Here is a 52,003-nt window from a genome sequence, read left to right as displayed (position 1 = left end):
ATAGTGTTTCATGAGAATATCCTTTCAATCAACACAACAACATTATCATCATCCTAGACAATTCATACATAGTAATGTGTAAGGGTAAAAGGGAGAATCATCTTTCAACAATACCACAGTTTACGCAATAGTCATAGGATCTTCACTTTCTAAGTGAATCATAAGTTCATATACAACTTTCATCAACATGTACAGACCTTCATAATTTACCCTTCAAGGGTCATGAATCATGTCTCACAATCACACCTAGAAATACTACATTAGGCATGGATAAAACAAGATTCAATAACTACAATACCATAGACACAATTCATAGTATTCATTTTGCATCAATATACCCATCACAATTCATGAAATTGGGGTCATGAGGAAATTCATGGGTTCATGGGGGACTTTATTATAAAATCACCATAAAACAACAATTCCATCATATGTAAGACAATTAACTCATTGAAATCGTTTTTAGGAAGAACCCATGACATAGATTAAAAACCCTAGATTTTGAAGAATCTAGTAATTTGAAATAAAGAGTTTTAGGGGTTCATGGAAGAAAGCTTTCCATGAATCAAGACCCCCATACCTTGATTGTAGATTTCCTCACGAATTGGAGTTGAGAAGGTGAGTTCTTGAGCCCTAATCTTCAAGTTCTTGCTCTTCTTCAATGGATGATTTCTAGTGAGAGAAATATTGTGAGGGAGAGGATTTTGGGAATTATTTGGGTGTTGTGAATTAATAACTAAAATTGGGTGAATTTGACTTAAAAACAACGTATATAGTACCCCTAAAAATACCCAAAGCAACCTCACTTTGATAGGACTTAAAAGGAAATGACTTGACTAACCCTCATTTAAGTGGCCACGTCACGGACCACGAGCCACCTTCACGAGCCGTAGTGTGGACCACGACCCGTGGTCCTGCCCGTGAAGGTGAGGCAGTGGCTAAGGTTTTGGTGCTCGAGGCTCCCTCGCCCAAGGCATCTTCACGGTCCCCTTCACGAGTCGTGGTGATGACTACGAGCCGTGGTCACACTCGTGAAGGGTGAGGCAGTAGCTAGGCTACTTTATGCCCCAAGCCACCATGCCTAAGTTATCTTCACGAAGGGCTCCACAAGTCGTGGTCAAGACCATGAGTCGTGGTCTCTTCCGTGAAGTTAAGGCAGTGGAGAAGATTTTTGGAGGCTCCTCTCCTTTGGCCAAGGCAACTCCACGAGGCCTCCCACGAGCCGTGGTGATGGCCGTGGAAGCTAAGGCAGTGTTCTCAAGTTTGGGGCAGCCTTGGCCTTTGGCCTTGACTTGCTCCTTTTGCTTGGCACTTGCCCCTTAGGCCTTTACTCTTAAAACTCTCATACTTGACGTTCATCCTCACGTTTAGGCTCTAGTTTACCCTATCATTTTCTGGAGTGTTACAGTTACTAGCTGGCTAAAACTGACCAAAACTATGTAGTTTAGGAGTTAAACGACGTAGTTTAGGGGTCCAACGCATAGGGAAAAGACCAAACGATCCCTGACTTACAAGCTGTCGGGGCCAACTGACGGTCCGTCGACGGACCCACGGTTCGTCTTGTCAATCGTCGACTGGCTTCAGAGACTGTAAGTCTGGGGTCTCGATCCACGGACCAGGACCACGGCCCGTGGTCTGACCTACGATCCATGGGTCCGGCCGTTGGTCGACCCTTGGACAATTTTTTAGGCTTTTCTGGAAATGAGTTACAGGTGGTGAACCAACCACCAGGAAGGACCATGGGTCACCCTACGGTCCATGGGTGGTGCCTGTCGGTGGCACCTGTAACTTCTGAAAATCTGCATTTTGATAGTTCTAGCATACAGGGTGTTACAACCATCTCATGGAACCTCATATGTTCTTCCGAATAAGCTTGAAAACTTAACTCGACTTTTAGAAAGATAACCTAACCTTGAAGATGTTCATAACAAGTTTAAGGTGATTTACTTGGTTCCTATACTTGGTTCTTAGATAATTTATAAAAGAAGTATTTCAAAAATCAAGTGTTCTAATAGTTTAAACATTTAAGTTATATTTGAGAGTGTTGAAAATAGTGAGTTACTTTAAAGATTTTTCATAATAAACTTCAGTGGGGAAAGAGGGCTGGTTAAAAATAATAAGGGTCTCCCATAATATTTTTAACACACACCATCGAAGGAAGAATAAGAATTCATACATGTGGACTTATAATCAACGAAACCAATAAAATGACATGTAGATGTCGAATACCCTATGTATCCGAACAAGTGGAATATCAAAATACTAGAATTATGTAAATAATTCAGCTGAGATCCCAAAGTCTTTCATAGAAGGTCTTTCTAGCAAGAGAATAGCAAAATATCACATTTGGCATTTTAGGAATTTCCCAGGAGTCGTGCTAAAATGAGGGACGGAGCTTAGCCTTAACATACCTTTCCAATGAACGCTCGAATACCCGCATTTCTTCACGAAAGTTTTTCCTTACGTCCTAAGCTTCGCAAACACTATATATACACAACGTGTACACACCTATAAACAATTCATAATTGAGCTTAAATCGGCAGATTTTCCATATGGCCCCAACTTGACGAAACGTCCGTAGAACTTCGTAAACACAATCATAAAAGAGTTCTGGTATGATTACCTTAGAAAACCAAGTGTAAACCTTGAAGAAACAACAATAACTACCAATTTATATCTTCAAAAACTAGCACCAAACGCAACTAATAGAAGGGGAAAATGATTGCCAAGATAACATTTGTAGGCATGGGGGCAACCTTTAATGGTAGAAATAGCTAAAAACTAACCTTCATCATGCAATAACTTCATTAGAACCTTCACTCCAGCTTTCTTTTTTGGTTAGGAAGTGAAAAGAAATGTTTTATGGGTTAAAACGTCGAGTAACCCAACATACCATATATTTTATCCGACCCGGTTCGCAATCCGGATTCTGCATATATATTTATATATATATATATATATATATACTGATTTAGTATCAGTTAAGCGCAAAATTATTAGCCTTAAGGATACCAATACAATATATGATACTGATTTACTATCAGTTAAACGAAAATCAGTATTAATGAATGGGGATATTGAATGTATTTTTTTTTTTGAAAGAATGGGTATTTCTTGAATTATGTTGGATTAGGATATGAACATGTAATTATTTTGAGTTTTATAGTGCATTGATATAGTTTTTTCTAAAATATAAGTCACCCAAAAAAACATACATTGAGGATGCAAAATGCAAATTAATCTAAATAAGCACTAAAAGTCCAAATTTATTAATTTATTTATTGTGATTTGATGAATAGCAATCAAAAGGTGAGGGCGGGAGAGAAGAAAGAGAGATTGGCATCGAAAAAATGGCAGGAAAGGAGGAAGAGAGAGTCCAAATTCGGGATTCTCTTAAAGCTCAGAGTTGATTCAATAATTATCCAAAATGGAAAGAAAAGGTAAAAATTTAGTTGTACAAATTTTTTCTCATTGATGAATTAAATGTTTGATTAAAGTGGAGTTTGTAGCTCAGAGAAAATTGTTACACAAGAGTCAGAGAAGATCAAAGCCGCCTTCTTTGGAAATTAAGGTTCGCCAACAACCAACCACATAAGGTGATTTCTCTTTCATATTATTATAACTACTATTAGGTCCTAAGGATAGTATGACATGATATAATTTCATTATACAGCGCTTGTGTATTGTCTCGAAAAACCTTTTGTACAATCTCTTTGGATCTATGCATATTTAGCAACTAAAATTAAAAATAGGATACAATAAAAGCAATAGATCCTTATTGGTGATAGATATCAACTAGTTAAGATGAAGGCTTATTCATGATACTTTTTGGTTTCCCACCCGGTGTCCAGAGCCCACATTGGAGCTTCGACTAAATTCGGATCGCGCTTTGCAGGGCCTATTCGGAGGTGGAGCTCCCAACATGATTTTCTCCATACCCAGGGCTCGAACTCGAGACCTCTGATTAAGGGTGAAACACTCCCACTAATGCAGCACAACCCATGTTGATGCTTATTCATGATACTATGCATATAGTAGGGCCCAATGTTACCACTTACCAGGAGTAATTTAAGTTTACTTTAGAGATTTGTATCTCACTTGGAAATGTAGAGAACCTCTAATGTTAGGAAATCTAAAAGTAAAGAATATTTTATTCTAATTTTTTTTAAAGAATATTGGAATGAGACGATTCCAGATAGAGTGAAATAAATAGTCAGGATTCATATGCTAAACCACTTAGCTTGAGATTGAGAAAAAGATGGCTTTTCCCGGATGAAAAAAAATTGGATTTATGTAACAGGAGAAAGATTTCCCATTCCTTAGTCGGAAAGATATGTGGCCATGAAAGAGGGATTAAGTGGAACAAAATTGACTGGGTGGTAGAGTCGTGGGGAATAGCTGTTGTTGTATAGCGCTTGCATATGTGTACCTATGGAATATCTCATGCAACTGCTCAACATTCTTTTTGTTATATCATCCCTCTTTTGCCCCTATGCTATTTGCTAGCTCCTATCTTCTTGATCAAGGCCTCTTGTAAAGTATTTACTATTTACTATCAAACAATTGAGTGAAGAGGAGAAAGACCCAGCTAAGTGGAATGTGATGGCTGATCCATGTGTAACAAAATATGTTTTGTTTCAATAAACTTTGCGTACAAAGTGGTTATATTGGTTTGACCCGTTGAATGGCCACAGATATGAAAACTGTTGCAACCTTGTTGTTAATGTTTGTCCCTACGTTGTTGTCTTGGAAAAATAATTGGAACAACACTTGAGTTTGTTGTATGTCACTCAACAACAAATAATTTGTGAGTTCTCTCGAGGTGATTTTCCTTCGTACTGATATAGGCTTGGAGGACAACTATCTTTGAGGGTACTTTTGTCTATCATACTATATGTCTAGTTTGTGTAAGCTCATTGTGGTAAACTGAAAGCTTTCTCTTCTCTAGTATGTCTCTTGGTGTCTAGGGGTATCAGAATACCTTAGCTGAGACATATATTTTTTCAGTGACATGACTCTTCACGAGTTCATTGCATCTGAAATTTATTTTATCCCTACAATTTCTACTCCTTTTTATGTATATCCAATGGAACCCTATGACTGGACTCCTATTTGTCACATGTTTGTCATTATTAATCAGTTTTTCCCTTAAAAATAAAAGTTCCCTTTGAAAATCTGTACTCTTTCAAAAGTTTGGTGTGTTGTCGGTTCTGAATGTGGTAATCAGTTTGCCTCCCAAGTCCCAACTTATCCCACTTTGTGTCTCCAATAAAAGGTAAATAGTTTGTTCCTTGAACTTATATTAGACTATGTTGTCGCAGGATCTCGTCAAGTCATCTCTCGAGGACATAGTTTCTGATGAAATATAGAAATTGAAGCACTCATATCAGAGTGAGACTTTTGATAATTCTAAATTCTCCCTCGCACTGGATGATGCTATATGGCAATATGATGGCCTTCATGAAGCTTATCAAGGTGATTGTGAGGAAATGCTGCTCGAAATGCAGAGGATTTTCTATGAAGATCTCAGGATGGAAGAAACAAAAGGTGAACGTCTTTTCCATATCATCTGGAATTTGGTGCTCCACCTTGTTGATGGATTTTAGAGACCGTAGTTTTCTAAATAGACATAGCCTACTGTATATGAACTCAGGAAAAAAGAATTCTTTATTGAGGAGCTCAAAGACACTCATTTGTCCAAAGTTAGAAGGTGACAGAAAGTCTTGAATGATAATTTGCCAAATAGAACTAGTTATTCCTTTTTTGGTTTATCTTTTCTCGTGAAGGAGGAGGGGGGTTATTTTAGGAATTACATTTCAATTAACCTTCCTTCTGAGTTAAATTGTTATGGCTTCTCGCAGAGCAAGTTTCAAATGAAACTTGGGAGGATGAAGAAGATGAGTATTTGGCTCGTGCAGTATATAAGCACATGAACCTCAATGAGAAGGTATGTGGTCCACAATAAAAGCCAAAAGAAAAAAGCAACCTTTTAAATTATCAGTTCAGATTAGTCAAAAAGTTAACGATGTGCATCTTTGATGTTAATTTTTTTGTTAGAAAACCCTTTTAAGTCCCTATTTCACTAAGCAAGGAGTTGAAATTCTTTTCTTGTTTGTTTCATGAGAATGCGAGTCATAACATGGCATTGGTAGTCTAAATTTTCTATCAAATTCTAATTTGACTCTTTTTATACCACTGTATACTTCCCAAAAAAAATAAAAATTCAATGACATTATATCTAATGTGATCCTACCTCGATAACAGAATGTTTGGTCGTATAATGACACTAGAGTAAATGAGATGGCTAATTGATTATGTTGTAGTGAATATATTAGGCAGGATTAGTTGGAAGATGGCTAATGGAAGGAAAGTTGGTACTGTTTCATGTGTTTACATTTGTACGTGAATCCTTTGTTGATGATACATATTCACTGATTCATTCAAGTTTTGTCTTTTGGCGTTGTTATATGTTTCAGTTGCACATTCATACATTCAATACAAATTCACACGGTCTGTCAGTTGATAATAGGTGATTTTTTTTGAATATCTTGATGTTTTCAATAGGCTGGCAAGGAGGTTTGGTGTCCCATCTGCAAGCAAGGAGAGTTGAAAGAGGACTGTCATCATATCTATTGCTCTCCTTGTGGACTCAGGCTCAACAGAGATGATGAGGTTAGTGTTTTTGAATTCCCATGTCTTGCATATTTTTCAGAGTTTCTAAACTTTTTTGTTATTTTTCTAGTGAGTAGAGACTTTTTTGAAGGTTTTTAATTTAACACCACCTGCTGCCTGATTTGAGTAAATTACACGCCTTTGTATTTTTTACTTTCTTAGGTTTGAGTTGAAAAATATTTTCCCACCACACAGCCTTGCATTTTTTTGTTTGTAATCTATTATTGTGAAGTGTTGTATGACATTTTGGATATTGGTGCAGCATTGAGAACTAGTAAGATAACATTTGAGTTTTATGCGTGTATTTGTCTGCACTCTGCATTACTGGTTTAGTTGGTAATCTCTGGAACATATTATAAATATGATTAACAGAGTCGATTTTTCCAGGTCAATCTAGAGGTGTTACGAAATAGGTTGGATGAAGCTCATTCAGACCATCTTGATCAAGGATGTAGGTTAAAATCGAAATTCTGCGTTGAAACTAGATTTGATCTGGCTGCTCTGTACATAACTTGTCAGGGGTGCAACATGTTTGAGCTTGTAATGTAGCCATTTTGGTGTGCTTCCTTTGATTGTAATGGTTTTATAGTTTCATGTGGATACGCGAGTTGTTATAGGTGATATGTTTGCTGAAGTTGATCAACCAAGTGGTGGCAAACACTATTTATCTTGGTTTTGTGGTTAATCCAACTGATTTTATACAATCACTTTGCATGCCTATGTTGCTCTTCTCTTATCACGGTAGTTCCATTTTCTAAACTCTAGCAAATAAAGGAACAATCTATTCTAGGCACTTATTAACCTGACGAATAACTATGATTTTCTTCTTCAGCCTTCATTATATGCTATTCAACTGCTTTTCCTTCACGCCACAATCAAGCAAGGTTTTGATGAAATTTAAACTCAAGTTTAAGGGAAATTGCAACCACTAAACTTCGAGGTGGATTCTGCCAGACTATTATATTTCATTCATTCTCCATTCCGTCTACTCCGGGAACCCAACCTTGGAACTCACTTGCTACTTTTGTTTATCAAATGCAAATATATGTATATATACAGTGACATCTCTCTATAAGGTCACTTGTTATAATGATGTGATTTTTCACTTCTCTATAATAATATTCTACCTTTATGACATTCATTATAATTGTATGACTCAAATATTTTGCAAGAAATATATTGTAACCCTCTATTATTTTGTTAAAATGGTTGACAAATACATTCCCTTTTATTGAAAGTTTAGACAAAAATTTTTATCAATTCAAACAATAGGTCACTAAGAGATTATAATTTATAAAATAGCCTACAATTATAAAATCCTTACACCAACCTTGATATATTTACATTTTAAATTAATTTTAAATGTTTATAAACCAACCAAGTGCACTAAATCTCCCACCATGCACAGGATCTTGGGAAGAGCCCAACCACTAGGGCCTGTTGTAGGCAATCTTACTTTGTATATAGATCCCTATTATTTCAATTCTTTGTGGTATCATACAATTAATCATCAATTTATTTTTAATGTGTCGAGTCTCTTCCTTTTAATTAAAAAATAAGTGTTAGTCTCTTCAATTTTTAATTCGTGAAATATGAAAATCAGTTGAGATTTTAAATTAAAAAAGTATTTTGTTTGCATTTATAACATAAAGTAGCAAGAAATAATTTTGTATATTTTTGTTGATAAAATATGAGATCTAAATGTCAAATGTCACTAAAGATATATAACATCTCAATATAGCAATTAGAAGCCATGAAATCTTGAGACAAAACACTTCCACTATAGAAAGGTTTGATTGCATATACAAAAGACAATATATGAAGAACTTGGAAACAAAACATACAAGCTTTGATTTGAGCATCATATTTTAGCACCCGCAAAAATACTATCTTTACAACACTGGATCTTATAAAATCTATAAATCAAGTGATATCTTTTTTCCTCACGTAAAACAAATTTTTCACATAAATGAAAGGAAATTACATAGGATTTTACATCTTGTAGGATACTCTGCTTTTACAATGCCTCCTTCCATGTTGGATATGGCTAACAACACTGACATCTCTTCCAGCACAAATAACTGCAGCATAACAGGAAAGGAACCAAAAACGAATATCGAAGACAAATGATCACATGCAGAGGGTGACCAAATGCACTATAGAAGCACAACGTGAATGGAAATAATACTACTCTACACCAACACGTTACTCACAAGCCACAAGTCTCTGGCATTGACATAAATTTACAAAACACAGTGAAAATTCACTTCATCATCACTGATAGATTTCTATGACCATCTATAGAAATCAATCAAACGCCTCGTGCTGGGGAATGCAAGATATCAGAGGCATAGCAAAGGCGAGCTTGCTTTAGGAAAATTTACCCACCTCTGAAAAACCCAAAAGGGAGCTAAAATTCAGTCTCTAGAAGAGTTCCTCAGAATTGAATTTGTTCCACGCTTCCTGAAAAATATATAACTTGAGAATGAGCTAAAGAGAATTTTGCAGTCAGAAATAACATAGGCAGAAAAAAGATATTATAATGATAATTTTTGCAAAGGTAAAGACAACTCAAGATATGCAATTCAGGTAAGAGGATGCACAAACCCTGGCCACTTAAAAATCAACAGATTGGAGAAAGAAGTGAGTAGTCAAAACATATGGATAGTTACAACCCCTCAAAATATGTACTCTCAATAGGTTCACCCAGCCTACACCGACAATAGAACAATAGACTCCTCATTCCTTAGAAAGGAGTAGCTCTCTACCCTCTGCTTAACAATAATGTTAATCATGACAGTTGCTGGGAACCTAATACATGTCTTATCCAAGGAAAACACAAAAGAGAACAATTTATGACAGATTTAAAATGCATTGATCACAGTTCAGTACCTTAAGTAGGTCAAAAACCTTCTCGGCAATATATTTTTGTTGAAGGTTGGCACCTTTCTGCTGCACCTTATCAGGATGAATACAAAGGGTTGCTTTTCTATATACTTTTTTGACAGAGGCACCCACAATCAAATCGGTCAAGGACACAGGCTGCCAGCCACATTCAGGCCAAAGCACCTAATGAAAAATAAAATAAGAGAAATTCACATCATAAGGAAAAATAAAAGTTGAAGTGACTTTGAGCAACATTACATTATTATTAGGAAGAGCAGAAAGTTCAGATATTTGAGGAAGTATAAGATAGTCAGCAAGTAGATCATAACCGTATCAAAACTAGATCAAAAAAATTATGATTTCCATGAGATTTGAAATTGTAGTCTCTTTTGCTTGTGAATTTCCATTTTAGAAAGTAGAAGATCCATTTTCCTTTTTTACCCATGGTGTTTAAAGTGGGAGGACAAAGGGTACACCTATCTCCAAGAAAACATAGGAAGACTATGATTAGCAACCAAACAGAAAATAGACACAGTGAGCTGTTTGTGAGTTTTAACTTTGGCTCCTAGAATTTCTCTTTTAGAAGAAACACCAGTATTCCTTCAGGTGGCAGAGGGTTTATTGGGAAGGGATTATTCTGAATAGAATATTCACAAATTATGTTTGGAAAACGAACGCACATATTGCAAAGTCGATAGAAGTGCACGCAGATTTCCCTCTTTTCCAGCAGCCCATCGCTTGATCTCAAAATCTAATGTTTCGGAAATTCTCTGCAACAATTAGTAAACCAATAAGATTAAGGAATAAACAGAAAAAGTCAAAGAAGCAAAGGATGATGATACAAATATAACTTAAAAAGGACAGAAGAAAAAGCAAGCTCATCTATCTATAGCAACGCGAGTTCAACCATGAAACCAGCAAAACTTGGCTCATGTCTGTTCACTAAAAATGTCACATGTTCAAAGGCAAGGAATCACAGAGCAATATAAGTTTCCTCGCACTAAATATTGTTGTACCCAATATATAAGTATGGCTACTTAGGTTTCGCATACTAACACAATCAATCAACTACAATTCACTCCAAATTAGTTGAGTTAGCTATATGAATTATTTGTGTTGATTCTTGCTCTATTTGTCTTTTTCATCCCAAGCTAAAAATATTATAAGGCAATACATGAGTGTGCTTCATGCAGCAACAAAATTCTCCAGATAGTCAATTGCGGATTATAATGCCTGCATTACTAGGATTTTCAGCAATTGGTTCAACATTTGGTTATGAATAGTAGCTTAGCTGTTTAGTCACCTTACATGTACATATTATTCTATAGAGGCTTTGAAGCTGGTGTCTTACACATGACATTAGCAAGGTAAACTACTTTGATTCTCAACTCGCACGAAAACAGAACAAGAAAAGGAAATAGACCCATCAAAAAGCAAAAAAGATGTGTAACCCTAGAACAAGTTCTCAGGAATTCTCTAAAACTAAAAATCACCCCGTATCTCAGACTTATCTTTACACGAATGTCCAGTCTTTAACCAGAGGAAAAGGACTCTTAACAGACACCATACTCCTATTGTAACCATAGAAACTATCCAAATGTTGGTATCACCTACACAAATTATTTGCTTCCATTACATCTGTTCTTAGCTAGTCTTCATTGGTTAGAGAGATAACAAGTCTATATAAACAACTACTCACCATGTGATTTTAGGTGTACCTCATCATCATATTTATCTTTCCATATTCAATCATTATATTGTCACATTGAACATGACAAATCATTTCTTGCGAACTTCTTTCTTTTATCCTGTGTGCTACCTGCACCATCTATCAAATGCTGTTTTAATCTTGTCCAATGTTATATCCATATAGACGTTTGATTTCCACTACATTCATTTTGTGGACAGTGTTGTTAAAGGCTCGTTTAAACCCTCAAAGCTTAGTTTGCTTCGCTTGAGCGGTTTGGTATATGTCAAGGTGCTAAGGCATGTTCACCTTTATCAGTTTATTGATGGGTTCTGTCTTTAAGGGAACTATACAACATATATATAGCTTAATTATAGTGTTTCGCTTATTTTGTAGTAATAGTTTGATATCTAAAAATGCTCTCAGGCACTAATCCCTAGATTTTAACTTAAAGGTCCTGCTGACCTTTAGGAAACCCTTTTCCGGTGGACTTAATCTGACGGAATTCCTCCTTCACTCCCTCCTCCTTTCTTTCCCAGCTCTTTTTCCTCTACCTTTCTTCCATGGACAACAGGATTTATTTTAGATTAGGGGGGAAATCATATGATTTGACAGAAACCAGATCATCTTCAGATATTTGGTACGAATGGGTGGAGAGTGCAAAGCCTTTTTTGAGAAGAATGAAGATCAGTAAGGGCACGCTAATGTGGCTTTGTAACAGATTTAAGGAAGCCTCGGTCATTAAAGGGAAGTCTTTTAAGACTTGGAAATGCAAAGATATTTCTATCAGCATTTATTGCAGCTTGAAGTTCAATAAATTTGGTAGGTTTATCTCTGTTATTTCAGTTAATGGCAATGATAGGTCTGTCATTATTCTACCAGAAAACTCCTTTAATGAGGGGTGGGGAGAGTTGGCTCTAAAGATACAAAATTTTATTTCTCAAAAATCCAGTCTACAAAAGTCGAACGCAGAGAAAGGTGGTCTCAGTTCATTGGGACTCAGGGGAGAGGATAGCTACAAAGAAATATTACAGAAAAAGAAATGGTGCAATGGAGACCAAAGCCAGACATCAACGTCATCTTCCGGAAGCGATAGGGGTCCTCTGAGTAAAAGTCTGGTTGGCAGATTTCCCGACTGTGGCGAAATACCCACCAGAGCAGAAGTTAGAAACTGGGCTCAACAAACCTGGAGGGGTATTCACAATCTACAGATCTATGATATGAATGGAACCCATTTTATTTTCGAGTTTCAGTCAAGACGAGATGCAGAGCACATTCTTCTGGGTGACTGGAGAAGGAGAAATCACCCTCTGCTCTTAGAATGGTGGAAGCCAACAGCCGGAGCCTTCCATGCTGATACCATCTTTGATTGGTTTTGGGTCCGGATTCTGGGACTCCCCCTACAGCTGTGGAACGATAAGGTGATGAAGCAAATCGGAGACCTTTGTGGTGGGTGGCTTGAGACAGAGGAAGAAACGCAATTGAAGAACCATCTGAGATGGGCCCGACTTCGAGTTATGGGGCCAAGAGAGAAAATCCCTTCCAGCATTGAGATCAGCGATGGCGACCTTATTTTTACTCTTCCCGTCTGGATTGAAGCTCCGGTGAGATACAGGAAGAAGGAAGAAGATGGGCTCAGGGATCGAGAAGTCAATAAGATGAAAGAAAAAGGGAAAGCTATTGCAAGCCCTAGTCTGTACCAGATTGAGACAGAAGAGAGATTTAGGGACAGAATTTCAAATTTTTACCCAGGGGATATAGAGAAGACAACTGTTCCTAGTACTTCATTGCTCAGAAGTCACATGGATACTGCAAGGCACGTGGTTTCATATGAGGAGGTGGACCCAGGAGATGCTGAGAGTTTAAAGGGTTTTTGGGTTTGTGGGAAATGTTTTGGGCCTCCTTAAGGTCCAAGCTTCTAAAAGCCCAAAGTGTGACTTCATTAAAGGAATAAGCCCAGACCCCCTTCTTATATCTTCTCAAGAAGACCAGATCTTCGTTCTGACTTCTCCAAACTCATATACAGAAACAGAGCTGGAGAATATGATGAGAATGGACTCAAATTTGCCAACAGCGAGAAAAAACGGCGGCAAAGAATTGATAAATTCTGACTTTCAACACACTGAAGTAAGAGATGAAGTCAGCTCAAATTCTTCTAAGAAGAAGGATTATGGTTCGAATAAAAAGGATGAAGGTGATCAGGGGGAGAAGTCCAAGGGACACATGATAATTTTTGAAGAGCCGATGCCATTACAGATGGAAGAACCTCTCTTAGAAAAGGAGATTGAAGATAGAGCCACTATATGGGTGTAGTCTAACGTTCTTGAATTCAGCAGGAGGTTTGAAGCAGCTTTCGAGGGATGTGATAAAATAGCCTTTGAATTACTCATGAAGATAGACCAAAAGAGAGGCTACTTGGATAAAAAAGAAGAGGCTACCAAGAAGGAATACAACCAGAATAGCGTCCCAAAGGAGCTAAGAAACTTAGAATTTCATATGAACTTTAAAGACGGGGAACCTAGAGGTAGAGGGAGAACAACACCTCTTAGACTCAAATGAAGATAAACATTATTTCTTGGAATGTAAGGTGGCTGAATGGGGGGAGCAAAAGGAGTCTCATTAGGAGTTTAACTAAACAGTGGGGAGCTGACGTCTATGTCTTTGTAGAGACAAAGTTGAGGGGAGTTGACAATGCTTTATTCAAAGAGGTGTGGGCAAATAGGTGGATGGGTGAGTTCCACTTAGATGCAGTGGGTAGAAGTGGAGGGATTGTAGTAATGTGGGACAAAAGGTATTGGAAGGGGGAGCTAATAGGGACTGCTGGTCAGATGCTTACATGTAAACCAGAAGGCATAGTACAAAATCTCACTTGGTTTTTAAGTGCAGTTTATGCTGACTGCAACCCAATAATAAGCAAGGAACTGTGGAGGGAGCTGACAACAATTAGAAACTCCTTCGAAGGACCATGGGTGGTGTGTGGTGATTTCAATGTTACAAGATATCCAAACGAAAGAACTGGCAGCCATTATCTGTCTCGAGAAATGACAGAGTTCACTGACTGGATCAATGAGATGGAGTTATTTGACCCTCCTTTATTTGGAGGATCTTATACTTGGAGAAGGGGTGAGAACCACACAACAGCCTCCAGAATTGACAGATTCCTCTACTCTAATCATTGGGAAGAATTGTTCCCACAAATTAGACAAAGTGTGCTCCCGAGAGTAGGCTCTGATCATAGTCCAATAGCTCTAAACTGTGGAAAGCTAAATCTCAAGAAGACTTATTTTAAGTTTGAGCAATGGTGGATGAGGGTGGAAGGGTTCAGAAAAAAAGTAAAAGAATGGTGGGCATCCTTCACTGTAAATGGAACAGCCTCTTTTAGGTTGGCAACAAAACTAAAGCTACTCAAAGGGAGATTGAAGGAATGGGAGCTGGAGAATAGAGGCAACTGGAAACATAGAAAGGAGGATGTGCTGAACCAGATTGCTAGTCTTGAAACTATCCAGGAGCAGAGAACACTCAATGTGGAGGAGAGTCTACAACAAAGCTAAAGTTATTCAATGAGTTTGCAGAAATTTCCAAGAATGAGGAAATAGCGTGGAGACAAAGGTCCAGGGTACAATGGCTCAAGCAAGGGGATAAAAATACCAAATAGTTTCAGAAAATGGCTACATCACACAGAAGATTCAATACAATCGAGAAGTTAGAAGTGGAAGGTGTGATTATTTCCGAACCAGAGGTGATCAAGAATGAAGTTGTAAGCATTTACCAGAAACTCTACAAGGAATCAGAACAATGGAGGCCACATTTTTAATCTCCAAGGGAGTGAAAGCATCAGTGTGGAGGAAAAAGAGTGGCTACAAAGACAATTTGAGGAAGATGAAGTCCTTGAGACACTCAAGTTATGTTCCAGTGACAAGGCACCAGGCCCGGATGGTTTCCCGATGAGTTTTTATCAAAGCTTCTGGGAAATGCTTAAGGAAGACATACTGAGCACCTTGAGGCAATTTCATGATCACCAAGTGTTTGAGAAGAGCCTAAATGCAACCTATGTGGCATTGATCCCCAAGAAGGTGGGAGCTGTGGAACTGAGAGATTTCATACCTATAAGCTTGATAGGTGGAATATACAAGATCATTGCCAAGATACTAGCAGAAAGGTTAAAGAAAGTGATCAGTAAGCTTGTGAATAAACACCAGATGGCCTTCATAAAAGGTAGGCAGATCATTGATGCAGCACTTATAGCAAGTGAGTGTGTGGACACCAGAGTCAAAGGAGATGATCCAGGAATTATGTGCAAGCTGGAAATACAGAAGGCTTATGATCATGTCAATTGGGGCTTCCTAATCATGATTCTAAAACAAATGGGTTTTGGGGATAAATGGTTGAAGTGGATCGATTATTACATAAAAACTGTTAAGTTCGCCATTTTAGTGAATGGAGAACCTGTTGGTTTTTTCCCATCAGAAAGGGGTCTAAGGCAGGGAGACCCACTCTCTCCTTTCCTTTTCATCCTAGCCATGGAGGGCTATAATAGTATGATGAGAGTAGCTACCCAAAACAATTGGTTAAAAGGCTTCAAGATCCGCAACTCTTCAGGAAGGGAAATGCAGATTTGTCATCTGCATAATGCAGATGACACCATTATTTTCTGTGAAGCCAAGGCTGAACAGGTTGCCTTTATAAGAATGACTTTGGTGGTTTTGAAGCAGTCTCGGGTTTATCAGTAAATTGGAGGAAAAGCAACATCTTTCCAATTAAAGAAGTCCCTCAACTTCAGAGCCTAGCAAGGATATTGGGGTGTAAAGTAGAACATCTTCCCACTACTTACTTGGGCATGCCATTGGGACACAATCATAAGGAGCTAGAAATTTGGGACGGCATAATTGAAAAGACAGAGAAGAAATTGGCCAATTGGAAAGCTCAGTATATCTCTTTGGGAGGGAGAGTCACTTTAATAAACTCTGTGTTGGACTCTCTTCCAACTTATGTTATGTCTTTATTCCCTATGCCTGCCAAAGTGGAAGAAAGACTTGACAAACTGAGAAGAGATTTCTTGTGGAAAGGGAATAAAGAAGGGAAGGGTTTGCATTTAGTCAAATGGCAGACTGCACAGTTACATAAACAATCTGGTGGACTTGGAATCAGAAACTTGGGGTTGCAGAATAGATGTCTCTTGTCAAAATGGCTATGGAGGTTCAACACTGAGGAAGAAGCACTGTGGAGGGAGGTGATAGTCAACAAGTACGGGTTGAATGGGAATTGGGTCTCCAACTCTGTGAATAGCACTTACGGGTCAGCTTGGAGAACAATAAGAAATTTGTGGCCTGATCTAAGTAGAAACATAGTCTACAAGGTGGGAAATGGGACGAAAATCCTATTCTGGAAAGAGAATTGGATTGGAAATGAGGCACTGATGGGCTTATTTCCTAACCTATTTTCCTTGTGTACCAATTCGGAAGAAACAGTGGTTGAGGTATGGTCTATTCATGGATGGAATATTGTGTTTAGAAGGCATTTAAATGACTGGGAGATTGGGAGAGTGGCTGAGCTATTACATGTTCTCAATGGTTTTAATGGGTTATCAACAGAAAAAGATTCTATCATATGGAAACACTCTAGAGATGGAAGCCTTTCTGTTAACAAGCTATATATTAAGGAGGTGAATGAGTATCCAGGTGGTAAACTTGGCCCTTGGAAGCAGATTTGGAGGAACAAGGTGCCAACCAAGGTAAAGTGTTTCTCCTGGTTGGTTGCCAGAAGAGCATGCTCCACTCATGAGAAATTGAAAAGGAGGGGTTTCTATATTGCTTCTTGGTGCTCTCTCTGTAATGAGACTGAGGAAACCAACAACCATTTGTTCCTCCATTGCAAAGTGACAACACAATTGTGGAACCTTTTTTTGGGACTAACACATACAGAATGGATTATGCCTGAGCATACAGCAGATCTACTTAGTTGTTGGATCAGCAGAGGGGGGAGAAAATCTAAGAAAAAGTGGTGGAGTATAATACCATCATGCATTTGGTGGTGTATTTGGAAAGAAAGAAATAGCAGATGCTATGATAACAAAGCTAATTCAATAGAGAAAGTCAAATGGAACTGCTTGACTACTTTTTATTTTGGTGTAAAGAGGAAGGGATAGAAGAAGCTGCACAAATTTTGGATTTTATAGGCACTTTGTAATCTATTAGCCTTTTTTGTTTTTTCTCTTGTTGGAAACCAATTTTTGGAGGTCTCCAGCATATCCTTAATGCTGATGAATACAACATTATCTTTATCAAAAAAAAAATTATAGTGTTTCTATCCTCGTCGAAACAATTATTATTTGTGTTTACAATTACATTTTCTTGCATTACATTTCTATTTTCATTTTTTCTTTATTGCGATTTTTTCCTCTCAAGTCCATGCTTCAATTTGGCTTTGCGCTTAAAGCTCAAACAAGCTTTGGCCTTTCTTCGCACTCTACAACTTTGACTACTATGTTTGTGGGTATGTTGAGCATTAAAGGCCCAATGTTTTTTTTTTTTGATAACCGAGAAATCACAACTTGATAATTGTAGCAAGAATATGAAGATGTATGATTGAGATCTCATTAAAAGGAAATGAGCTGTTAGACGTAGTAACCAATCGAGCTGTTTTACAACTAGAAATTAATGAAGGATATACTTGGTAAATATGTATTTCTGGTAGGAATACTTGTATTTGAAAAAACAACTTTTTGCTTCTACTTTTTTCAAGAAACAAGATTTTTTAGCTTCTTCCCAACCATAGAGAAACTGTTTTTGCTTCTACTTAAAAGCAGTTTTACTTATTGGTCGAACACCTCAAATTTCCAAAAAAAGAGTTTTTGGCCTCCAAATCACTTGGCCAAAAATGCTCTATGTCACGATGTAGTCAGGCTCGCTTGAGAAGTGTTTAAACCTTGAAATTAGGTGCAAGATATACTAACCGCTTTGCCTCACTTTGGCAGCATTTGAGTTGGACCAGATCTAGAACTGTTCTCAACAGTTTGTGTAGCCATAAATCCTATTGTATTCATTGAGATTTGTTGACTTTGTATACCATTCCATTGTAAATATACGATCATATCATAGATCCATTGGGGTCTTGAAATTATATAAATATGATAAGAATGTAGGCACCAAAGGCAGTAAGGCCCTTGCCTCATTGTTCATTGGCTCTATCCTGAAGAGAGCAGCACTAAACAATAAATTTTTCATCTAGTGATAACTTCTTCAATTACATTATTCATATAATTGATGTTTCAGCTTTTAGCAATTATTCTCCAACTACACATATTTTATTTGTGCCTTTCTTTGTTAAAGCACGTATTTTATTTGTGCTTTGGGCATAAAGTCCCATCCTCGGTGCATCTTACACTTTTCTGCCTTTGATAACACTGCTATGAGAGGCAGAGCGAGTATATCGGCTGCAACTGAATTCCAAATTATAGATTTTGCAAATTATTTATCAAAACAAAACTTACATGTCTTTCATCCTGATCCCTCTGCACTTGAAGGTCGCGCTGATTCTTCTCAGCCAAAGCTTTAGCCTGAGCACATACATAACAACTATGAAGAAATACATAGAACCTATTGTGCAAACAGCCAAATACTAATATACTACATGCTAAAAGCTGTAATCAGAAAATTGTACTGAATATTCAATGACAAGAAGGAAAGATGTCATTTGTCAGGACGCATACCGCACGCTCCTGAGTACGTTGATGGCGTTCTAGTCTTGCTCTTCTTCTTTCTTCAGTTTCCCCTTCAACATCTTGGAATTCCCCAGATGATGCAGAAGCTGGTGAAGTTCAACAGTACATAGTAAAGCCGCGAGAAACAGCTTAAAACCAAATCAGATACATAATGTTAAGTCATGAAGACACAAAAGAAAGTACCTCCAAAAATAGAAGAAAGATCATCCACGAAACTAGTCGTGGAAGATGCTTTCCTCATGTTGGAGGAGGCTACACCAGCTGTTGATTTTGGCCCTTCAGATCCTGCTTTATTCTGAAACTGCGAATCAAATATGTTGTCCTAAAATGGAACGAACAAAGTAACAAGTCAGCAAGAATGAGCGACAAATATATATCAGTGCTTATAAAAAACAATTAACAAAATAATGAGCAGTACTGTTGCAAGAACAATAGGCTATATCTTAATGGTGTTCGTTACTCACAGGAGTACTTGTTCTCGTCTTTGGTGCACTACTGGCTCTACCCATACTAAAAAAGGATTCAAGATCATTATCATTCCTTTGTTGGTTCATCCTTGCAGAAGCAGCTGCCCTTTCTCGAACCTCTGCAGCTGCCCTTTCTCGAGCTTCTGCAGCTGCCCTTTCTCGAGCTTCTACAGCTGCCCTTTCTACTGCTGCTCGTTCTGCTCGCCTTCGTGCCTCAGACTCGGCCTTCACGGCAGAAGCTTTTTCACATGCTTCTTTTTCCCTTGCTTCTGCAGCTGCCTTTTCAGCTCTTTCTTTAGCTTCTGCTGCAGCTCTTTCCCGAGCTTCTGCTTGTGCTCTCTGAACTGCAGCCTTTTCAGCCCGTCCTCGAGCTTCAGCTGCAACCTTCTCCACAGCAGCTCTTTCTGCTTTTAGACGGGTTTCAGCAGCAGCTCTGTCACGTGCCCCAGCTGCTGCTCTTTCACGTGCTTCCCTAGTAGCCCTTTCTACCGCTTGCCGAGCCCTTTCTTTTTCAAGCTCCCTGGCTCTCTCCCTTTCTCTCTCAAGCTTCTTTTGTGCTCTTTCTTCCTCTTCCTTCTCCCACTGTCGCCTCTCATTTTCTAGTCTCTCCTGGTTTTCTCGAAACTCTCTTTCCTGCACTTCATTTATTGCTTGTTCATCCTTTTCCAGAAGTACAGCTTCCTTACTCTTAGCAGACTTTGCATATTCTCTTTCTCGGACCTCCTTAGCATGTCTAAATTTGGCCTCAGCTCTATCCATAACCTCCTTCATTGCAGCTGCTGATGCAGCAGCAACAGAGTTTCCATTCATCTCTTCTCCAGAAAGAGCATCAGCATTTTCATCAATACTACTCTTAGACCAACCCCTGGCAAAATCCTCAAGTTCATCCAACTGTGAGACTGGAGGGCTTTTAACTGCAGGACGAACCGGCTTAGGACTCTGAGAATACTGGTAGTGATTAGGGGAAGAGGAGTAACCCTCACCCTTCCTTGCATTTGAAGAGGAAAAACTTGCCTCTGACTTTGAACTGCGCCGTGGTATTGGAGGCGGTGGTCGTGATGGAGGTGGAGCACTTGTAGGTTGTGTAAAAAGAGGAATCTCTGATACAGTAAGCCATAAATCTTCAGAAGCCTGTACTTGATCCTCTGATCTTGGGGATGTATCCACTTGGAAGTTTGTTTCGTGAAGATCATTATCTGCATATGGAGGAGGAGCAGTTTCACCCAAAGATCTCAGAGGATCTTCTGAAGGCATGTTAAAATGGGGAGACTCTTGAAAACTATCCCCAGGCACTTTTTTCTGCAAGTGACTTTCAGAATATCTAAATGGCGGTGTCTCAATATTTTCTCTTGAGGTAGAGTTATGTGCATCACTCCTTCCTGCTCCAGCCTTTGATGGGATTCTGTCCTTCCCTCCTGTCTTCTTCTCATGGGAAAGTGGACAAACAGGCTTATCAAACCCACTAAGTGGATCTAGATCATCAAACACCCCTCCACTAACTGATGAAGCACCAGTTTTTGCCATTCCAGATTTACCAAGCTTACCAATCTCTTCCAGTGGATCTGAAAACTCCTCGGGAGGAGAATTTGCTGGCACCAAGGTCGACTCTAGTACGACAAAAGGATCATCCAGCATACTAGAGCTTTTATTTGAATCTCCAGCTGGTTTGGAGGGATAAGTTGAATCTGTAAATGACCTGTGGTAAAAGCACCGCTTTTATCATAACCGAATCAAAATGTAATACAACAGAGTTAAAGCAATATAATTCCTGCATTAGGAGTACATAGGATTTAATCTAATCAGTAACTCTAATTAGCAAATGATATGCAAATATTAAATTTTCTCCACTTGCCAGATACAGTTTATTTATTGCGGTCCAGTTTGGTAACCTCCCTGATCAATCTTGTTTTCATCTTACACATACCACTTACAGTGAACAATTGAATCATCAGTTTCCAGCCAACTCTGGTAACATGAAAGAGAAGCATGAACAATGAAAATTTAATTAATTAAAAGAAGAAATGTCTTTTGAACAAGACATCCAAACTACTAAATGAATTCAGTTGAACCACTAATCGCCTCAGCTGACAGGACTTCAACACCTCCACCACAGAAATTGCATTTTTGCACTTATCTGTTGGAGGTGACTAGAGCTGGCAATTTCAGCCCATTAATCCACATTTAGTGAAGTGGATCACTTATATTTCAGTTGGGTAAATATGGGCTTCCGTCTATTTTTAACACATACAACTATGGACAAAGTATCCATATTTTACTAGAAAACCAACTCAAAAATTTCATTCTAATGTGCATATGTTGTTTGCATATACAAAATGCTACAATAACCTTACATTATGAAACGAATTTCCATACTTCTCCTTGCAAATTTTCACAATTCCCCTCAGAGGAAAAGATCTATTTGCTCTTCCATTTCTGATTTTCTTTTGAATTTTTTATAACAAAAAAAAAGAATATTTTTGTTATCCCCTATCTCTTCCCTTCTCTAGATGCCAAACGAAGCAAACTCTAAATAAAGACAGAATGAAGTCACTTCAACTTATAACATTTTTGGTCTCTCAATTATTGATAAATACTGATGTTAATCCCTATGATATCTGGCGAAACATATTAAAAATTTTCTTGAAGGATTTAGAAAGTTTTAAAGAGTTCATATATTATTTTTTTTTTGAAACTGAAGAGTTCATATGTTATTTTCACTTTTATAAGATCCTTAAAACTTTATTCCTTATTGATAAAATCCAAAGAAATAATTTCCAATCCAAACACATAAAATTAAATGGGAAACAAAACACCATAAATTTAACAAAGAGCAATTTTATTGTGCTTTCTAACATACAAACTTGAATTGATCATAGCTGCATAAATACAAATTTCAAGATCTTCAGCTATTTACAAAACTTCAAGAACTTCTACTATTACAAAACTTCAAGAACTTCTACTATTACAAAACTTCAAGAACTTCTACTATTACAAAACTTCAAGAACTTCTACTATTACAAAACTTCAAGAACTTCTACTATTACAAAACTTCAAGAACTTCTACTATTACAAAACTTCAAGAACTTCTACTATTACAAAACTTCAAGAACTTCTACTATTACAAAACTTCAAGAACTTCTACTATTACAAAACTTCAAGAACTTCTACTATTACAAAACTTCAAGAACTTCTACTATTACAAAACTTCAAGAACTTCTACTATTACAAAACTTCAAGAACTTCTACTATTACAAAACTTCAAGAACTTCTACTATTACAAAACTTCAAGAACTTCTACTATTACAAAACTTCAAGAACTTCTACTATTACAAAACTTCAAGAGCATGTATTAATCCACTAAAGAGGGAAAAAGAAACAAAAAAGTAATGTATTTAGTTCCAACATAATCCATTTTACCAGATTTGCAACGAAACTAATAAAGCTTCAAAATTAACAACGTGAAAACTGCAAAAGAAAAAGAAAAAAAAAGAACTGGTGCAATTAGTTATTTAGTTCTATCAAAGTAACAACATAATACTCAAAAATATGAAACATTATTAAAACAAAGAAAGACTTTTCGCTTTAGGAGATTAAAGTGAGTTAGGACCAATTTTTTACCCATATTCATATGGGTGGATTGTAATCCAATACATTTTAGCTCGAATCATTTTCAATCCACCCAAATCTGATCAAATCCGCTCATTTTGTCACAACAACAGGTGACAATGTTTCACCCAACCAACATTTGGAAAATCAGGAGCATACCCCGACAAATGGAAATTACTCCATATATTAGCAAAAAAGTTTACGAAGGTTTCAATTTTCAAAGACTATATTAATGTGTGAGAGATTCCAAAATTCCATGCCAACCAATTATTTATATAAAATGCGACAAGGTTACCATGTTAGCCCTCTAAAGCAGTATTTACACCCTTAAAGTGGTATGCATGTCCACCAGAGAAAGCAGATGACCTAATTATGTTCTCCATCTTGAGCAGTACACAATTTTTTTCTCTTTTGTATGAATGTAGAGAAGAAAAAGTATTCGGACTTCAACTCCAAAACCCTCTCCATACCCTCCAAAACAAAGGGGCAATAAGTAGATAAGATACAGAACCATTTTCGAACTGCCAATCATAATAAGTAAGCAGTATACACACAATCATCATTTCATAATCAATACTCTCTAATACATGTTTATCTATGCAAATCCTTAGCTACGTCACTTGAATTAGGAAAAAACTTAAATACAGAGAAGCAAACTATTACCAGAAACAATTCCTCAAATAGAAATATGTTTTAATCCAGAATGAACACATTGCTAATTTCATCTAATAGCTCTAGTAATTCAGCAATACATTTAATAACTCTGAGGAGTGTACTAAGTTCTACACATTAATGAGCCCATATAGCTTTCTAATTCTATGATATCTAGCAATAAATTCAAATAATCACATTTTGAACCACTGATCTCCAGCCAAGTAAGATTTTCATAAGAAGTGCTTGCAAATGTTTTTCTCGCAACTGAATGAAATTCTGTTTTTGTTAATGACCAGACCAGCCGCCATGCTGATCCACTCAAATACAAAACTTAGGTACAACAGCAAAGATCACATTTGTTATTAAGTTCTAATCACACCAACTATACAATCTGATAGGGAAGGAGCACCGAAAGAAGATATGCCAAAATACCTGCTACTGGTGCCAGTTCCAAAGCCAGCTAGTAAATCATCGAACTCAGTGGAACCAGCACTACTCTTTGGTTGTGCCACCTTCTCATTCCTCCCGAAATTCCCCAAGAGATCATCAAAATGAGTGTTTTGCTGGGGCGGGGAAGTCATTGTAGCAAAAACATCGTCCTCAAATCTCAGTGTAGATGAAGAAGATAGGGATTTGTTCTTTACTCCTGGTAAGCCGTCGAATATATCGTCGTCGTAGACTGGCTTGTCATAGACAGGGAAGGAGGAGGTCTTGATGTTGTCATCATTGTTGTTATTGGTCTTGCCGGAGATGAAAATAGAATCGTAATTGAAATCGGCAGAGTTATTGGTATTGGTGTATTTAGGAGGGCCACCGAAGACATCGTTGAATAACACAGCATCAGGATCAGAAGAAGAGGTTGATCGGACGTCGGATCTCATTGGTGCGGATTTTCCTGCGTGCCGAAAACCCAAGTCTCGAGCTAACACATCGAGGTCATCCATTGGTAAATATAGATCTGATTCTGACCCAATACTGCCCTTCAAAACAGGCCAATTGCCGCCGGATGGATCTGACTTGGTTAGGATTCTGTCTTTCTTGCTTCTTCTTGCTATGGCTCTTCCTCTTCCTCCACCTCCACCTCCGGCCCTGTGCTTCTCTTTTTCCCCTCTCTCCTCTCTTTCATTTCTTTCTTTCTTTCTTTTATTTCACTCATGGAAACACCCTTCATCTTTCCTAAAATTTATATTCTCTCCCAAATAGACTATTTTTTACCAAATCTTTTACTAACTAGTTATTAGGTTCCCGCGCCGCCCAATGTATATTACTTCCTCCATCTCATTTTATGTGAGGTAGTTTGATTCGCCACGGAGTTTAAATAAGAAATGAAGACTTTTAAAATTTGTGGTCCAAAATGAATGATATAAATTTGTATGACTGTAAATTATTTCATTAAGGGTAAAATAAATATTTTATAATCAAATTGTTACTTAATATAGAAATGTGACATTCTTTTGGGACTGACTAAAAAGGAAAGTAAATAACATAAATTGGGAGTAGTTCTTTGTTTCAATTTATGTGACACCGATGAAATTTGGAGAGTTATATAATTTTTTGTATGTGATTTTGTTAAATATATTTTGAAGTTGTTAATTTATTGTGATTTATAGCACTTCTTATATCATTTTCAAATAATATATATTACTCTTCTGTTCCATTTTATGTGACGTAGGTACTTTTACGAAACTCAACTAAATTTCTTATATGATTCTTAAATATTTTTAGTTGTTATTTTACTTTAATTTACGTTACTTTTTATGTTATTTTCAAACAAACTTCTTATGTTTCAATATGGAATTAAAGAGTCAATAAAATTTCTTTTATGATTTTTAATTATGTTTTTTTAATATCTTATATTATTACATTGTGATTTTAAGTACTTTTTATGTAATTTTTAAATCTAGAACAAATTAAAAGAAAAACAAGGAAAAATTTAAATGAAGAAAGTACTAAAATTTTCAAATAATCATATTTCTATATTAAAATGTTAAAAACTTTAAAACTCCACATATATGCAGAAAATCATATACGGAAGACAAAATAATTTTTAAAATATATATTAAAGCTCTTTCTAATAATATCACATATTTATTCTATTTTTCAAATAATATATATTTCTCACTCAATCTCAATTACGCAGTACATATGAAATTTCGAGAGTTAATCAAATTCTTAGTACTATTTTAAACTATATTTTAGTACTATTTATATAATTTTCAAATAATATATGTTACTCACTCTATTATATTATGCAATACATGTGAAATTTCAAGAATTAACCAAAATTTTAATATTTTAAATTGATTTTTAGTACTATTTTTGTAGTAAATAGAGGAAGTTGAAGAAGAAGGGCAAATCGGTCAATTGACTGACTAACCCTAAGCTCCTAAACATTCTCACTTCTAAATGGAAGCACGGGCACAATATCCGTTAAATTGTTAATTATTATGATTTATAATATTTTTTACATTATTTTCAAATAATATATGTTATGTATTTTTAAATACTTTAAGTTGTGATTAATAATATTCTTAACGTAATTTCAAATAATATATGTTACTCCATTTGTCCCAATTTATGTGACACATGTGAAATTTTGAGAGTTAATATGTTTTTCAAATATTGTAAGTTGTTAACTATTGTGGTTTATGGTATTCTTAATGTAATTTTTCAAATAATATATGTTATTCCCTTCGTCTTAATTATACAATTCGCGTAAAATTTTGAGAGTTAATCGAATTTGTAATATTTTAAATTTATTTTTTAGTACTATTTAAAAAGGAAAAAATTAAAATATTACTATATAAGAAGAGTAGTAATTATATAGTAATTTTTCAAATAATATATGTTATTCCCTTCGTCTTAATTATAGAATTCGCGTAAAATTTTGAGAGTTAATCGAATTTGTAATATTTTAAATTTATTTTTTAGTACTATTTAAAAAGGAAAAAATTAAAATATTACTATATAAGAAGAGTAGTAATTATATAGTAATTTTTCAAATAATATATGTTATTCCCTTCGTCTTAATTATAGAATTCGCGTAAAATTTTGAGAGTTAATCGAATTTGTAATATTTTAAATTTATTTTTTAGTACTATTTAAAAAGGAAAAAATTAAAATATTACTATATAAGAAGAGTAGTAATTATATAGTAATTTTTCAAATAATATATGTTATTCCCTTCGTCTTAATTATAGAATTCGCGTAAAATTTTGAGAGTTAATCGAATTTGTAATATTTTAAATTTATTTTTTAGTACTATTTAAAAAGGAAAAAATTAAAATATTACTATATAAGAAGAGTAGTAATTATATAGTAATTTTTCAAATAATATATGTTATTCCATTCGTCTTAATTATACAATTCGCGTAAAATTTTGAGAGTTAATCGAATTTGTAATATTTTAAATTTATTTTTTAGTACTATTTAAAAAGGAAAAAATTAAAATATTACTATATAAGAAGAGTAGTAATTATATAGTAATTTTTCAAATAATATATGTTATTCCATTCGTCTTAATTATACAATTCGCGTAAAATTTTGAGAGTTAATCGAATTTGTAATATTTTAAATTTATTTTTTAGTACTATTTAAAAAGGAAAAAATTAAAATATTACTATATAAGAAGAGTAGTAATTATATAGTAATTTTTCAAATAATATATGTTATTCCCTTCGTCTTAATTATACAATTCGCGTAAAATTTTGAGAGTTAATCGAATTTGTGATATTTTAAATTTATTTTTTAGTACTATTTAAAAAGGAAAAAATTAAAATATAATGAAAGAGGAGTGTATAAAAGTAGGTGGGCCATCTTGGTGCCACGTGTCGAAAGAAGAGTGAATTTTATTCACTCTTCTTATATAGTAAAATATATTAAAATATAATGAAAGAGGAGTGTATAAAAGTAGGTGGGCCATCTTGGTGCCACGTGTCGAAAGAAGAGTGAATTTTATTCACTCTTCTTATATAGTAATAACTACTACTTTTTACTTTTCCGTCTATTCTGTTCTATCTATATTTATTGACGTAAAAATTACTAAGAAGTTAGTTGATTATTTTAATTTTCACTTTATGTCACTATGAGGATGTCACGACTCAATTTAGGGACCATGACCGGTGCTTAGGAGCTAGTCCAATCAAGCCTCATCGATATCGAAAATCGAATAGAGTTTCTCCTGTTTTTAGGTCTATCTACTCTTTCCCTATCTCAGAATTCAACAACACAGCTAACCAACATCGCCAAAACAATACACATTTTTTGACAATAATCTATTTGTGATGTACTAATTCTAAATCCATCATCAAATATGAAAATAAGTCTAATACTAGTCACACAACTATAATAATGAAATAATACTAATGACTCTAATAAAGGAAATTACTAATGGAGCGACACTAAGAGTTTCAAAAAAGAGAGACAATAGCAATTCAATAAACTTCTTGTCATGTGGAGCAATGTGGGACCCACCAGAAATAGACAATTCAAACACTCTAATTAATGAAATCCTCGCCAACGTCATATGTGTTCTCTAAAAAATATTTAGTAGGGGTGAGACACAAGCTTAGTGAGTAAATCACAACTGTTTTTAATGGGGACAAGTCAGAAACATGTTAATCACAACCATAAAATATCATGAAATAAATGCCTTTATTTTGAACAATAATCAACCTTGTTTGTTTCATGTAAGCGAAAATCAATTTAACAATTTAGTAATAAACTTAGTATCACACCCCGAGCCTACACTCTAGACGAGACCGACACTCGAGAATCATTTCTGGTCCCCAAGCGAACCATTGGCCTGACTAACTACTTAGTAGGGAGATTTACTCAAGCAATGATAGGCTCAAAACAAAATTGAATCAGTTAAACTCAAATACTCATCTCATAAAATCTGGAAAATACTCAATAACAATATTATAGTTTATAAAACAACTCAAAGAGAGTAAATACTGATAGATACCTCGACTTTGTTTATCTATGAAGCATCTACTATTAAAGAAGGATGTCGGGACAAGATCCATGACATTCCTTCGGAATGCAAGGAGGCTCACCAAAAGCTATCTAGAGTGTAGAGTGATCTCAACAAAGCGTCTGTTGATGATCATTAACACTTGTATTTGCATCATAAAAAGATGTAGGGGTCAAATGACATCAGTACTGAATGTACGAGTATGTATTATAGCCGAAGTGAAACAACCGAAAGAAAGGACTACAATAGATAAATATATACTCAAGCTGAATGTGAAGAAATAAAGGAGTTAAATCATTTAAAATCTTTACAAAATACTTACTCATCTCTAAACTCAACATAATAAGTGATATATTAAAATACATTTTTACTCTATTGAGAGATTCTCTAACCGACAACCATCAATATGAGCTATGTGATGATACAACGTCTCGTCCAAGCTGTCAAAGTTTTCCTATACCATGTCGGGGTATAGAACCTCTCAACTAAGTGGATCCACTAAGCAATAAGGATTCATATAAAAAGTATGATCCTTTACCCATTTTGGCAGACATGATTTATGAGGATTTTGAGTTGTCTGAACTCATTCTCATATCGATGCTCAATACTAGTATACTACTCCCAAAATATATACTCATGCTCAAATGTATAAAATATAATCTTTCTCTGTTTTGAGGTAATTACTCAAAATATCCTCTTATAAGAGGTAACTGTTCTGAAATATCTCTGAACTCATAACTCATTTAGAAATCAAAGTTTCTCTTTTCTCAATGTAATAAAAATATACATTTGAGACTTCTTAGTTCTCTTATACTCTTTCTCAAATCATTTTTCAAATTCTTTCTCAAAATTCCTCTTTACTTTCTCATAACTCAGTTTAAAACAATTATGTTTGTTTAAAAGATTCTCAATAAGAACTCAAGGATAAGGTTCATGTTGAAAATAGATATGAACAATCAACTCAATAAATCTCAATACACAACATACAACGGTCCAATAATTAGGAATAGAAATTGAATAATCATGAACTCAAGAACTCAGAACTCAACATCAACTCATCTCAAGAATACTCAAATCTACGGATAGAATCCTAGATTACTCTTTTACTTATTTGAAAGTAGATGTAGGGTGTGAGGATGAACTAGTTCAATACTATGATGGCCTTACATACTTGGGAAAACAAGGTGCTTGGCGAAATTAATGGAAACTTGAAGAACGCTAAAAAACTAGTTGTTTCTCCTCTTGAAACCTTACTATAATGATTTGAAGTGTTAAAGAACGTAAAAATGATGTTTAACAAGACCCTTAACTAGGTGTAAAAGGGTCGGAATTTAGGCTTAGGAGGGATTAAAAATGTTTGAAATACCCTTAATTAATAGAAAATGCAAAACCCCAAGCGCGTCTAACAGAGGTCCTGACGGCCCGTCGTGAGTGAGACAGTCTGTCACAGTCAGGCCGTTATCAAGATCTGAAACATATGTCCAACTCATGTTGGCACGAAGCTATGATGACTTCCCATCACCAAGTTGACTGCCCATCACCTGTCATCATCAAAAACACCTGAAACTTCTACATGTGCGATAGGCCAGCTGACTGCCTGTCAAGAGGTTGACTACTGTCAGGGCTGCCGTCAGTTTTTTTTTAATCTGACAGTCTCTGGTAAAACGGACATAACTTTTTACCTCTAACTCTAAATGAGACAAACTTGGTGGCGTTGGAAAGAGGACTCAAAGTCATTTAATTTGGTAGGTCATGGTACACCTAATTCATTATGTGCTGGGAGAAATGATTGTTTTAAGTTGACCTAAGTAGAATCTTATGTCCAAACTTAATTGGTAAGGAAGCTTTCAACTCAACTTTGTGCTAGGGGATTCATGTGACCTTAATTCATATCCAAATCCATTCCAACACTAAAGAGTTTACCTTTACAAATATGAGAAATTTAAGAATCACCATATAAGACTTCACATGAAAATAAAATATGGTTCGAGCCTTAGCTTAGAAATTTTCGGGGTGTTACAATGTCTCCCCCTTTGAATCATTCATCCTCGAATGATGGATAAACTGATCATGAGCAGGGTAGGGAAATGTTTAACAACGCAATTTAATGCAAAATACACATAAAATTCATCAACTTAAAACACTGAAGGATGGACTGAATTGAATGAGTACTTTAGGAAGAGTTAATACATTGGACTAGAACTAAATCAGCGAAAAAAAGATGAAGGTATCTAGTCTTCATATCCTCCTCAGCTTCCCAAGTTGCCTCCTCAACAAACTAATTTCTCCATAAGACCACCTGGACTAGTTTAACCTCTTTGATTTTCAACTTGCGAACCCGACGATCAAGAATCTTAACGGGAATCTCCTCATAAGATAGGTTGTCCTTGATACCAATATTCTCGGTAGGCACAATAAGTGAAGGATCACCCAAGCACTTCTTTAGCATAGATATGTGAAATAGTGGATGGACTGCTGATAACTCTGACGGTAGCTCCAACTCATAAGCTACATTACCAACTCTCTTGAATATCTTGTAAGGACCAATGTATCAGGGGTTTAGCCTCCCTTTCTTACCAAATCTCATAACACCCTTCATGGGTGAAACTTTCAGATACTCCCAGTCATCAACTTCAAACTCCATATCTTTTCTTCTAACATTTGTATAGGATTTTTGACGACTCTGTGCTATTTTCAACCTCTCTTGAATTATCTTCACCTTCTCCATGGATTGATGAACTAAGTTTCGCCCTATCAACTCAGCTTCACCAACCTCAAACCAACCAATGGGAAATCTACACCTTCGCCCATAAAGAGCCTCATATGGAGTGATCTGAATGTTGTAGTGATAACAGTTATTATATGCAAACTCAATAAGAGGCAAGATGTCATCCCAATTCCCTTTGAATTCCAACACATATGCTCTCAAAATATCCTCTAAGGTCTGGATAGTGCGCTCTGCGTGACCATATGCCTGAGGATGAAAAATAGTACTAAGGTTTACCTTCGAACCCATACCTTTCTGAAATGACTTCCAAAACTGAGCGGTAAACTAAGCACCTTTATCCGACTGATGGAAAAGGGAACTCCATGAAGTAGAACTATCTCACGAATGTAGAAACCAACATACTTCTTTACTAAATTGGTAGTCTTTACCGGCAAAAAATTGGTTGATTTAGTCACGCTAGTTGCGAGATTGCAGCAAGCCAGTAATGAAGTCCATATCAATCATCTCCCACTTCCATTCTAGAAAAGCTATGTTCTGAGCCACACCACATGGCCTTTGGTGTTCTACCTTGACTTGTTGGCAATTTGGCACTTAACATCAAAATCTGCAATACACCTCTTCATACTATTCTACCAATAGACCTCTCTCAAGTCATGGTACATCTTTGTGAAACACGGATATGAAATTATGAGCTTCTACTGTGATCCTCTCTCAGAGCTCATCCACATTTGGAACACACAATCTACCTTGATATCTAAACACACCATCTCCCCCTTGTTCAAAAGCCATCACTTTCTTCTTATGCACATTTGCCTTCAACTCAAGCAAAATGGGGTCCTTGTCTTGCTTCTCCTTCATCTCTGCCACTAATGACGACTTAGCTCCATTCATCACAACTATTCCACCCTCGCTGGAGTCTAATATCGAACACCCAAATGTGCAAGTCGGTGCACTTCCTTAGCTAACTCTTTCTTTCCTTCCTCAACATGAGTAGTACTCCCCATGACAAACCTTCTCAAGGCATCAGCAACAACATTAACTTTACTTGGATGGTCGAGGATATTCATATCATAATCCTTGAGCATCTCTAATCACCTTCTTTGTCGAAGATTTAGCTCCCTCTGAGTGAAAGCATACTGAAGGCTCTTGTGGTCTGTGAATACATCCACATCGACGCCATAAAGATAGTGATGCCATATTTTGAGAGCAAAGACTACTGCTGCTAACTCGAGATCATGGGTTGGGTAGTTCATCTTATGAATCTTAATCTGCCTGGAGGCATAGGTTATAACATTATCGTTCTACATCAGTACACAACCAAGGCCAACTCTGGATGCATCACAATAAACAACAAAACCCTTTTTACCCTCTGGTAGGGTCAACACTAGAGCAATAAATATCGATTTTTTAATTTCTGAAAGCTTTGCTCACAAGCTTCAGACCATTGAAACTTAGCTTTTTTCTGAGTCAACGGGGATGAAATAGATGAAAACCCCTCGACGAACCTTCTGTATGAACCAGGTAACCCCAAAAAACTCCTTATATCAGTTGGGGATGTGGGTCTAGGCCAATTCTACATTGCCTCAATCTTCTAAGTGTCAACTTGAATTCTTTTGCCAGATATGATGTGGCCTAAGAATTCCATGGATTCAAGACAGAACTCACATTTAGAAAACTTGGCATATAACTCTCAATTTTTGAGAGTTTGGAGGACTATTCTGAGATGATTGTCATGATCATCCTCATTCATCGAGTAGATCAGGATGTTGTCGATGAATATAATTACAAACATATCCACATATTGCTTAAATACTCTGTTAATGATATCCATGAATGTTGCAGGAGCGTTAGTAAAACCAAAGGACATACCAATGAATTCATAATGACCATAACGGGTCCTGAGTGCTATCTCTGGGATGTCACTTTCTCTCACTTTCAATGGATGATAACTATATCTAAGGTGTATCATAGAGAATCAAGTGACACCCTGAAGTTGATCGAAAAGGTCATCAATTCTCGAAAGGGGATACTTATTCTTTATGGTGACCTTGTTCAACTGGCGGTAATCAATACACATCCTAAGGGAACCGTCTTTCTTTCTCAAAATTAAGACTGGAGCGCCCCAATGTGAGACACTTGGTCAGATGAAACCCTTGTCAAGAAAATCTCTTAACTGCTCTTTTAACTCAGTTGGATCCATTTTGTATGGCGGAATTGATATGGGTTGGATATCATGAAGGATATCTTTTCCGAAGTCTATTTCTCTCTAATGAGGAACTCTGGGAAGATTGTCTGGAAAGACTTCTTGAAAATCACTTACAACTGGAACTGACTGAATAGGCGGTGTCTCAACACTAGAGTCATTAACTTGGACTAAGTGATAGATGCACCCCTTAGAGAGTAACTTTCCAGAAGTTTTCGCAACTCAATCATAGATGATGGAAAGAATAAATCGACCCTTAGGCACAACTGAACTACTCCTCCACTCTAAAGCTGGTACTCGAATTTTACAATCGACTGAGGCATAAAAAAGCATGAAGCCAGTCCATACCTAGAATAACATCAAAATCCACTATCTCTATCTTAACTAAATTAGCTTTTTAAAAAAAAAATATGACAGTCTCTAGCAAAACGACCATAACTTTTTACCACGAACTCGAAATGCGGCCAGGTCGGTAGTGTTGGAAAGAGGACTCAAAGTCGTTCTATTTGGTAGGTCATGGGACACCAATACATTATGTTCTGTGAGATATGATCATTTGAATTTTATCTAAGTAGAATCGTATGCCCAAACTTAATCGTTAAGGAAGCTTTCAACTCAACTTTGTGCTAGGGGGTTCTTGTGACCTTAATTCATATCCAAATCCATTCCAACATTAAATAATTGACCTTTATAGATATGATAAATTTATGAATCACCCGGTATGACTTTACATGAGAATAAAGAATGGTTTGAGCTTGAGCTTAGAAACTTTTTAGGTGTTACACTTAGTAAATAGTGTCACAATTAAATCATATATTTGAAAGGTTTTTAAGAATGAATTATGTAATTGATGTGGCTTTATTCTTTAAGAAATAGTCAATAACAATGGAGCCCTTATAAAATAGTTAGATACTCATATTAGAAGGGTCCCTACTCGAGGGAGATCAATCACATTATGTTAATTCTACCTTCCCACTAGCGAGGTTGTAACAGTAACCTGTAAATACAAGGTGCATCATGTAAAATGTTGTAAATTCTATGCCATGGATTGGAACCATTCGTCGTGAGCATGTTTAATTAGATTTTGTGATATCCTACTTGTATATGTGTGTTAAGGTTCATTCCTAAGTGTGTGAAGTGTATCAGATGTGGTTTGGAGTTATAAGAGATATATCATACCAAGTCAAGTTCTAAACATTTCTATTGGCTAAGTTTTCGCATGAGTCCATATGAGGGATGAATTTAAATGACATGGTGAATAAGACCTTGAAAGATCCTAAACAAGCCACTTGACATAAGCATGACATAAAAGAAATATAATGAAAGAGAATAGGCAACATAAGTCTCATATCATAAAAGTATCTGAACATAAATGGGAATACCAAACTGTGTCAAACATAGCCTTCAAACATCATAAGAGTGGTTGGGACGTAACCCATACACCACGTACATGTCTAAAAAAAAAAAATACAATAAAAGAAATAAGGCATCAATGGCCTTGTCCTCGAATCATGAGGATTCACCAATCCAAGGTACTAGTAGAGCAATCTAAGCTAGCCACGAGTGGGAGAAGGAACTCGAACCCTATATTATGAGACAATATAGGCATAAATATGCATTAGTATAGTGAATGTACTAAGTATGGGGAAATGCATAAAACATAGACATGATCATACGAGAAATTTTAAACATGATATACATGGCCAAGTAAAACATGATAAAAGTCTTTATAAAGAAATCATAAATCATATACAAGGTCAATGCATACTTAAACCACTTGAGAAACTTTCATAAAACCATTGATAAAAGAATAGTTTATTTGTGGGATATTTACTGTTAACCGACAATAAAACCATGTGAGCTATAACATTGAATTCGTGTCACGACCCAAGGTACCCCCTATGCGTAACATGGCATATAAGACCCCGAGAGGCCCCATACAAGCCACTTAGCATTATTAACATAAGAAATAGAACAAAAGAGATAAAGACCAACATTTCAAGTCCAATTTTTTTATAAAAGTAAAGTGGAAGTTTAAACACTTGTCTCATTAGACTATTAGTACATAAGAATGAAATTGTGCCTGGCCCATGCATAATGTCCAAAACTGAAAATAAGAAAAGAACTGAATACAATGAGAGTCCGCCCTCGAAGCATGAGGACTCACCCAAAGCTCGAAATCTCTCAAATCAACCTCTAGCTACGAAACTGAGAACACTGATTATCATACCGTACATTTGAGGAAATGTAAGCAAAAGTATGCGTTATTAAAAAATATGTACCATGTATGATAGCCATGCATATAAACATTTAAGACATGCTAAAAAGGGACATTTTCATGAGTAAACAGTGATCAAGCTAAAACATCAATCTCGTGAGTTAGAAAACATAAGTTATAAAACATGATCAATGCAAGTGAACATCATCTTAAAACATACTTATGATACTTCTTGAAGTAACCTTGGTTCATCATAACTTTGCTTGTTTGTGGGAAGTATCCTTAACCGGCATATAAGACCATGCGAGCTATCAACATGGAATTCGGTGTCTCCCACACTGAAAAGAGTTGTCCTACTTGCCAAGGTAAAGACCATGAACTTCTAGCTATTGTGGATCCACTAGCTAATGTCTATCTAGACAAACCTATGTTGGCACATACACTACTACAAAAAGTGGTTTTAGTGGCAATTAAAAATGACTTTAGTGGCAATAACAATTGCCGCTATATCCTTTACCAGCCATTGGTCTTTACCCGGTAATGTGGGGGTCGGTAAAGCCTTTAGCGGCCATTCTCAGAAAAGCTAGTAAATGGTATAATTTATTGCCGCTAAAAACTATTGGTTTTAATGACATTTGTTTGTGGCAATTATTTTGGCTGCAAAAGCCAATTCATAATCATTAATTGTGCTCTTTTAGCATCCATTTTAATAGCCTGGAAATTTAATTAAATTGTTGCTAAAAGTCAATAATTTTAACGGCAATTCTTTTGTAGAAATTAGAATGCCTACAATATCCCATGTGAAAACGTCTTAGCTTGCCCTTTTAGCGTCCATTTTAATGGCAAGTAAATTCAACAAAGTTGTCACTGATAGTTTGTATCTTAAAAAAAATTGTGGCAATTATAAAGCCTTCAAATTTCTTAATTTATCCCTTTAGCATCGATTTTTATAACCGATAAATTCAATTTAATTGGCTCTAAAAGACACTAGCTTCAATGCAACAATGTTTTAATAAAGGAGTCTCCTAATAGAAACAAAGTTTTTCAAATGCTAAAAAAATATATTACTATTAATTCACAAAATAAAATATATCTCATTAAATCTAAACAAATAAAGAACACTAATCCAAATTATCAATGTCACAGCTTAAGAAATAGACTTATTGTCTGAACTAATAAAACCAATCCAACCGCATGATGTCTTAAATCATCATCGCAGATTTTCATTGTATTGAATTCTTTCACATGCAAATTTTTGAATACTAGATTGTTTGACATGAAATGATAAATAAATATGTCAAAAGATGGAATGTAATGTATAGAAACATCACAAGTAATGTGAATAATCCAACAATTAAAAGCAAGAAAAATTCAGTAACAACAAATCTTAATTGTTCATGTAGTCTCACAACTATGTTATGTTAATCCCAAGCAAGGCTGATATTATAAAAGAATGATAGGGAAAACAACAAATAAGTCATTGAGACAATCAAAGTAAGAATAAAGAACAAAATAACAACTACTATATGTTTCTTTATTCTTTATCTTACCCTATTAAATTCTCTGTTTGAACTAAACTTCACATTTGTTTCGTTGTTTGAGTTAAAATTCGTATGACTATGGATATTGGTTTAGTAGCCGTTGTGATCTTTCAATTTTAGTTTACTATACTTTATTTGCTTCTATATGTTTTCGGAAAAAAATCCTTGAGGATGGATTGGTTCTGAAGTGAACTTGTAGTTGGAGAATTGGGATGATGTCTAGAGGCAAATGGGCACAAAGTGGGATTTTGAGAGGGTGTCGTGTACGCAAATCTTACCCCTATTTTGTAAAGGTAGAGAGGTTATTTTCAATAGACCCTCATTTCAAGTAAAGCATTTCAAAACAAGTATGAAAAGGTAATTCTGTTGTCGAGACTATTGTGTTTCACAACACTAGTGAATATTTGTCATGTCAACCCAATTTTCTGAATGGATTTTGTTAATTATAAGGCAAGACAACTCCTATATATGTAGAATACTAAAGTAACGCAAGGACATATTGAAAAACATGAATCAAGTGTAAATGGTAACTCATGTATGTACAGAGTGGTGCATATTAACACCTCATTATCCCCTTATGCACAGAGAATCCTGTCATCCTACTTGGTGGTTCAAATAGTAGTAAAATCCTAATATATGAAATGTTAAGCAATGAAACTAAGGTACAACACACATATTGATTGACCTGATGATAAATAGCAAAAGTATTATTTAATAAATTGGAATATTATTACGAAAGACAATATTTGTTTACTCAATCTAATATTGTGATCACATGGAAAAAGACATGTCAAACTTCTATAGCATTGCCATTTATATGGAATAATGAAATGTGCTTCCAATACATTTTTACCATTACCAAAGAGAAGAATATCATTTTTCCCACTTTAGATAACCATACCTGCTTCAATAGCTTAATTATAATAACCACATGATCTATGTGAAATAAGTAACACTCTATTTTACTAATAGATTGCTGGACAGTAGGCATGCAATTATCCAGATGACTCGTGTCAGTCAGTATACTAGTTTTGCAGCTCATTAGATTATTAAACCTACTAATTTATCCATTTTACTCTAGAAAGCAAATATTATTGTTTGTCCTCCTATATATAACCACAACCATAACCTGAATAGGTGATTTTTTATTATCCAACTAGATATACAGATACAACAATAATACACTCTTTAAGACTTGCATACATTCTGCACTTGTGATCCAAAGAATTTAGTCAAACAAAGCAAAAAATATAATTGGAACAAGAAATCAAACTACCTACATGTTGTAGTTCAATAAGGTATTTCGAGCATGATTTGATGAAGTAAGGCCAACAGTAAGTTCATTGTGTCTGCACTCTACACAAAAAAATTACATTTAGCATAACTATCAAACCTTGTACTACGCTTTACTCTTCGGTCATTGAGTACATAACCATCAGTCTCTAACTATTCTTGTACCTAAAAAATGTGTCATACTGCAGTGCAACAACAATCTAAACTTGAAAATATTTGAGATCACTTATACATTATAGAATCACTAGGATCATTAGTTGTAATTTTGCGATATGATGTTCAGCTTAGGTTAGTCCAAGATGATTGTTGTGAAAGGTTTCCATTAACGCTCATCCTAGAAGATGATGATGAGGTGGGGGATGAGATAGCATACGAGACAAGAAATTTCCAATTTTTCTAGGTCTATTTAGCTACTGGCAGAATGATAGAAACCAGGGAATCAGTGGACATATCTTTTTTCTAGGTTCTAATGCTTCTCTTTCGGTCCAAGCTTCTTAATTTCCAGGAAGCAATCTCAATCATATTTATTTCATAGATGATTTTTTGAAACATACCCCTCTTACGAAGAAGGATGAGGCTTGGATCCCATGGGGGTGTTTAACTTAGTGGCAGTATCCAGCCACATTATAATGGTGTTTCCCTTAGTCATTTTTGTCCTCGAACATGGGTAACACCAACTCTGTATTGAGTCATACATACTCATCCTTTATTTATTCTCTTTATTTATTATGTTATCGTACGTTACTATTATTTTACTTAAGAGTCGATACTTTTAATTTAATGAATTACAGTCATTTACTCTTAGAACTGGTTGATGTACCTTTCTAATTTTCATATAGTAATACACTTTTTTAGACTTACATACATTTTGCACTTGTGATCCAACACATATATGATCAAACATCAAAACGAAAATAGCCAAATCTCATCAAATTTCTCAATAAAGAACTAGTGCTCTTGAATGGTCAATATTATCACAAAATCTTCAGATCAAAGCTTGTAATAAGAACATTCAACATAAAAATAGACGAGGTGTTTTATTAATCAGTTCCATATTATCAATCAAGAAATATAGATTTTGGCGCAAAATAGCAGTGACGGAAGGCCGTTGAAAGCCAAATGATATGAAGTGCAATACAAGGAGAAAAAGAAAGCTGAGAAACTAACATAGATTCACAAGGTGACAACATCTAGGAAAACACATCACCAGAAAAACATAGTATATGCGACTGTGTTCCATATGTGTTTATGTTCTTCACTTGAGTACTCAAAATCAGATTAGTATGTCAAAAGGATGTTCCATGAGAATCTTGAGGCATGAGTGTGTGCTTGAAAGCTATTGAGAATCAATTTGTCTAGCTGCAAAACCTTTACTCTAAGCTAGTTGAAAAACTTATATTAATAAATCAATCAAATTAATTATACAATTGGAAAACGAAATGGAAAAAATGAAGAATACACATAAGGCATACAAGTTACATGACCTGAACAGATCACGTGTCCACAAATTCACAAGTATGCACAAGAGTTAAAGATATAAAAGACCTCTCACATTGTTTCTCATATCATATATGTATCTTTCCAAGCTATTCTTCAAGTTTGTCATTCTTATTTCTTCATCTTATTAGACTAGTGCTACCAATTTTATTTTAGCTTCACCTAAAATTTCTTGTGAAAGAGATTCTCCTGGCCTAGTATTATGCTCATAAAGATACCAGAACAAAGAATTTTCAAGGATAAAACTAGTTAATATATTATAACATTATTATATTTCTAAGACACCATTATCCTTTGCACAATGGAACCTAATGGAAATCAATAACTAAGGGGATGCAAAAGAGCTCTTCTTGCAGATGGATAACTTGAAGACCTTAAGTGGAACTCGAAAAGTCATTTCTTTGAGTTTTTTCCAAGTACTAGGGCTTATGGGGCTAGAATCATTTGCACCAGAGTCAAAGGTGTTACTATAACCATCAATTGCATTAACCTTTAATTGGTTTCCTTTGTACTAGTACTGGGGCAACATTTAAATGATATCTAACCAAAACTATCGCACAATTGAGATACCAAATGATTTTTTTTTGGAAAGTTTCAAGTATGATAGATAATATTGACAGTGGCATTTCATCAAACACGTGTTATGCGTTTGAGTTTTCAACTTTAAAAGTACATTCAAATGTACAATAATTTGGGATATTTCTCAAATCAATAAAGTGAAGTATCTGGGTCACTGGTAGAACTAGGGCATGAATTACATAATCAAAATGAGCCTTTGGAAAAGTAGCATATATCCCAATGGAGCATCAACAAATCTTTGTGGAAATTACACCACTAATTTATCAGTATGCTTTAAATCAACAAATATATTATCGTTATACATCCAACAGAACCATTCAAGTGCATTATATTTGAGATATAGGGGAAACGAGATATTTTATTATCAACGGAGATATAAAAAGTAAGTACCTCTTTGCCTAAAGAAGCCAATCCACTAGGTTTTCTCCTATGAACCTGTCCAAGATGTTTACGAACACTATGTTTTATGCCAAGTAAAAAATAGAGACATCCACAACAATTAAAATCAAAATCATAAGGGAAAAAAGATGGACAGAGAGAGTAGATAGATATTACCTGATGAGTTGCGTGCCTACGATGGTGGAAGAAAGAGACGTCTACTATTTTTTATGCAACTGTGGCATAGATGATATTGATAGCTTAAAACATTAGGTATGAATGTAAATGAGCGGCAATATTTCACAGTGAAATGTTTTAGAGGGAAGATTAAAATTTACTTTTAGTTGTTTAGACTAGAAATACAATAAATTTTACTAACCATTATTTTTCAATTGCCACTAAAGAATGACCACTCGTGGCTAAGGATCATTAGCCGCAAAAAAAATAAGATTATAGGATAAATTACCGACAATTTTCTTATTGCTACTAAAGAATGGTCGCTAAAAGCTTTTTTTTCTGTAGTAGTGATAGTTTATGGGACTTGGGTAATTGCCTCTTGTCCACTCAGTACTAAGTTTAACTTCCACGGAATAGTTCTTAATCCTATTCATCTTACCTCTTAAAGGAACATGGGTAACCGCCTCCACATGACATGGGTAATCGCCTCTTGTCTTTCTATAGAGAGCATAGGTAATCGCCTCTTACCTCAACATTAACATAATTCCTTAATCATTGGTTCATTTTTGGTGAGAAAAGCCTTTCAACCTTAGGAACCCTTATTATGTGAGAAAACCTTTCACAATCATGCTTTCATATGTATATGAGAAATCCTTTCAACAACACAACAACAATCATCATCATTGATACTTTACTCTCAAAGTATCCTTGCAACATTTTCATAAATTCCATAAGAACATACTTAATTTTATAATCTCCTCTTTCATAATCCAAAACCTACATTATATCATCATAACTTGGAAAATGTGGGAATTACATGGGTTCATGGGGTAATCATCATAAAACCATAGAATTTCATCAATTCATGCATAAGAGATCATAATTCAATCATTTAAATCAATAATCAAGAGAACCCATAACATAGAAAAAAAACCCTAACTCAATTGGGGAATTTCTTACTTTGAAAATAGGAGAATTTGGGAACTCCATGAATGGAAGGAATCCATGGATGAAAACTATCATACCTTGATGCCAATTACTCAACTTCAATGGAGGAATTGGAGACTTGACTTGAAACCCTAGGTTGAATCCTTCTTCTTCAAGCTTTCTAGAGAAAGAAATATTTTGGAGAGGAGACTTGTTATTCTTTTGTAAATTTGAGAGAATGATTTCAATTGGGGAAATTTGGGGATTAAAACACTTATATAGGGGTTTTAGTGAAGGGTAAAACGAAATTGTATTAGGATAAAATAATTAGGAAAAAGACCCAGCTGCCCCTAGAAAATAACTGCCGACACCAAATGACGGCCAGACCGACGGGTCTGTTGGTCAATCCATCGACCGTCCTACTAGGGCGTCGTTTGGATCAGAGGCTGGGATCTGAGGCCTTGATTGATGGACCTCGTCCATGGTTCGTGGGTCCAATGACGGTCCATTGATCTCGGCCGTGGATCTCGACCTTTGATCCTAAATGTTTTCTAAATCTGGAACTCACCTACGGGACCTATCTACGACTCGTACATTGGACGACATACTGTCCTGGTGGACCGTCGAACAAGTACTGAAACTTAATATTTTGGCGAAGTTGTTTGGCCAATCCACGGACCTGACCTATTGTCCGTGGTTCGTTACACGTGCCATGGTTGGCTTCCATCGGAATGGCTCCAGATTTTCTAAAAACTGCATTTTCTACCCTTTTCGATTCCGAGGTGTTACATTATCTGCCCCTTGGGATCATTTGTCCTCGAATGAGATTCAAGACATCATAAGGAAAGTATAAACTTAATCTAGCAACCCAACATGAATGAAATCACATAAATGCACATATCCGAGGAGGAAACATTAACTTCAAGATAAAGCATGTTCAAAACATCATATCATCAAGTCTATATGTAACTCATATTCAAATGCCTATAAACATGTAGAAATCAATCAAGTTGATTCATTTTCTCAAAACTTAAACTTTTCATGAACATGCTTAAATAAGGAAACCATGTGAATATCTAAGACACATGACACCAAAAGAGTAAATCATGAGGAACTTATTACCTCAAGCTAGAGCAGGGGTAGAAGGAAAAAGATGAGGATATTGGGACATTATATCAGCCTCGGCCTCCCAAGTAGCACCCTTAACTAACTGATTCCTCCAAAAACTTTCACAAAAAAAACTTCTTTATTCCTCAACCTCTTGACTTGCCGGTCTAGAATCTCAATCAGAACTTCTTCATAAGAAAGATTCTCCTTAACTCCCAAACTTTCTAAGGGAACTATAGATGTTGGATCACCAACACATTTCTTCAACATAGAGACATGGAAAACCGGATGCACCGATGCCAATTCCTAAGGCAATTCAAGTTCATAAGCAACCTTACCAATACGCCTCAAAATCTGATATGGGCCTACATAAGACGGACTAAGCTTCCCTTTCTTTACAAACCTCATTATACCCTTCATGGGTGAAATTTTCAAGTAAACCCAATCGTTCGCATCAAACTCCTGATCTCTTGTTCTAACATCGGCATATGACTTTTGTCGACTTTGAACTGTTTTCAACCTGTTTCTAATAAGTCAAACTTTCTCCATAGCATCATGTACCAACTCAGGACCTATTAAGTAAACCTCACCCACTTCAAGCCAATCTATAAGAGATCTACACCTCCTACCATACAAGGCCTCAAATGGAGTCATACCAATACTTGAGTGATAACTATTGTTATATGAAAACTTAATCAAAGGCAAGTGATCATCCAAATTACCCTTGAAATCAATCACACAAGCTCTCAACATATCTTCCAAAGTTTGGATAGTACGCTCTGCTTGCCCATCGGTTTGTAGATGAAAGGTCGTACGAAGCTTAACACGAGTTCCAAGACCCTTTTGAAATGATTTCCAAATTTGAGAAGTGAATTGGGTTCCACGATCAGAGATAATGGATAAAAGAACTCCATGCAACTTTACCATTTCCCTCAAGTACAACTTAGCCTAGTCCTCCACCAAAAAATAAACCTTGACGGAAACGAAATGAGCTGATTTCGTCATTCGATCTACAATAACCCAAATCTAGTCATGTTGTCGCCGGTGATGAGTCCAAGATTTAGACTCATTTAGGGCTTTGTTTACATAGATTTAGTGTGCTCAAATGCCTAATTTGTACCATGCACTGATGAAGAATCCTTGATTTTCAGGTACATGGATTGAGGAACAAACCAAGGACACTAACATGCAAAAAAGAACAAAATAAACTAAAGAATTGAAGAAAGGAAAGCCTGGTGATCGCCAAAAGCGTTTGGAGAAATGCCAAAGGGCCAGTTCTATCGCCTAAAGTTCTAGAGTCCCAGTTCTGAGGGAAGAAACCAACTCGGCGACAAGAAGGAGTAGTTGGCGAATCACCGAGTAGTTCCGCGATGCTGTGATAGATCGCCTAAAGTTACAAAACCCAAGGATGCTGAATGACAATGTGAAAAAACGATGAAAAGAGCAAAGGGCGGCTGGCCGATCCTGACCTATGATGTTTGCGTAATCAAGAAACAACTTCCAATTCAAGTGTCTACGATCGTACAATAGTAATATAACCCAACTGAATGGGTTAGGGTCGAGTCCCAATGGAGTGGTTATGAGAATTAATAGAAAAATAAAATTTAGTTCTAATTAGTCATAGCTATAGACATTATCGAATATAAACATACTAAATCTAAGGGGGGTCACACAAGCGTCAATTATCAACGGGGATTTTTGTATTAATTAACCACTACAAACAGAGAAAATATACGACAACTAGATAGAGAGACGGGATTCTTGGGATGTTATAGGAATACGGGATAAACTAAACTGTCAGGTACATGTTTTTGATAGTAAATTGTTGAGTATTTGTGACTAGGCTAGACTATAGTGGGGGTAAATTCTCTCTCGAGCAACTTACCCCGAATTGACTCGGTTTCTCTCGAACACCAAGTTGCCGCTTTCAGCACAACCTCCACCTTAGCCCATTCACTCTCTCTCGATAAATGTGTGGGAGAAGGACTAGGATTCACTCTCTCGAGCTGAACCCATGTCGACCCTATACCACCGGCTATCAATTTAGTAGTCTTAGTTTTACGACCTCTCTCTCGAGCAAGCCAAAAACACTAAGATGAAATCGTATTTGCAACTACAACTCCATTAAGTTCATACACAACTACTAAACGAAATCACATTTAAACAACAAATAAACCATCAACAAGCAAGACCCAATAGATAATCTAACCCATATTCACCAAATCACACCCCAAAAATTGGGGTTTTAGCTAGACATGTAAAAGATATAAAAATTTATACCAATATCAGTTTTCATCAACTGGGTATGAAGGATTATGTCTTAAAACACGTCAAGAGTGAAGAATCTTCGAGACCCAAGTCCAATTTCTTGGAGTTGAAACCCTTTGAATCTTCAATGTCTTAGAAGAAAGTTTCCAAAACCCTCTAAAACTTGAACAAAAGTTCTAAGAATAATAGTGATATATTACTAAGCTAGAAATTTAAACAAGTATTTATAGTGTTTGAAAATGTGCTGCAAAGGACCCTTCGACGAAGTTAGTCAGGATCGCCGATACATTCGGCGATCCGCCGTTTGGTCGATTTCATTGCCTTCCTGCTTTAGCCTTTAGCCTCTTCACGTTTTGAGTCATTGGGCGATATGGTACTGCTTCACGAAACTGTTTGGCGACACGCCAACTGTTCCATTTTATCGCCAACTTGACCTTTTCCTTCAGGGCTTAGCACACTGGAACAAAAGGCGATCTCCAGGCCGATCGGCAACTCACCAACTGGGCTCGGCGATCTTCAGGCCTTCATTTCTTTATTCTTTTCAGCCGCCTTGTTCCTTCTTGCCATGTAGTGTCCATGCTTTGCCTCAAACTCCAAATACCTGAAACTTAAGGATTTTCATCAGATATTGAGACAAAATATGCATTTGAGGACACTAATTCTATCAAAATATAATAAGTCCAAATTGTGGACTCATCAACACCCCCAACTTAAATTTTGCTTGTCCTCAAGCAACTCGAGTTTAGCTGTTCAAAAAGGGTGTCTCAAATAGTGTTACATGATGTTTGCGTAATCAAGACACAACTTCCAATGCAAGTTCCTACGATCGTACAATAGTTTAGTAACCCAACCAAGGGTTGGGATCTTTCCCAGAGAGTGGTTTTGAGAATTTATAGAAAAATAAAATTTCGTTCTAACTAGTCGTAGCTAAAGACATTAACGAGTAAAAACATTGTAAATGAAAAGGGGGACACGAAAGTGTCAATTAACAACGAGTTTTTTTTGTCACAAGTAATGTAAAAACAACAAAATAAACAAGGGTATCTAAGTAATGAGAGGGAATCCTTGGGATGTGACGGGAATATGGGTTAATCTAGATTATTGGGTACATGCTTTCGATAGAAGATTCATAGAATAATTGTGACTAGGCTAGACTTTAAGGGGGCTAAGCTCTCTCTCAAGCAACTTACCCCGTTTCATATGCGTTCCTCTCAAATACCCACTTGCCGCATGAAGACCATCCTATGCCTTAACCCACTCACTCTCTCGAGCTGAGTGTGTGGACATGGGACTAGGGTTCACTCTCTCAAGCTGAACCTCATGTCGACCCACTCATACTGGCCATCAATCTAGTGGTCTTAGTTTTACGTACGACCTCTCTCTCTCGAAAGCCGAAAACACATAAATAAACTTGTATTTGTACCTACAAATTCATTAAATTCATCCATAACCACTAAACGAAATCACATTTGAACTACGAATAGACTATCAACAAGCAAGACCCAACAATTATCTTAACCCATATTCGCTAAATCACACCCCAAGAATTGGGGTTTTTAGCCACACATCAAGAGATAGAAATTTATACCTAAATGAGCTTGCATTCAAATGGGTATGAAGATTTAAGTCTTGTTACATGCCAAGAATGAAGAATCCAAGAGACCCAAGTCCAAATCCTTGGACATGAAACCCTCTTCTTCTTCAAGTCTTCCAAACCCTCTCAAACTTAGAGCAAAAATAACAAAAAGTACTATTCTCTAAGTGAAAATTATAATAATCGTCCCTCCCTAAAACTAAAACTCTAACTAGTATTTATAGCTATCACAGATTTGTGCTGCAGCGGATCGTTTGGCGTCATTAGTCAGAATCACCGATCAACTCGGTAATTTGCTCTTCGGTGTAATTCATCGCCGTTTTGTACTAGCCTTCAGCATCGTCGTGCTTTGGGTTATTGGGCGGCATGGTACTGTTTCGCGGAACTGCTCGGCGATGCGCCGACTGCTCCATTTTTCCGCCGACTTGACCCTTTTCTTCAGGGCTCAGCACACTGGACAAAAGGCGAAGTAAGACCCTTCGGCGACACACCAAGTGGACTCGGCGATTCTCAGGCCTTCATTTCTTCATTCTTTTCAGCCTTTTCGTTCCTTTTTGTGACGTAGTGTCCATGCTCTCCTAAAAACTTCAAATACCTAAAACTTAAGGGTTTTCATAAGATATTGAGATAAAATAAACATTTGAGGACACAATTTTTATTAAAATATAAACCTGACTGAGTCGAATTTGTGGACTCATCACTACACAAGAATCAATCATGAATGCACATAACAAGATTCCCTTTACTCATGTAAATATCAATTGTGCACTTAAAGATTCAAGTTGTGACTCACCAATATCGAAGAATCTCATGCTCACAAGACTTGCTTCAAATGCAAGTTCAAGCTCAACCAAAGTGTTCAAATGCCCTCACACAAAGAATGATTCCATATTCACACAATGGTTCACAGTTTAAAGCTTCAGAATCAAATGCAACGCTCACACTCACAAAGATGAACACAATGCATAATTTCACCCATAGGTTTGCCCGTATTTTCCAATCAACACTTGCTTTAGCTCATTCAAGATCATAAAGGTCTTTCAAAGCTTGTAATGCGGCTGAGTGCAAATGTATGGTCATTTAGGCTCAGTGGCTATAGTCCTCATGAAACAAAGGTTGAATAACACTCCCTTTCATCTTCTTTCATCATTCTCATTTATGCTCACAAGTAGTCCTATTATTCACTTCCCATGGATAGTTGGAAACCCCAATTTTCTTTATACTTTCATAACTTTATTCCACAATTTTTTCATTTTTTTTTGTAGGGGTTCCATTTTTCACAAAATCATAGGCAGAAGGGACTTTCTTGTATTTCTTGATTTGCCTTCTCTTTTCAACACACCCCCAACTTAGGCTTTTGGCCTAAGTTGGCTATTCAAACAAACCACAAGTTCATGAGGATTATGGGTGATGGATAAAGAAAGGTAATTTTTTTCATCAAGTTTCTTCCAAAGAAAGGTAAGGCTCAAGGGGTGTTGAAAAGAGGTTCAGACATAGTCACAAGGTAGGCCACAAAAGAGGTATATGTCAAATTGGCTTACACTCTTCGAAGTTGCATAAGATCATATCAAAAGATAGCCTTACTTAGTCGACCGGACCAATGGAATTCTAGGTGTTGTCATGCATGGTTCATAGAAAGCTCATCACACAAGGCATCGACATTAAAGTCAAACAAGACTTCACACTTTCGCTAGTGTGCAACGATCATCACAAGAGACTCGATTTAATAATTGGCTAGTCACAACGAGATGCAAAGAATTCATATATTGTCTATGCAACTTCATTTGGCCTCATCGTAGCCGCTCATTCATGTTTGTTCGATTATGAACACTATTTAAGTCATCGCTATTGATCAAAACTGATACTCAAATTTGCGAAAGAACATCCACATTCAACACATACAAGAGGTGGAGAATTTATTTCGGAAGGGTCAAAATCATTTGCAATTTAAAGCAAAAGAAGCCACAAGCTCAAACCTCTCACGAAAGCAGTATTAACACAATTTTAAATACAACAACCCAAAATATATAAACAAAACACGAACATCAATATTCACACAAAAGGTGGGCCTCACCCTACCATAAATAAAAGCCATTTATCCTCAAATGCAAATGATGTAAAGTATCCAAAAAGTGAAAGAAAGTAAGGCAGAGAGGGAGGTAAAGAGGGGATCCTGTCTATGCAGTCTCTCCATTTGTCTGGGCATCAGTGCCCGAGGTCACCTCAGGGGGCACATCAGTGCCAGATTCACCAAGGTCTATTGAGTTTGAGTCTGCCAGAAAGACATGCACCGCTCTGCAAAATCCCACGGCCCATGAAGGAATATTAGGGTCCAGGGTAATGGTTTTCCTAGCAGAAGTGGGTCTCTTGCCCTTGCCTTTCCCAGTAGTTGTGTGTAGTTTCGAAGCTTTTCCTTGCGATGTATTTGCTTCCTCCTTTATCGCAATCCCTATGGACTTCCCTTGAGCTGGCGTTATTCTTTCAACCACTTTAGATTTAGTCATGTCTGCGAAATCTCAAAGAGAAGTTAGAGAAGCTTAAACAAAAGTGCATTAGAAAAATTTCAGACAGACTCGCCAAACCAGAGGGCAACTCGCCTAAATTTTTGGGCGAGCTAGATCAAGCTCGCCGAAGGAATTAGCTCTAAAATTGCAGCAAATAGGCGATGGGAAAACCACTTGGCGTGTCGCCGTTAGGTGTCGGCGAACAAGGACATGATCGCCGAAAGTTCCAGTGCACAAAGGTTAAGGGGTGCAGATAAAAGGGCGAAAGAGAAGACTTTCGCCAAGTCGCCGAATGCTTTTGGCGACTTCCAGATTCTCACAGAAAGTTACATAATCAATCATCAAATAAAGCATGAAATCAAAAGCGAGATGGGGACATTAGGCGAATCGCCGAGTGGTTCAGCGAGCTCGACCCAGCTCGCCAAACTGCCCAACGTGCTTATTTTCAATCCAACTTCTAGAATTCAACCCTGCAACCCCCGAAAACAAAATCAAAGCACGCACCAGTACAATTAAGGTAGTACCCATTACATCAAAACACAACCCCTCAAATTTTAATCCAGTTTAAGGCATGCACTTTCAGGAACTCAACAGTCACAACTACTCGAGCAAGATTATCAAATTAACTCATGCATGTAAACAATCTACTCCTATCAGGCAGGATCATAACACTTCAACAAGATCAGGCTATTGCAAATGAATATAAATTTTGATAAAATAAACTCGGGGCAAGGAAAACCAACCTTTGGTGTTGACAAAGAGAATATTGAAACGCTAGGCGGCAAGGTAATCCAATCCTAAGCACAAATCAACACTAATAATACTCTAAACATACAAGAAATATTGAGTTTGGAACTTTTAAACATTTGGCTTGTAAAACCGTCCAGTTTTCGCCCAGTCGACGACACTAGTCGAGCTCGCCTATCCTCTCGGTGTTTCGCCAAGTGTTCACTTGCCTCACCGAGTTTTACAGAGCCTTCAGTGAGTGTGGGGGTCTCAACGACGATTTCGGTTGAGATTGTATGTCGGCAATTCACCAATAATTTCTGAGGCTCGCCGAGTTTTACAAACTCTAAATTAAAGATGTGTTCAGTCGAACAACGGATTAGGTCGGAGTGGACGACCTCTTTGGCGACTGGAACTGTTGCTTGCCACCCTGCACTTTTTTAAACACTTTCCGCACTTCAACCTGTACAAATAACACACTATTATTTTACCAAAACACAAATAGAAAGCAATAAAGGGTTTTGGGTTGCCTCCCAAACAACGCCTTAGTTAACGTCGTGGCACGACGCAAGTTAATGCCTAGTCCTCATCTTCAGAGTCGGCCATGGTGTTACTAGGTGAGTCCTCGACAAATGGTGGATAGCGACCTGATATTAATTGGTTTATCTTGGCATCCTATAGCTGAATTACCATGGAATTGGAGGTTGTCATTTGATTTAGCATTTCAATATTATCTTTTATCTCTTTCAATTCCTTATCTTGTTATTCGATCTTGTGTTGAATGAGTGAGAGGACTTCGTCATTTTGTCCACCCTCCTGCTTCTTCCCCTTTTTACACCCGCGAAGGGAGAAGTGCTTGTCATTTTTCGTGGACTGTACCTCTAATTCCATGACTCTTTTGGATAAGAAATCCACTTGAGTCACCAGTGCATCCCATTCTTGTTTCTTTTTTATTTCCTTGTTGTTTTCAACCATGCTATCAAGAAGTTTGGCCACTTCTTCATAGGGTTGGTGTAGCAAACCACCCATGAAAAGTTGGTCAGTGGTACTTCTATTTTCGGGTCCAAGACCCCTATAGAAGCACTCTAGTAGCACTTTATTGGTCATCCCATGAGTTGGGCATGGTTGAAGCACTGCTTGAAATTTCAGCTACATTTCTTGAATGGTCTCATCCTCTACTTGCTTGAACATTAGGAGATTGTCCCTAAGATTCAACCATTTCAGGAGAGGGTGATCCGTTTTATACCCATAGCTTTTGTTCTCACTCATATTTCCTGAAATAGTCACATAACCAACAAAACAAAACTAGAAATTAAGTAAGTAGAACTACAACTAAGAAGAACAATTTTTTTTTACTTAACTACAAATTCACAATTAACACCACTCCCCGGCAGCGGCGCCATTTGATGTTTGCGTAATCAAGACACAACTTCTAATTCAAGTGTTTAAGATCGTACAATAGTAATATAACCCAACCGAATGGGTTGGGGTCGAGTCCCAAGGGAGTGGTTTTGAGAATTAATAGAAAAATAAAATTTAGTTCTAATTAGTCATAGCTATAGACATTATCGAATATAAACATACTAAATCTAAAGG

General features: G+C 36.4%; 2 protein-coding genes across 3 annotated transcripts; one reads left to right on the top strand and one right to left on the bottom strand.

The window, feature by feature from the left end:
• The first annotated feature begins 3,298 nt into the window (after positions 1 to 3,298).
• LOC102604368 (uncharacterized) lies at positions 3,299 to 7,396 on the top strand. Of its 2 annotated transcripts, none has more exons than XM_015307341.1 (6): positions 3,299 to 3,440; positions 3,515 to 3,596; positions 5,322 to 5,547; positions 5,862 to 5,947; positions 6,565 to 6,672; positions 7,060 to 7,396. In XM_015307341.1, the coding sequence occupies exons 3-6, from the start codon at positions 5,490 to 5,492 to the stop codon at positions 7,219 to 7,221; spliced, it is 414 nt and encodes a 137-aa protein (XP_015162827.1). In that variant the 5' UTR covers positions 3,299 to 3,440; positions 3,515 to 3,596; positions 5,322 to 5,489; the 3' UTR covers positions 7,222 to 7,396. The 2 variants fall into 2 exon arrangements, with proteins under 2 accessions (XP_015162827.1, XP_015162826.1); XM_015307340.1 differs by having other exon boundaries at positions 3,510 to 3,596.
• Positions 7,397 to 8,491: 1,095 nt separating this feature from the next.
• On the bottom strand, positions 8,492 to 24,839 carry LOC102597179 (auxilin-related protein 1). The gene is made up of 8 exons (XM_006344292.2): positions 24,125 to 24,839; positions 19,430 to 21,128; positions 19,149 to 19,287; positions 18,954 to 19,051; positions 18,735 to 18,800; positions 10,239 to 10,328; positions 9,565 to 9,741; positions 8,492 to 9,135 (listed from the first exon to the last, which is right to left on the bottom strand). Exons 1-8 carry the CDS (start codon positions 24,634 to 24,636, stop codon positions 9,097 to 9,099), a joined length of 2,820 nt encoding a protein of 939 aa, XP_006344354.1. The 5' UTR covers positions 24,637 to 24,839; the 3' UTR covers positions 8,492 to 9,096.
• Between the last annotated feature and the right edge of the window lie 27,164 nt (positions 24,840 to 52,003).

This window comes from Solanum tuberosum, unplaced genomic scaffold (assembly GCF_000226075.1).
Source record: "Solanum tuberosum cultivar DM 1-3 516 R44 unplaced genomic scaffold, SolTub_3.0 scf00053, whole genome shotgun sequence".
In the NCBI taxonomy this organism is placed as follows: domain Eukaryota; kingdom Viridiplantae; phylum Streptophyta; class Magnoliopsida; order Solanales; family Solanaceae; genus Solanum; species Solanum tuberosum.
This window is presented reverse-complemented; position numbering and strand designations above follow the sequence as displayed.

Bases quoted from the DNA above. Each gene is read 5' to 3' on its own strand.
- LOC102597179 (XM_006344292.2), bottom strand. From the start codon at position 24,636: ATGGATGACCTCGATGTGTTAGCTCGAGACTTGGGTTTTCGGCACGCA. The intron at 19,052-19,148 runs GTACTTTCTTTT...GAACTTCACCAG, and splicing joins TCTTTCTTCTATTTTTGGAG to CTTCTGCATCATCTGGGGAA. The intron at 9,136-9,564 runs GTACTGAACTGT...TATATTTTTCAG, and splicing joins AGGTTTTTGACCTACTTAAG to GAAGCGTGGAACAAATTCAA.
- LOC102604368 (XM_015307341.1), top strand. From the start codon at position 5,490: ATGCTGCTCGAAATGCAGAGGATTTTCTATGAAGATCTCAGGATGGAA. The intron at 5,548-5,861 runs GTGAACGTCTTT...GGCTTCTCGCAG, and splicing joins CAGGATGGAAGAAACAAAAG to AGCAAGTTTCAAATGAAACT. The intron at 6,673-7,059 runs GTTAGTGTTTTT...CGATTTTTCCAG, and splicing joins GGCTCAACAGAGATGATGAG to GTCAATCTAGAGGTGTTACG.